At 42.6% G+C, this 71061-nt stretch overlaps 2 protein-coding genes and 1 pseudogene across 8 annotated transcripts; 1 reads left to right on the forward strand and 2 right to left on the reverse strand.

Moving 5' to 3' along the window:
• Positions 1-8628: 8628 nt before the first annotated feature.
• On the forward strand, positions 8629-36829 carry ACOT9 (acyl-CoA thioesterase 9). Of its 6 annotated transcripts, XM_016215391.2 has the most exons (17): positions 8629-8776; positions 14392-14489; positions 15468-15494; positions 16346-16391; positions 18953-19123; positions 19387-19424; positions 23229-23312; positions 24178-24281; positions 26455-26559; positions 29208-29281; positions 32530-32597; positions 33745-33856; positions 34019-34109; positions 34286-34371; positions 34961-35048; positions 35198-35348; positions 35769-36829. In XM_016215391.2, the coding sequence occupies exons 1-17, from the start codon at positions 8757-8759 to the stop codon at positions 35840-35842; spliced, it is 1437 nt and encodes a 478-aa protein (XP_016070877.2). In that variant the 5' UTR covers positions 8629-8756; the 3' UTR covers positions 35843-36829. The 6 variants fall into 6 exon arrangements, with proteins under 6 accessions (XP_016070877.2, XP_016070879.2, XP_016070874.2 ...); XM_016215393.2 differs by lacking the exon at positions 26455-26559 and having other exon boundaries at positions 35769-36827; XM_016215388.2 differs by lacking the exon at positions 35769-36829 and having other exon boundaries at positions 35198-35738.
• Positions 36830-40115: 3286 nt separating this feature from the next.
• PRDX4 (peroxiredoxin 4) lies at positions 40116-60187 on the reverse strand. 2 transcript variants are annotated; one of them, XM_016215396.2, is made up of 8 exons: positions 59907-60187; positions 56277-56394; positions 52943-53059; positions 50805-50927; positions 48230-48360; positions 46960-46994; positions 44270-44335; positions 40116-41353 (listed from the first exon to the last, which is right to left on the reverse strand). In XM_016215396.2, the coding sequence occupies exons 1-7, from the start codon at positions 60148-60150 to the stop codon at positions 44285-44287; spliced, it is 819 nt and encodes a 272-aa protein (XP_016070882.1). In that variant the 5' UTR covers positions 60151-60187; the 3' UTR covers positions 40116-41353; positions 44270-44284. The 2 variants fall into 2 exon arrangements, with proteins under 2 accessions (XP_016070882.1, XP_016070881.1); XM_016215395.2 differs by lacking the exon at positions 40116-41353 and having other exon boundaries at positions 44224-44335.
• Positions 60188-68862: 8675 nt separating this feature from the next.
• The window catches only part of LOC107539019 (histone-lysine N-methyltransferase NSD3 pseudogene), a 2417-nt pseudogene continuing 218 nt past the window's right edge, over positions 68863-71061 (reverse strand).

Consider the following 71061-nt stretch of genomic DNA (forward strand, 5'->3'; position numbering starts at 1 on the left):
TCCTTATGCTATCTTCATATTTCTGGATTCTTTTTTCTCTTCTGGTTGGGTGTTTTTTGTTTCTTCATGTTCCAATTGCTGATTTGATTCTCAGTGTCCTCTACTCTACTGTTGATTCCCTGTAAATTATTCTTCATTTCAGTTCATGTACCTTCATTTCAAATTGGTCCTTTATTATGTCACCGATTTTCTCAATTATTTTCATCATACTCTTACTAATATTCTTGAGCATCCTTATAACCATTATTCTGAACTGTGTATCTGTTAGTTTGCTTGGATCTATTTCATTTAGTTCCTTTTCTAGAGATTTCTTCTGTTCTTTCCTTTGTGACATGTTTCTTTGCCTCCCCATTTTGGCTGCTTCCTGGTGTTTGTTTCTATGTATTAGGTAGAACTGCTGTGTCTCCCGGAATTGGTAGAGTGGCTTTGTGTAGTAGGTGTCCTGTAGGGTGCAGTGGCTCAGCCTCCCCAGTCACCTGAGCTGGGCCTTCTAGGGGCTCCCCTGTGTGGGCTGTGTGCACTGTCCTGTTGTAGTTGAGCCTTGGTTGTTGTTGGCATCACTGGGAGGAATTGACCCTCAGACCAATTGGCTGTGAGGAGCAGCTGCAACTGCAGCCAAAGAGCTGCTGTGTTGGAGACACCCCTATGGAGCAGGATTTGCTTCAGTGGAGTTTTGGTGTTCACCAAGTGGGCCCCTTGAGTGTGTCTCTTGTGGATGTGGTAGGGTTGTAATCCAGCGTGGTCGAGTCTGACCCCCAGGTGCACTGTCTCTGGGGACTCCCAGGAGGTGCAAAGTCAGCCTGTGCCAGTGCCTTGCCCAGGGCCACCCAGCATGAGCTACACAGCAAACCGTAGTTGGCTGCTCCTTGTGCTGGGCTTGGAGGTGTCCAGGAGAGGCCAAGCCATGAGCCAATGCAGGCTGCTGCTAGTGCCAGGCCTGGGGCTGCTGATCAAGCCGTATGGGGCCCGCTGCTGCTTGTTGGAGAGATTTTAGGAAAGTCTAAGCCTGAGGCTCGAGAGGCCACTTGCATAGAAAAGCCCCTGGAAATGGCCTGGATGAGCTGCAGGTGGGGAGGGGCGGGGCCTCCGGGAATCACGGGGCGGGGCCAAAGGTGAGAGTCAGGTGCTGGTGATTCAAACATGGCGCCTGCCTGCGGGCTGTGCGGGGAGGACTCGCCACAGGAGCCATGGCCTCCGCCAGCCCTTCTGCCCGGGAGGAAGCCGCCCTCCACCTCTCGCCCGGATCTCAGGCAGGTTAGTTCCCCCCCGAGTGTCCCAGGTCCTTTCAGGCTGCTGCCCGGCGCTGGGCTCAGAGGGAGCGTCCAAGTGAGTCTGTGCGCGGCCCTTTGAGAGGAAAGCCTGGGGCTCCCACAGCCTCCGTGACCCTCAGCGACAGTCCCCGGTGGTTTCACAGCCCAGAGTTGTGGGGACGTCTCTTCCCAGCCCTGGAGCCCTGGGCTGGGGCCTGCTGTGGGGGGGACTCCTCACTCCTCCGGGAAACCCCTACCTCCGAGATTCCCTCCCGGGTTACCCCGCGGCACCGGGCGTGGGCCCGTGCCCTGGTCCGGGATCCAGCCCCACCCCGCCTGCGTCTCCCCCTCCTCCCGGTCTCGGTGCTTCCTCAGTTCCCTGGTTGTGGGGCTTCTGTTCAGCGGGATCTCAGGAGGCTCTGAGTGATGGTGGTTCTGTATTTTAGTTGTGATTTTGATGTGGTTGCGGGAGGCAGCGGGTGCAGCTGTTCTCTATGCCACCATCTTCTTCCTCTCTGGTTTTATTTTTAAAGAATGTTATTGAAGAGGGACTTCTGCCACAGACAATTCTGGAATGTGTAAGCCATTTGTTTCTAAGTGCTTTTGGTTAAGGAAGGTAAAACCTTGTCATTTATTAGCTGGCTGTAAATTGCTCAAATTGTTTGGCCTTGTTTAATTTGTCTCAGTTTCCCTTATTCAACTTGTCAAGGAATTTCCCTAGCTTCTTACTATCCTGCCTTATTATAACAAGCTTGATTACTGTATCATTTAGGAATGCTTTTAGCTACAGCTAACAGAATACCATACTTGCAGTAACTTAAGCCAAAGCCATAGAAACTTTAAAAAGCACTGTTAGAAGCTGGGAGGCAGCCAGTTCCAGGGCTAGTTCAGCAATTAACGTGCTATCAAGGATCTGGGCTTATATAACCTGTCCACTCTGCCAGTAGCAAAAATTATTCTCCTGATGAGGCTCTGTCTTTTTATCTGGGAAGCAGCATCTTTCGCAGAATACCCCAGAAGTCTTCCCTTTATGTCTTGAGTTGGGTAGGGGAGGCACCTAAAGGTGTCTACTTGCATTGGTCCTGGAAGCATAGAAAAAGAACCCCAGAGGCCAAAATTAACACTTGCTGTTTGGCCCTGTACTGGGGCAAGATACCCTGATCCAAGAACTCCAGTGGTTGACTCTTGAAATGGCCCTTTGCATATTGAGGAGCTGTATACATCAGTCTCTCCTTACTTAACATTTACTTAGACATCTCATTTATTGGACAGGTTTTTATGGTTTCAGGTGTTGTGGTAGTCTCCACAGTAATGATAGCAATTGAAAATCAGACAAAAATCTTTGCCCTCGTGGTGCTTAAATTCTAGTAAATGTATCTTAGCAGAATGCAAGTGGTTCCCTACTCATCAGTAAATTTTCTGATTATAATTGGGTTTCTCCTAGCCCCCAAGCAATTCCACATCTCATTATGAGTTAAGAAATTTATATTCTCATTTCATTTATCAGTCTTTTGGTTGATGTGAATCCTGCTAGGGATACAGATTCAACTTTAGTGACAAATCAGGTTTCTGACCTGCATATCTAGGTCTAGTACCTGAATCATGGAGAATTCAGCAAGGCATTCAACCCAGGGAGCCAGTGTCGGAGACAGAGAGCCACACAGCTTTCTCCAGTTACTACCCCAAGAGTGCATGTTCACACTATTTGGAATGTTTAAACTTATTAATATGTGTGAAAGAGATACTAGAAGGAAATATTAAATTATAAGCATTTATTTATTTTGTTTATTTATTTTATTTTTTGAAGTGTCCTGACCGGAATTGAACCCATGACGTCTAGGTGCACATCTAGGACGACACCCAGTCAACTGAGCCACACAAGCCAGGGTGGTACCAGGCTGTTTTCCAAGGGTATTTTATTGGCTTCCAAAGTCAATCTTAATTCCTTATAGCTTTCTGGTTATGTTTGAGCCTATGTATGTCTCTCTCAAATATGACATTCTTTTCAAAGCCTTGTAATATAGCTAGTTTCCAACTGTGTCCTGTTACAAAGAGAACAGTTTCTTATTGAATTTATGCAAACAAACAGATTGCCATGACAGTGAAAATACTCACTCTTTGAGAGTTTCCAAAGTCTTGTTACCAGACTGAAGGGGTCCGTTTGCCTGTGCACATCAAAGCCCAATAAGACATAAACAGGAGTTTGCAGCCAAGAAAGTGAGGGTTTATTAAGGAGATGGCGCCATGCTTGGAGTCACTGGTAGCTCATGTCTCCAAGACCTGGTTCCTTGATGGCTTCTAGGGGGTGGATTATGTATGGAAAAAAATCATTAATTATGGAGACTAATAGAGTTAGGGTCATGGTCTGTACTGATTGGTTGGGTAGTTTATCATTGCATATGGTGCTGATGTCAGCCATGGAGTTGCTCTATTCAGTTTCATAAGAATTTTTTCTGTGAGATTGTTCTGCTTTCCTAGGTTCAGAGCAAAAACACAACTGAGGCCAAGATATTTTTAACTCTATCTCAGGAATCAACAGACCCAGGACCTTGTTCCTAAGAGTACTGGATGCTGACCAGAACCTCATTGTCCTGAGAGCTTGATGATTAAGCAAGGGAGAAGGGAGGTGGGTGAGTCAGGGCACTGGGTGAGAGGCCAGTTTGAGTCAAAGGAAAAAAATAAAGACCAAATAAAGAGAATAAGGATTTTGTGTGGGATCAATTAGATCTTTCCAGTTTTTTCTTTAAGGTTTAGAGGGGAAATACCTTTCCATTGTTTCCTCTTCTCCCCTCCCAACTTTATTCTATATCCTTTTGTATAATCTCTATAACCTTGGAAATAAGACAACTTTTTAAAAATATCTTTTTATTGATTTTAGAGAAAGAGAGGAAGGGAGAGGGGGAGAGAGAGAGGAACATCAGTGATGAGAGAGAAACATCGATTGGCTACCTCCTGCACAACCCCCTGCTGGGGATGGAGCGGGAAACCCAAAGATCACTTGGTGCCTGAAATGATGATCAACCAACTTAGCCACGCCGGCCAGGGCAAGATAATTTTTTTTAACAGTGGTTTCTCATTCTTTTTTGTTTGTTTGTTTTTAATTTTATTATTGTTTAAAATATTACAGATGTCCCTTTTTCTCCCCAATGACCCGTTCCACCCCGTTCCTTCCCCCTCCCCAGTCCCTCTCCTCACCATTGTCTGTGTCCTTGGGTTGTGTATAAATGCACATAAATTCTTTGGTTGCTCTCTCCCCCTCCACCCACCTGCCCTCCTCCATCCCTGTGACATTCCTCAGTCTCATCTATGCTTCCATGTCATTGAATCTATTCTGTTCATCAGTTTATTAAGTTCTTTAGATTCCACGTATAAGCGAGATCATGTGATGTTTGTCTTTCTCTGCCTGGCTTATTTCACTTAGCATAATATTCTCCAGGTCCATCCATACTGTCCCAAAGGGTAAGAGATCCTTCTTCTTTACAGCTGCGTAGTATTCCAGGTTTCTCATTCTTAGTGCAATTATAGCATGAATAAGTTTGTTTGAAAGTTGATGACCTAGTTTTCCAAGAACGTTTCCTGCCTGAATTAGATATCCAAAAGTATATATGGTTCAGCAACCCAAGGTAAGATGGTTAGTAGATACTTTTCACTTATGATTCTAAATGGAATTGATGACACGTAGTGTTAGGTTTTATTTGATTTTATTCTTCTACTTGTAATAATGACATTGATCATAGCTTATGTATCTGTCCAAGTATGATTAGGTGCCTTTTAGTTTACTTTAATGATACATTCGATGCCAGCTCTATTTTCCTGGCACCATATCAGAATAGAACAAATGGAACATAACAGGGAACAATGAAGATGGAGTGGAGAATCTGTTCTTAAGGACAGTGATTCTCACCACTACACAAGTGCTGCATGTTTCCTGGTCTGATTTTGTGACTACTTTGTCTTCCAATCCCTGCTATTCAAAATCTGGTACAGCATATGTGCTTTATAATACCACCACCACCACCACACACACACACACACACACAGAGGAATCAGGGTTGCTGAGCTGTTTTAAGAACTTTCTGCATGCTACCAATTGAGATCATCGTAGACACATGGATGAGGGCTGGGCTGGCTAGGTTTTAGCTGGGGTTCCCTAGGTTAGAACTGAGGAGTTAAGTGATGAGATCACGTTTCCCTCTTTGAACAACATCTGCAGTAGACATGTATAAGATTGGTTGCTTGGAGCTCCCTAACCCCATCTGAGTGGCTACTTACGGAAATAGCCATATTAGTAGATTTGGACCTGGCCATGGGGTTCTGGGTGAGGGAGTTTCTGATAAGTCAAATGGGCCAATCATAAGGCCTTTCCCTGCTGCCGTAGCCAACCAGTCCAGGGCCATTTGGGCCAATGGATCTCTTCTCAGGACTTTTTGTACTTGGGATGCAGATTTTTGGGCCAATCTCTATGCATGTGGCTGTGGTTGTAAGATGTAAAGTTCAGGAGCTTCTTTTGCCATGTGGAGAAAGCCATTATACAGGGGAAAAGAAAAGAAAAAAAGAGATGAAGCCAGTGTGCAGAGGAAAGCAAAGGCAAGCGCTGGAGAAAAGGTATCTTCGTGGCACTGAGTCCCTGCTCCCAGCTGTCCCAGTCCAAACTGACACTGTTTATACACTGATGAGAATGTGTCTGGCTGGAAGGTGACTTGATTGCCTCCAAATTATAAGCTTTCCCTACCCATTATTATGCCATCTGTGTAACCTGGAAAATTCTCTTGAACTTAGTTTTTCTCTCTGAACCTCCCATTGCCTCAGCCTAAAAGTTCAAATAAAAACAAGAGAAACAAGCTCTGGCTGGTGTGGCTCAGTGGTTAGAGTGCCAGCCCTCACACCACAGGGTCCTGGGTTCGATTTCTTGTCAAGGGCACATAACTGGGGCGCATGCAGGAGGCAACCAGTCAATGTGGCTCTCTCACATCGATGTTTCTCTCTCTCTCCTTCCATCCCTCCACTCTCTGAAAAAGCAATGGAAAAAAAAAATCCTCAGGTGAGGATTAACCAAACAAACCAACCAACCAAAATATGAAGAGCATAATTCGATAAAATATTTATTGCACTGTATTGGGTGTGGTAGAGTACAAAGAGTATAGAGTATAAAGGTGTGGTAGAGTATAGCTGACACAAAGCAAAGCAAACCCATCCCTGAATAGGTGCAGACAGTATGACCAAAAATAAATGAGACATCCCTGCAGGCCACAAGGAGAGTATTCTGGATGCTGGACTGATAAAAAGGAAAAATAGGTGGAGCGGAAAGAGAAAGCCAAAGACCATGTTTCATTTGTAATTTATGAAATTACTTTTTAAAAAGCCAGCTCACCTGGGCCAGTGTGGCTCAGTTGGTTGAACATCAACCCATAAACCAGGAAGTCCCCAGATCTATTCCCCGGCACATGCCTGGGTTGCCGGCTGGATCCCCAGTAGGGGGCGCGCAGGAGGCAGCGAGTGATTTCTCTCTCTCATTGATGTTTCTATCTTTCCCTTTCCCCTCCTCTCTCTGAAATCAATAAAAACTGAAAGGTTAACAATCAGTGGTGGTGCACGGGTAGGCTAAATAGCCATCTCAGATGGGTGAATAAAAAAAATTAAATTTATTGGAAGGGCTGGGGATGTCCAAAGGGAAGGGCTACACAGCACTGAGCCAAATGGTATTGGATCTATGATGGCAGCAAAAATACACTTGGGATAGTAAAGCAAGAAAGAGCATAGAAGACACAACAGGAGAACCTAGGCTGGGCTACTTTGGCTCACTGAGAAGTTGGAGAGAGAAGGGGGCCTTGGAGACAGGTTCAGGGGGTAAGCCCTGGACCAGCTGCCACTGCCCATTGCTCCCCTGGCTGCAAGTCCCGTGGGGTCCCCTCAGAGGGATGGAGATGATGCAGGCATGCTCCCCTGGTGGGGAACTCCATCTGGGTCCTTTGTCCTGAGCATATTTATCTCTTTCTTGCAGGCATGAATCTTAGAATATTCATAGAATATTCATCAGCTTTCCAGGTGTGCTCTTTCAGGGTTGTGGTCTCCATTGATTGGTCCATGCCAGGGCAGGGGGTCATTAGTCAATGTAGCTGGTCCTGAGGCAGCCACAGCACCACTGGTCTGCTTATCTGGGCCTGGAGCTGAAATACAACTGAGGCCGAGATGTAATCTTTAGGGAGAAAACGATCAGGGGTCCCAGGTTCTTATTTTTGCCCCTTGCCCTTAGGCATCTGGGGCTTCCTGCCCTGGTGAGTTTCTGTTCTTGGGTTCCTGTACCTGGCCCACCTAACAAAAACATATTTTAAAAAATAATAAAAAGCCAGCTTAATTAAAATTGGCACATTTTTGCTAAGCGTGAGGTATCAGAAGAAACACACAATATGGACCCTGTCTCCTAGGAAATTACCATCTTGAAAGGTCCCCTCATTACCTCATTTTATTTCCTCTTTAGACCGCTCTACTACATTTGAAATGTTATTTGCTAACTTGCTTGTTGACTTATTTTCCTTTCCTGGAATGTAAGCGCCCCAAAGGCAGGAATTTTTATGCTTTGTTGCATCCCCAGCATCTGAAATGATATCTGGCTCACTGCAAACAGCTCAATAAGAATTCGTTGATGGCCTGGGGAGGGGAGTGCGTGCGAGGGGTGGGGCAATGGGAGAAAAAAGGGGACATAGATAATATTTTGAACAATAAAAAAAACACAAGAATTCATTGAATGAAATGGAGACTAAAATCCTAGGGTAAAATCATCTTAAAGCTGTGACCTTGTATTTCTCTGTGACCTTGAAGATCTCCAACTCTCCACCACTAGGGGGCAGACCTAGATTAGAAGAGAAACGATTTTTTCCCCTTTCGGTCAGTGGTTCTCAACCTTTGCTTCCTTTAGCATAACCTGCGGCGCCTTTACACTTCTGGAAGACCAGGCCCCACCCCTGACTGACTAAATCAGTCTCCAGGGGGTGGGGCCCAAGCTTCAGTAGTTTGGAAAACTGCCCAGAAGATGCCAACGTACAGGTAAGGGCAAGAACCCTGGACCTGGAGCCGAGGCGCTGCAGTCAAAGTCGCGCAGCCTTCAGCGAAGAGGGGTAACGGAGACCAGCTCTAAGGCCCTGGCAGCACTGCGCCCCCACGTCACACCCTGACCGCTCCCCGCTGTATTTCACCAACAATGGCACGGTTGAGCCGGCCCCCTAGTTAGAAAAGTGCTGCACTGCCTATTGAGTGGGAAGCGCCACCGAGACGGCTCCAGTTTCTGGCCAATGAGCTGAGCTGCAGGCGCAGGAGGCCCCGCCCCCCGGCAGCGTGGGTGCAGGGGGGTTCCCCCTCCGGAGGCCTGACTGTCAGGGTGCGGTCGTGGGCAGCGCGCTTTGGTCTCGCTGTGGCGTGCGCTGTCGCAGTCTCCATTGCTCCTACTTCCCTCTGCCCACGGGCGCGTGGGGCCCGGGTCTCTGGTCACCTGCGCAGCGGCAGAGCGCAATGAGGCGTGTGGCGCTTCGGTAGGTGGCTGGGGGGCCTGACGTGGCGCCTACTCCTGCCTTCGGCACTGCTAGCGGGCCCGGGCGGATGGACCGGGCTGGCGGCGGCGGGACTAATGCGGGGGCTTTGGGGCAGAAAGTGAGGCTGCGTGGGAACGGGCGCCCGCCTGCCGCGACCACGCCGGGACCCTGGCCAGCCGGCCTGGGGTGGGGCACCGCGCTCCTCGCCCCAGCAGCTTCTGGCTTTGAGTGTGACATTAAAATCGAAGCTGCACTGGAAGGAAGGAAGTTGGGTGTTCCCTGAAATTCCTTTGCGTCTGCTCATCAGGGGTGTGGTTTGGGGGTAGCCCCTTGTCAGAAAGCTGGTATTTGGAGTTCCACATTACTTTTCCAGTCCTTTGCCCTCGTTTGGAGGACATTTTTAGGGTTCAGTGCTTGGCCTACTTGGACTCAGACTTAAGTGTGTTGTAATGTGCGCAGGGATTGTAGGGTCCCTACTGGGCGCTCAAGATTGTATGACGAGGCCCCCTGGTGCTGATTGGAACTTTACCTTTAATGAGCAGCAAGGCAAGGGTGGGGGGCTTTGGTTGGGTCAGTTGGACGAAGATGGTGCTATTTTGTATAAGTCACCATCCCAGCTTGCCCAGTTAAGGCCTAAGGCTTTAGATTCGTGGGCATATCTGGCTCTCTCCCAACCCCCTTCACTGGATCACTCCAGCTGTTCAAGTTCTTCCTGCTTGGCTGTGTCCCAGGGGCCTCCCCACGGTTCTAGCTTCTGGAATCATCCAGCTACAGGTGACCTGGCCCCTCTGGTGTGCCCACAGTGGTTCTGACACTGATCCCCACCAATTATCTTGGGGGTCCTGGTTCTCTCTCATTGTTCCTGTGGACCTTTCTGTCAGTTGAGAAAGGTTCTCTTTCTGTGTGTATCTCTTGTTTATAGCACTTAAAAAATAAAAACACTTTGTTACACTATTTGAAGACAGGTTGAAAGTCAGGTTGAAAGGACCACAGTTGGCTTTAGCTTGCATTGGACACAATATGAAAGGCCCTCTACAAGCTCCACAGTCTTGCTCATGTGCCGTATCCCAGGAAATCTTTCTTGATCTCCTCTCCCCGTTTGGAAGTCCTCTTTCTTTGAACTGAATGCCTATAAACTTGCGTTTCTTTCTTGTGAGTCTTGTTGAACCTTAAGAAGGTACTCCCTTAGTGTCTAATGAAAGAGTGCATCAATAAATACGGGCTATCCTAGATGATTAGGTTATTTGACTGGTGGGCAACCTTTGTAGCTTCTTTTCTTTCCACTCACAAACGAGCCACCTGAATTTGTTTAGTCTCTGAATTGAGGCATTCCCAGAGTGAAGGACATGAGTGGCATTGCCTGTTACTGTACTAAAAATTCTTTCTAGACACCCACCCTAAGTTTGGGACCCAGAACAGAGCCAAGACACTTCTGTTCAGACGTTTAGGTGACTTCTGTGACTCCCTAAGCAAGCCATGGAAAGGTTGGGCTCCTTGGTCTCCTTTCATTGGAAAGGTTTAGTCAGGAAGAGCTAGGGCCTGAGTGTCCCCGAAGCCTCTTTAGAGTTTCTTCTAAAGGCTTAGAGGTTTTGCTCTGCAACTCCTGAAGGCTTATCAGGGAATAAGCCAGTTATCCTGGGGTACCCAGGTGTTGGTAGTGATTAATCAATCTCCCTCTCCCTCCACTTCCCTGCTGCATATATAAAGGAAGTAGCTGAGACTGTGAAAAGAGCAACTGCATGTGTGTGTGTGTGTGTGTGTGTGTGTGTACACGCATGTATGTATGGGAGCAGGGTCAGAAGAACTGGGCTCTATCTAGTTGACTGGCACTGGGAAAAGTCATCTAATTTCTTTGAACCTCGGGTTCTTCAGGAGGTTTGTCTGAATCAGAATTTTTAAATGTAAGGGCTTATGGGGGTATCAAAAGGGGGTTGTCTGTGAACCTCCTGAAATAGTATATGCCAGTTTTCATTAGATTATCAGTAGATAGAATACTAAATTGAAAGTTATCATAAACTGAATGTTCACAGGGCAATAGAAATTTGTTATACCAATATATGATTAGTATAGTCAACAAGTTTTTAAAAAGTGCTCAAATTTTGCCTTGGTTCTGTTACAGGGATATATTTCCAAATTTTTAAAGGCAGTGTGCAAAGAACAGGGCTGCAGGTCCACAGTTTTCCAAATAATTTGGCCCAAGTGTTTCTCTGTACTCATCAACTCCCTTCACTATCTCTATTCGATTCACCACTCAGAGATGGCCCATCTTGGTGCCTAGCTTATGCTTTCTAAATTTCTGCTCCTTTCTGACTTTTAGGGGAGGCTGTGGAGGAGCATGACTTTCTGCAATAGTAATAGCTGATGGTTTTTTGAGGACTTGTTAGTGTATCAGGCACACTCCTAAGGGTTTAGCATGTGTTAACTTCTTTATCCTTATGGTAGTCCTATGGGATAGGTACTATTAATATCCCCATCTTACAGATGAGGAAACTGAAGCTCAGAGAGATTAGATAACTTGCCCAAGGTCACTCTGCTAACAAACAGCTTATTCAGGCCCTTAACCTCCGTACTATACTACCTCTCAGGCAGGGTGGGATAGTTTTCATCACTCTTCAGAAAATACTGCTTCTTAGGGTAACAGACAACAGTGCTTGTATATATGTATATTTACCCAAATATGTGAGATGGTTATATACCTCCTGTTAGTTCGTGATGAGTATTCAAAATATTTAGCTACGCAGAGTCAGGTCTCATGTCTTATATTGGGAGCGTCTACAGCATTCGTTGTAATTGCTGATTAACCTATTGAGGGCATGGGTTTTTTTTGTTTTTGTTTTTGTTTTTGTTTTTTTTTCTCTTTCAGCTAATAGTACCTGCTGCCACAAAAGCCAGACTTGTGAGATGGGTGCCGGGGTGGGGTGGGGTGAAAGGAAAGAGGTTTATTCAAGTGTCCAAAGCCCATCTTCACATCTCAGTACAGGCGGTGGTTTCTATAAGGAGGGAGAGGGGTAGCAGAACAAAGAGGTCAAGGAAAGGGGTTGAAAAGTTCTCTATGTGTAGACCAGCACGGTTCGTTCTGGTCAAGTGATGGCCTGGTGTACGTCATCCTGGTTTTCGTCACCCTGGTTTTACGGTTGAAGGTCAGCAATTCACCTAGAGTTGGGATGGCTGAAGGTCAGAGTCTATACCTTCTGAAGTTAGTTCCCAGGATTCTTACACAAACATGCTGTTTGCCTATAAGCTACATATTAGCCAGAGTCAGCATTTATAGAAACTGTCAAAAGAATGGCGGGGTGGGTTACAATTCACCACTGTTACAATATTCGCTTTCTCCAGTGTGCTATTTAAAACACAATACATTCAGTTACAGAATGCTAGTTTCTGAGAAGGCAGACTGAAGGACTGTTTCCTTCAATAAGGGATTTGAACCTACAGAAAATACATAAAGTGAAATAGTGAGAACAAAAGAAAATTCAGATCATGTTCTGAGAAAATGCAAATTAGAAGGTCAAGAGTTTAGAAGACTGAAATGTTAATATACATATACAAGTACAGAAATGGAAAGTTTATTGTGATAAAAATAAATCCAAAATATATAAGATAGAGAGGCTTATTAGCTATTTGATTAAAGAGTAAACACAAAACCAAAACCCCAAACACTGCAGCGAGTGTTCTGATCTTAGTGTACCAGCAGGGATTGTATCACAGCTAGTGTGATGACTGGATAGCTAGGAGTTACATGTAGATCTTACCAAATATTTTTACTCAGAGACTTTTCCTGAATGCTGTATATAATTCTGAAGAGGAATCTATAGTGAAGTTGGGCTCTAAAGAAAATTCAAAATATACTTTCTGTTGGGGGGGTTAGTCATCACTTGTTCTGGCATTAGGTAGTAAGAATTCACTAGTAACTTGAGCTAGAATGAGTAACAGTACAGTGCTACCTCGGTTTTCGAACGTGATCCGTTCCGGGAGACCATTCTAGTTCTGAAACATTCGGAAACCGAGGGATCAACAGCCGACAGCTGGGCCTCAGGATCTTGCTCTGCGTGGAAGCCGTGAGGCATGTTCGACTCCCGAGGTGGGTGCGAAAACTGAAGCATTTCCTTCTGGGTTTACAGCATTTGTAACCTGAAATGCTCATCCATGGAGACGTTCGAAAACCGAGGAACCACTGTGTTTAGGGTTCTTGACCTCTTCAATCTCTTACCTTCTTCACCTGTGCTCTTAACAGATCAATTTGTCAATCTCTGATATTATATGTGTGTTACTAGTGAGATGATAGTATATGGTTAGGAGTCAGCCAACTTAAATAACTTATTTTGGAAGAATAGGGTAGGCACATTTGGATAAATAGCTTTTATTTTAATTCATTGGGGATCAGGAAATTTCTGCCTAAGTGCAATAAATACTGTCTTTGAGTCTGGAAAGGGTTAATTCTGTTTTCAAAGTCTATTAACTTATAATTGGGTTTAGCTTATCTATTGAGGAAACACGGTGTGATAATGAACAAAATAAATGTTTGTAATTTATTTACTCACTACCAAATCGATTCTGGGCTTCTGAAGCTAATAAAATAGAAAGCAAGAACAAATCCATTAAACATGGTTGATATCTTTTATGTATTTTGTAGTTACCTAATTGCTCTCTGCTCTCAAGAAATGTTTACTCTGAGCCCTGGCCAGTGTGGCTCAGTTGGTTGGGTGTTGTCCTGTGTATCAAAAGGTTGCTGGTTCGATTCCTGGTCAGGGCACATGCCCCAGCTGCAGGCTCGGCCCCCAGTAGGGAACATGCAGGAAGCAGCTGGGATTTGCTCTCACATTGATGTCCCCCTCCTCTCTCCCCCCCACCCCCACTCCTTTCCTCACTCTCTAAAATTAATAAAAATATTTTTAAAAAGAAAAAAAGAAATGTTTACTCTGAGACTGGTGGTTGCCAGAGGGGAGGGGGTTTGGGGGACTGGGTGGTAAGGGTGAAGGGACCGAGAAGTACAAATTGGTAGTAACGAAGTAGTCACAGGATGTAAAGTACAGCAAAGCTATATAGTCAATATTGTTGTAATAACTATGTATCAGCCAGGTGGGTACTAGAAATAGCAGGGGGAACACTTTAGAAAGTATATGATTGTCTAACTACTATGCTATACACCGGAAACTAATACTAAATAGTATTGAATGTAAATTGTAATTGAAAAATTAAAAAAATGTTTACTCTAGTTGGAGATGATTTATGGAGTAGCCTCATATGCAAATATGCATACACTTGAGAAACAAGTACAGACCCCTGCAAGACAATATACACTATAGTCATGCACTGCTTAACGACGGGCAATTCTGAGAAATGCCTCGTTAGGTGATCATGTCGTTGTGCAAACATTATAGAGTGAACTTACACAACACAAACCTAGATGGGATAGCCTACTACACTCTTAGGCTATATGCTATATCACTGTCGTATATTCGGTCTGTCGTTGACCGAAATGTTGTTATTCAGCGCATGACTATGTGCTAAGGATGTGGGACGGCCAACTGCTCTGGGAGGAGGCACAGGTCTTTGGGGTTGCCAGGGAAGAAGCCGTGGAATCTCCTCTAAATGTGTTTATTCTTGTTTTGTAGGCTTTCTACCTTGAACAGGGGGCTGCTTACTCCTGGCAGAGGACTGACTCAAGGATTACAGAATCCTGAAAAACAGAGTGTCTTCCACATTCATGAAGGCAAGCATGGAGGTTTACTTTTTAGGCTTATGTGGTTAAAACCCTGTTTTATGTGGGAGGCATATAGATAGATACTTTAGGGCAAATGAGGTATGCTAACAGATCTTTCATAAACTCCTCATTAAAAAATGACCAGGATAGCTGTGGGTAGAGATCACATTCAGAATTTGAGCTTTGGTTCCTGGGAACCTCGAGGACTGAGTTCTTCTAGTTAAATGATTTCTACTTCCAGTGTGTAGGTACTGAAGAGGAAGACACGGAAAAAAGAAATCTAGTGCATAAGTAAGGAATGGGCACTTCAATTGTACCAACTAAACACTCCTAGTACACAACTTTGTTAGAGGGGCCCTGTTTAATCCATGTTTAATTGAAGTTAATTTCAATTATTAACCTGATATGCAAATTATGGATGTCTTTATCAATTTAGTAGTACTCATTGTAATTAAAATTGTGGCTTCTTTAAAGGGGCCACATAAATATATATGTATAAATGTAATTTAAAATTCTACTTTACTTCTTGGCCCTCAGCCCTGGCCTTTCCTCTTACACTGACTAAACTAGTAATAATCATTTTATGTTAGCGAGCATCAATAGTCTATATAGTGTTCCAAGTACTTTCTGTTCATTCTTTTATTTAAGGAACTCAGGAGGAAAAAATATCAGAAAGAAGACTAAATTTACTAATTATTTTTTTAGTTCTCTATGATTTATTTGTAATTAGAGCTTGCACCAAATTTATGGCATATAACAATTGTTTGACAGAAAAATCAACCATGTTTTTCATGTTAATCTAACCATATTTAGTTCTGATCAGTTAGTTATTGAAGGACCATTAATTTCTTGTAACTAGAATATAAGTTTTTAGTTTCTAGAAAAAAACCTCATAAACTCAACAAACACATTTGAAATCCTGTAGACTTATTTTTTAGTTTTGAATTACTACCGCTAATCTCATTTATTTTCCCTTTATTCATATAGCGTCTTCACCTATACACGTGAACCATGGTGTGTGGTAATTAGTATCAACTAAGTGCTTAATTATTTTTTTACGCTAATTCTTTCTTCCACCTTTGGGCAGTGGGTGTTAACTAAAATTAAATTGCATTCTTTCCTTTCCTTGATTTACATCTTTGATTCATTTTTCTGGCTTAAGCTTTTCTAACAATTAGGATAATGTAAATATATGAGAAATCAATTAGAATGGTGTTCAGATTTGGATATTATTTTTAGTCCCTGAACTAAGTAATTTGATCTACTGCCTAAAGAAGATGGGTGGGGATTCTGTTCATAATATCTCCATCATAAAGGGACTCCTACTGGCACTGATATAGCCCCATCCCATGAAGAGCCGGAGTCACCTTTTTTCTTTTGCTTATGTAAACCCTAGTGATTGGCACAAGGGTATTCTTTTCTGCATTAAGGAGACAATAGTGGTTTCACATTTTCAGGAAGCAGAGGCCTGAACCCTTCTTTGAACTATTTTTGTGGCATTAACTGGAAATTCAGGGGTTTTAAAGCTTTCTTTTTAAAAAATATATATCTTTATTTATTTCAGAGAAAAGGGAGAGGGGGCAGAGGGAAAGAGATAGAAACATCAATGATGAGAGTCATTGATCGGCTGCCTCCTGTACGCCCCCTGCTGGGGATCGAGCCCGCAACCCGGGCATGTGCCCTGACTGGGAAGCGAACCACGATCTCCTGGATCCTAGGTTGATGCTCAACCGCTGAGCCATGTCAGCTGGGCTCTTTAAAGCTTTTGAGGGCATGAATCACTTTTCATAGTTCTTATGCTTGTTGCCTTATTTCAGTTCTGATATTTCTTTGTTTCTAGGGGTAACCTCTCTATTTTTTTTCAGTTCGAGATAAGTTGCGGGAGATAGTAGGAGCATCCACAAACTGGAGGTATGCACTCATGTATTCACTCTTTCATCCCTGAAGTGGTGTGCTGGGCTGTACTTAGGCTCAGTTGAAGGCCTCATTGTAGGGATGGGGGGCCCTGTGTACGAAAATGGGTTGAGAGGCTTTTTCACTTGAGGGAGAAGATCAACATTCCAACGTATTCATCAGTTGATGCATTGTCGTCATAAAATAATGTCGTTTACATGTATTCCACATTTTTCAAAGTGCATTCAGGTATATTACCTTCCTGGTTCTCAATAAGACTTGTGAAAGGCTTACGGTACATGTTCCTATCCCTTTTTTTGCATATGATTAAATGGAAACCCAGAGAGATTGAACAATTATCAGGGTTTGGGACTCGAACCCAAGTTTCCCGGTTTTTCTATTTCATGCAGCCTGACTCCTTTATTGCTTCTTGTTACCTCACAATTAACCAGGTTCCCATAAGTCTTTCTCTTTCAGTATTTTCCTGCTGTAAAATAGGATAACATTCCACTTGGTACACAGAATTTTGAGGCTAAAATGAGATAAAAAGTACAAGTGATCACTAGACATACAATAATCTATTGTTGGCGCCCTGGCTGGGTAGCTCAGTTGGTTAGAGTGTCATCCCAATACACCAAGGTTGCAGGTTTGATCCCCGGTCAGGGCACATACAAGAATCAACCAGTTAATTTATACATAAGTGGAACAACAAATTGATGTTTTTTTCTCTCTCTCTCTCAAATAAATAAAAATAATCTATTGGTATAAAAATCATCTAATGACTTCTTTATAGGAAAATTTCAATTTACTGAAACCTAGGAAAAAGAATACCTATGTCCCCACCATCTGGATTGGATGCTTACTAACCTTCTTCCAGATTTGCCAGTATACACATATTTGCTGAACTGTTTCTAAGTTAATTGTAGTTATCATGACACTTCAGCACACATCTCCAATAAATAAACATATTCTCCTATGTAAGAAAATCAGTAGTCATGTATCTCCAACAAGCAAGACGTTACATACAGAAATTGATAGTAATTTCCTAATAGTATATTATGCATTTATATTCATAATTCCTCAACTGTTCCTCAAATGTCTTTTCCCCCCAGATGTCTTTTATAGCTTTTCTTTGTTTTTCTAAAATCACTTCCCCAGAATGCCTGGTTTTACACGTGAGTCTAGCTTTTTAAAAAACATCAAGATCCAATAAAGGATTGTATATTGTATTTGGTGGTTACGACTCTTTAGTCTCCCCTAATCTAGAATAATAGAGTTATCCCTCTCTCCCTTTTATCACCATGAGCTTGACTTTAAAGAGGCCAAGCCCTAGCCAGTTTGGCTCAGTGGTTAGAGTGTCGGCCTGTGGACTGAAGGGTCCCGGGTTCGATTCCGACCAAGGGCACGTACCTCGGTTGCAGTCTCGATCCCTGGTCCTGGTCAGGGTGAGTGCAGGAGGCAACCAATTGATGTGTCTCTCTCACATTGATGTTCCCCCCCCCCTCTCTGTGTCTGTCTTTCCCTTCCACTCTTTCTGAAAAGCAATGGAAAAAATATCCTCGGGAGAGGATTAAAGGAAAAAAAGAGGCTAAGCCATTTGTCTTGTAGAATGGGCCACATTCTGGATTCACCTGGTGCCATTTAACTCGTTCCTCTATCCCCTGTGTTTTTTGCAGGCTAAACCTTTCCGGCAATAATAAATACTTCACAAGTGAAGCTTAAAGAGACACCTTATTTAATGCTATTGTCAACATTTTAGTTTCCTATTCCCTTGTCTCTCCTCTTCCACCTTAACTGTTTCATCGTTTTCTTTCTGTCTGCTCGTGTTCTCTTGCTCTTTCCTTTTGCTCTGCCTTCTATACTTCTCTTGGATGTACTCCATTTTCCCCCCTCTCTTTTTCCTGAAATTGAAGTGGGGGGAGGGGGAGAGGGAGGGAGAATATGAGCACTGTCAAGGTGAGAAATGGGAATATGGAATTCAGTGCCCTGTTCCTTAACCCATATGTGTATGTACCTTATTGTGTCCATCTCTGTATTTTTAATTTGATTTCAAATATTCTATGATTTGAATACACTTTTTTTAATACTTTTTTTAAAAAAAATATCTTTATTGGTTTCAGAGAGAGAGGAAGGGAGAGGGAGAGAAACATCAATGATGAGAGAGTCATTGATCAGCTGCCTCCTGCACGTCCCCCGCTGGGGATCGAGCCCACAATGTGGGCATGTGCCCTGACCAGGAATTGAACCCCGATCGCCTGGATCCTAGGTCGATGCGCAACTGCTGAGCCACGCCCGGCCGGGCTTAAATACACTTTTTGGTGAGGGTGAATATATGGTTCATTTGGGTATGTCCATAACACTTACAAGTATGCTTTTCTTATCTACTAGCCTAAGAAATTTTAACCAAAAATTTTCATTTCACCAAGTAGCAGGTGCGAAGGGAGGGAAGGGAGAGGAGATGAAGTAGGGCCAGACCTTTGCTCTCCTCCTTGGATGGTGCTTATTTGGCCTGTATGTCCCTGGAATTGTGGGACAGCACTGCTCCTGTGTTTCATGAAGCTTTCACCCTTTCTTCTCAGAGACCATGTGAAAGCAATGGAGGAAAGAAAATTACTTCATAGTATTTTGGCGAAGTCACAGGAAGCACTGCCACCTAGGAAAATGAAGGACAGTTATGTCGAAGTTCTCTTGCCTTTGGGCAGTCAGCCTGAACTAAGAGAGAAATATTTGACTGTTCAAAACACCGTAAGGTAACAGCACTATTTTTATTTGTGTTATTTATTTGTCTTTATTTCATTTCCTTTCTTTATTGCAACTTTGCGATATAATTCACACACCATACCACTTACTTATTGAAAACGTGGAATTCTGTGGTTTTGAGTATATTCCCAGAGCTGTCCAACCATCACCACAATTAATTATAAAACATTTTCATCACCCCAAAGTATGTTATTTATTTTTACTGGGCTATCATCATGATTTTCATTTAATCCCTGTTTTCTTTGTTTCACAGATTTGGCAGGATTCTTGAGGACCTTGACAGCTTAGGAGGTACTGGTATTATTTAGTATTTCTAAATAGAAACTTTGAGCTATATATTGAAGCCTATGGCTAGAAAGGGATTTTTTATTCTTTAACTTGCACAGGTGAGGATATTGTAAAAGAGCAGAAAAAGAAGGGCTGCTACCTCTGAATTGTCATAATCTTTCCTGAAAATGTAGATTCCTACTGAACAATTAGAATCTGATTAATCCCCCTTTCTACTAACTTTTTTAAAAGTCAAATTTATAGAAAAGTTGCAAACAAGTACAAAGAATTGTTCTTCCCTGAATCTTGTGAGAGTATGTTGCTGGCATGCACCCTCCCCCCAATATTTTCATGTCTGTTTCCTACAAACAAGGACCTTCTCCTGCAGAACCCCAGTGCAACCCTCGATGGCAGGACATTAACACTGGTACATTAGACCGTCCAGTCCTCAGACCCCATTCAACTTTTGCCAGTGGGACTTTATAGGGGAAGGATCCAGCTCTGTATCACATGTTGCATGTAGTTGTCATGTCAGGAATAGTTCCTCAGTCTTCTCTGACTTTCATGACCTTGACACGTTTGAAGGTTATAGGTTACGTCTTTTGTCGGATTTCTCTCCGTCTGGGTTTGTTTGATGCTTCCCCAACATGCATCTCTGGCAGGAATGTCACAAAGGGATGCCGTGTTCTTATTGCATCTTGTCGAGTGGTGCATAATTTTTATTTGCCCCACGACTGTGATGTTAACTTTGATTCCTTATTGAAGGTGGTGTCTGCCAGGCTTCTTTGCTATAAAGTTATTCTTTTCCCCTTTGTAACTAATAGATACCTTGTAGGGAGGTACTTTGGGACCTTGTAAATATCCTATTCCTCATCAGACTTTCAACTTACCACTTTAAAATCAACATCAGGGCTTCCTATTTTATTGAATAGGTTATAATGTGTTACTATCATCTATTTTGATATTCAAATTGTCCCAGGACTGCCCTAGTCCCTTCAAGCTGGCTTTTTTGGTTTTTGGTTTTTCTTTTGATGTGTCCTATCTTTTTTTGAGCACTTCCTGTCTTTCTGGCATGGCAAGATGTTCTAGGTTCATTTGTACTTTCCCTGCTCTAGTCCTGGAATCAGTCAAATCTCCAAGGAGCCCTGGTTCTTTTTAATGGAGAATAATATTGATTGATTGGTTGATTGATTGATTGATTTTTAAAGAGAGAGAAAGGGAGAGGGGTAGAGAGAGAGAAACATCCATGAGAGAGAAACATCATCGATCGGCTGCCTCTTGCACACCCCCTACTGGGGATTGAGCCCAAAACCCAGGCATGTGGCCTGACCAGGAATTTAACCATGATCTCCTGGACCATAGGCCGATGCTCAACCGCTGAGCCACACCGGCTGGGCTGGAGAATGATATTTAGGAACCATGATCTGGGTGCTGGGAGCTGAGTGGTCCTTGCTGGTGGGGTATGACTGCTCCCATGCCCTTTCAATGAATGAGCTGGGGAATATATGCACATGCACACATTTACCTCTGTGTTTATCTGTCTGTCTCTCTGTCTGGAAACCACGAGTTCACATTGATAGTTCCAATTCAGCACCACAATTTCATTCTTTTTTCTTCCCCTTTCATATTTATAAGTTCCTTTTCCAACTGGCTCCATTATTCTTAATACATCTACTTACTTGATCAGTTCCACTGGATGTAGCCAATTTCATACCTTTGCCACCCCTAGCCCCTCATGGACGCTCCCCTCACCTCACTGGGGTTCTATTCCATGCCAGGTCCCCTCTGCAGGTCACTCTCCTCCTTGTGCTCAGGGTACACTGCTGGGCCATTACTCTTGTTGCCTTTCTGCGTGTTCTCCTGACCCCCCTTGGCTTTCAGCACCCTACTCTGGGCCACGCTGCTTGCTCCTGCCTAATGCCTTGTAGACTGAACTATGGGAAAGGGCTTTAAGAAGGCTCTGATAACTTTAAAAATATAGACGTAGGTCCACTGTTAGCCTTACACCTAGCTACTTTTGTCTTCAGATTAGATAAACCGGGTTAAAATTTCTTATTGGCCTTTAAAAAAATTATACACACACATACTTGACTTTGATTTACTTAAGTGTCCCTAAATATGCAAACTCCCCTGCCACTCCCTGGCTTTCTCCTCAGTAGCCCCTGTTGATGCCAATCACCTTCCCCTGTTTACTTGATTCTATTCTTTCCATGTCTTCAAGGAACTTGCTTTATCATATATTTAAGTCTCTTTTATCTTAAAATGAAAAACAGGCACAATCCCCTTCCCTGTAACACTCTCTCCCTCACTTCGGAGCTAACTTTCTGGAAAGAACTAGACAAAATGCATTTGCTCTCATTGCCTCTACCCTTTTTTGTTAAACAAAATTTTTATTTATTTATTTTTAAATTTCTCTTTATTGTTGAAAGTATTACAGACGTTCCCCCCCATTGATCCCCTCCACCCCACATCTGCCCCGCCCCCAGGCCTTCCCCATACTATTGTCATTGCCTCTACCCTTGACCTCCTGGTATTTCCCAACCTGCCGTGTTCTGGCTTCTGCTCCTCTGCCATTGAACTGCTCCTGCCAAGCTCTCCACTGGCTCCCTGATTGCATGATCTACTGGGTGCTCTTCAGGGCTCTTCAGCCCCTTTGCAGCTGCTTCTGTTGTCAGCCTTGTCCTTGGGCATTGGTGCCAGTTCCTCCTGCCCTTCCAGTTGCTCCTTCCTAGTCTTCCATGTAGGCTCCTCTGTCGCTGTTGATCCCTTAAATGTCAGTTATCCTCAGGGTTTTGCCTTCCGCCCTTTTTTTGGTTATCTCTGTATTCTCTAGAAATTATCTCATTTACTCCCCATGCTTTAGTTGGTCTCAGTTTGGGGAATACTTAGGAAGGCACATCTCCTGGCTTGCTTTTCTGAGTCCCAGACCAGTTTGTCCTATCTCCCAGATGTCTTCATTCAGACAGGCTTCTCGAATATAGCACGCAGCAGACAGCCCCATCTCCCCTTCTCGCACCCTCCTTTTCAGCAGGCGGTGCACCATCTTCATTCACGCCAGCTGGAAACCTGGCTTTAGTCAAGTCTTGTCAAGTGTCCCTCCTCCTTAAGCTCTCGGATCTTTTCTGTTCTCTTCATTTCCACTACTATTGCCATAGGTCAGACGTATATGGTTTCTTTTCTGGGTACCACAAAGGCTTTGAAAGGGAGTTTCTTTGCCTTTAGCCTCTCATTCCCCCAATACATCCTTTTAGCAGGAGCATGGATGGAAGAATTTATTGTCATGGAGTAAATACTTATTGAGCACTAATCCAGTCCTCAGGGCTGATGATACACATTTGAATGAATCATGGGGGAAGTGGGGAGGCCATTAGACACAGAAGTATAATACAACTTTCAACGAGTTGATAGAGCGAATTAATTGCTTCATGATTAAGAAAGAGTCAGGAGGAAAACAGGTGGCTGAGTCCCTGTGATTGTTTTTCTTTTCTGAAGACTTTTGATGCCGCCAGACTCATGTGCTGGGGTCTTTTTCTGACTTAGGCACTGTGTCTCTGTGGAGTGGTGACAAGCCACCTGGTGGGCCTGGCCTTTGGGCTTCCATTACCTCACCAAATCTAAAACTGATCGGGCAGTTAGATTAGAGGATCCCCAGATCTCTTCAATGTGTGAAAGTCTTGGGTCCTAGGATAAGACCACCAGTGGAATGGGGGGGTGGGTGTGGGTCTTCAAAACAAGATAAGACTTTTTATAGATTTCAGGGAGTGAATTGTAGATGTTGAGAAATAATTTTACTTTGCCTTTATTTGGCTCTCTTCTGTTTTCCTACAGTTCTTATTTGCTACATGCACACCAAAATTCATTCAGCTAAGATGTCTCCTTTATCAATAGTTACAGCCCTGGTGGACAAAATTGGTAAGCAATATTATATTCTATGCATACTTAGAATTCTTAATAATTACGAGGTATAATTTTTTAAAAATTTAAATCGTGTTTTATTTTTCAATTACAGTTGACCTATAATATATTAGTTTCAGGTGTACACTGCAGTGATTAGACATTATAAAACTTCCTAAGTGATCATCCCGATAAATATTGTACCCACCTGGCACCACACACAGTTATTACAGTATTATTGGCTATATTCCCTATGCTGTACTTTACATCCCCATGACTATCCTGTAACTACCAATTTAATTACAAGATGTTATTGAGATTAGAATTTTCTGGGGGCATTTTTATGTATAAATGCATGTGGAAATGTCTAGAATGCTATATACCAAAATATTTATTGAAATTATCTTCTGGTGGAAGGATTTTGTGTGGTTCCAGTTTTATTTTTTATATTCTTTGCATTGTCTACATTTTTTTTTTTTTGAAAAAAAGATATTATAAATTTCTTTTGTATGTCAAAAAAGTCATTATTTTTGGAAGACAAAAAAGAAATGTAGTGGAATTTACCAACATTTCAAATGAAATTGGCCATTTGTAGCATGGAAACTTTGGGGCATGGGGTGAAGTCAGGTTGGTTTTTTTGTGTGTGTGTTTTTTTTTAAATATATCTTTATTGATTTCAGAGAGAGGAAGACAGAGAGAGAAAATCAGTGATGAGAGAGTCATTGATCGGCTGCCTCCTGCTCGCCCCCTGCTGGGGATCGAGCCCACAACCCGGGCCTGTGCCCTGACCAGGAATCGAACCGTGATTTCCTGGATCCTAGGCCAACGCTCAAGCCGCTGAGCCCTCCTGGCCGGGTGGTCAGGTTGGTTTTGTGTTTCGCAGACATGTGTAAGAAGAGCTTAAGCCCGGAACAGGACATCAAGCTGAGCGGCCACGTGAGCTGGGTTGGGAAGACCTCCATGGAGGTGAAGATGCAGATGTTCCAGGTGCGTAGCGCCCAGCGCTGGTTCCCTTGTCCGGTGCAGCCCGCTAGTCTTAGCGAAGGAAAAGCTCACTTTCCCAGGTGCCCACGCGCAGGTTTGCAGCTCACCTCTTCGAGAAAAGCCAGTGTGAGCGCACACCACGCGGATGGTGGGTTACCAACAGCCCCCTCCTGGACAAAGACTGACAGATTACTGGGTGCTTATGTTTAGCATTTATTACTTTCAGATCATCTCAGCTCTGTGTTAAGGTACTTGTTTCTGCTTTTGCCCAGAGAGTTTAGCAGAAGTCTGAGTTACGTTAGGCATGAATGGGGTCGGTCACTGTGTTAGTTTCCCAGGGCTGCCGTAATGAAGTACCATAAAGCAGGGGGCATAAAGCAACAGAACTTAATTGTCTCACATTTTGGCGGCTAGAAGTCCAAGATCGAGGTCTCTGCAGGACCATGCTGTCTCTGAAACCTGGAGGGGAAAGTCTTTCCTTGCTTCTGCCCAGCTCCTGGTAGTTTGCTGCCAGTCCTTGGCATTCCTTGGCTTGTAGCTGTAGCACTTCAATTTCTGCCTCCATTGTTACATGGCGTTTCCTTTTGTGTATCTGTGTCTCCGTGCCTCTTCTCTTTTTATTAGGACATCAGTAATAGTGGATTAGGGCCCACCCTACTCCAGTATGACCTCATCTTAACTGATTATATCTGCAACGACCCTATTTCCAAATAAAGTCACCTTTATAGATACCAAGGGTTAGGACTTAGACATATCTTTTTGGGGGATACAGTTCAACTCAGAACAGTCACACAGACTATTAGAGCAGTTAGGAATGGCCCCTCTAATGAGCGAAACACAGAATAGCTATTACAAAGAAATGAAAATATTTGACAAGAAAAACTACCTCAAAGAGGATAATGGCACAGAAATCAAATAATTCAGCGTATGTCCAAGATTTCGTTATGAAAACTTACTTAAGAATGATTTATTCGGTTATGCCAGGGTATTCAGCAGGCCTGTTTTTCAGGCACTGTTTTTTCCGTTAGGGAATTATAAAACACTTCACCTTTGGGAAAAAGTCTGAAGGTTGCTCTGCAGTAATTCAAGTTATTTGTCAAAAGAGTTAAGTGGTTTTGTATTTGACGCTCTATGTAAGCAGTTGGCTTCTGTACCTGCTTTGTAGCTCTAGCTGATAGTAATACCGTTTTTAAAACAAAACACAATAAAGCCGTTGGGGATGCTGTGTGATTTGCCCACATACTTTTTAAACCCTCATGGTTGATTTCTAGCCTGCTCAGTGCCACGCGCAACAGATTGCTGGCATAGGACCAGCTTCCTAGCGGATCTTGACAGTTTGAATCTTGGACAAGTAGGTTGCAAAAGAGATACAGGAATTATTGAGGGGACAGAGCCAATGAAAATCAGTATCAGGCAAGTACAACTTTTATTTGTTTTTCTTTTTTGTTGAATTTATTGGGGTGGCACTGGTTACCAAAATTAGAGAGGTTTCAGGTGCACAATTCTACAACCCATCTGCACACTGTATTGTGTGTTCCCCCCCCAAGTCAGGTCTCCTTCCATCACCATTTATTCCCCCCATCCCTTCCTTTGTCACAAACTTTTGTTTTAAATTTGCATTTCTCATTGGCTGTTTTGCATAACTTGTTACTTGAGTGATCCTTTCCATTCCGGAAAGGAGCTTGGCGATCGGTGCCTCTGGTTTGGGTGCACTAAGGTTCAAATCCCAACTCTGCTGCTTATTAGCCACACGACCGTGGGTAAATCACTTACTTCTCCGAGCCTCTGTTTTCTCAAGTGCAACGTGGAAACAGTACCACATTACATGGTGTGGTACAGGTGAAATGGGAAACAGCCCACCCATATGAAGAACTTGGTACGTTGCCTGTCACACAGTGACCACTAATCTAGTGGTGACAATAATTTTAATTTCTTTCTGTTGCTATGGAGATGGTCCCAAATCTCTGTTCTGGGCTTGACCTTCAGACCTACCTTTCTGAGTACCTGTTATATTTCCCCCTACATGGGCTCTTGCTGCCTCCGCTCCAGTGTGTTTCGAATTGAGTGTGTCAGCTTCCTTTCTAATCCTGACCTTCCTTTGGCTTTTCCCTGTTGCCACCTGGTTTCTCAGCTCCAGACCTTTGCGACAGCTTAAGTTTTTCCCTTTCATTTGCAGCCTTCTGCCAAGTCTTGCAAATTCACCACCTTCAGCAACTCACCAGGGTCCTTTCTCCCCCTTGCCCTTGGCCCGTGTTCCATTCAAGCCCTCACTGCCTCTGGTGTGAGTACCTGAACTGTCTTTTGATTAGTCTGCCTACCTCTAGCTTTGTCTCACCCTCTGTTCATTTTGTACATTTTTATCAGCTAGATCTTCCAGAGCTGATCTTAAATCACATCACTGTCCTTTTCCAAAACCTTGACCGTTATCTGTGCATTCAAATCTAAACTTTGGCTGGTTAGGATTCCAAGGTCCTCCTTAAACTAGCTCCAGTGGACCTTTCGGCCGAGATTCCCTCCAGCATCATTTATATACCTTCTTAGAGCTCACTCCTGGACACTGAGCGTCCTAAGAGCAGGGAGTTGTTCCTTTTTGCATTCCCAATACTTGGCGCCAGTAGCTGTTCGTTTTAATAAGTCATAATGTAAACAGCGAGCAAGTGGCTGAGTATCGTTGCTTACGCTTTTTTCTTTGCCTGAAAGCCTTGTGTTCTGGCTCTGCACATCCGCATTCCACTTGTGCTCCCTGGTCACGCCATGCTCGAATCCTTTCCCGGTCCTCCCAGCTCACAGTACCTGTTCCCCCCAGGAGGCCTTCCTCAGTACCCGTTCTCTGACCTGCTAATCTCTGCTCCTCAGAGCTGCGTAGGAACATGTTTTCTCTTCCACTAGACCATATGCTTCTCAACAACAGGATCTGGGTGTGAGTCACCAAGCCCACTTCCTCACATTCACTTATTTAACATTCCTTATTGCACGCCCTTTCTGTGCTAGGTATACAGCCGAGAGCAAAACAGTTCCATTTTCTTGGCGTTTACATTCTGGTAGTCCTCAATAATTACTGCCTCGATTTGTACATTGGCAGTCATTGATCAGGTATCTGTTATCTGTCAGTCTTTGTACTAAGTGCTTGGGGTACAAATGTGAATGAAAATGGTCTTTGTCCTCAAGGAACTCAAGGAACTCATAGTGTAGCAGAGAGGCAGCCACGTAAATAAATGATTGTGGCATAGGATAGTAAGTATTATGCAGCATTTCTCAACAGGGACACTATTCGCATTGTATGTGGGGAAATTCTTTGTTCTGCAGGACTGTCCCCGGCATTGTGAAGTGTTCAGCTCTTTGCTTGCCCCCATCCTGCTAGTAATGTCTCTCGAGTTATTTGACAACCCAGATCAGCCCTACACATTTCCAAATGCCCCCTATGGGAGTGAGAACCACTGTCAGGAGAGGACATTGTTTCCATTTAGCTGGCAAACAAAGGAGAGAATGATTAGCTGTGCCTGGGGAGTAGGGCTGAGTATTTGCTCTGTGGGCCGGGGAGGAGTGGTTTGTGACGAATGCAGCAGTGCGGAAGGCATCAGGCAAAGACATGGAGCGGAGGTATTGGGCAGCATGGTCCTTCTAGGACCTCTGAGTTGTTAGCCGTGGCTAGGGAGAAAGGAGTGGGTATGAGGGAGCACTTGGGAACAACGGGAGAGGAGCCTGGGTTCTGTGGCGGAAGGCTCTTTCTACACAGGGCCAACAGGCTTAGAGCAGATGCTAGAAGAAAGTTGTGGGGGGAGGTAATAGGGCCTGAACAGGCATTAGTGATGACTAGTGTTGAGGAAGGAGCTGAATGTACCCTCAGGTTATGATAGGACTTTATGATGTGATTGTCCTGGACGTACAGACTTCTATGAGATCAAGAAACACCTTCAAACGTCAGAGACTTGTGCATTGTGAGTATTTAGCTTAATCCACAGAATTACCACGGATCTTACCCCTTGGGAGCCCCTGTGCTCGGCTAAGGAATCACAAACATGTGCTGGTAGCTGGCACACCGAAGGTCCTTGGCATTGCTAATATCTATGAGAGCAGCGGGACGCCCGCCTGGCTCTGTGTGCCATTGTGAGGACAGGTAGGCCTGAAGGGAGCCCGAGTTCTGCATGAAGCGGGACAGTGAAATGATGCAGAAGGTCCCTCTGTGACCCCTGCCGTTGGGTTCCTGTCATGCACAGCTCCAGAGCCTGTAATTCATGTCCATCCCAGCATTTCATTCAGTGCACCATTTGGGATTTTGGGTGTCTTTCTCTTGCTAGACCACAGGCTCCTGGTCACACTGCCATCCCCACCCAGAGCGTAATTCTGTGCCTGACAACTCAGCAGCTGGTGGTTCACGAATGCACTTCTTCTCTTTTACTTTCTTTTTTAAAAAATTTATCTTTATTGTTGAGAGTATTACAGACGTCCCTCATTTCCCCCCTACTGGTCCCCTCCACCCGACTCCTGCCTCGCCCCAGGCCTCACTGCACTATTGTCTGTGCTCATGGGTTATGCACATATGCATGTAAATTCTTTGGTTAATCTCTTTCCGCACCCCCTTCCCTCTGAGATCCCTCAATCTGTTGCATGCTTCCATGTCTCTGGAACTATTCGTTCATTAGTTTATTTTGTTTCATTAGATTCCGCATATAAGTGAGATCCTGTGATACTTGTCTTTCTCCAACTGGCTTATTTCGCTTAGCATAATACTCTGCATGTCCCTCCATGCCGTCTCAGTGGATGAGACCCCTTTCACCGCCGCATAGTGTCCCATGGTGTAAAGGTACCACAGCTTCTCTTTTTTGAATGGCAGCCCTTCTCAAAGCACGCACACTGTCTGTTAGAATTGTCGTAGATCTTCCCAGGAAATGCATTTCTTACATCTGCATTTTCTTTCCTTTGTTTTAGTTACATGGCAGTGAATTTTCTCCTGTTTTGGAAGCAACTTTTGTAATGGTGGCTCGTGATTCTGAAAATAAGGGGTAACTGTTATTTTTTTTTCCTAATTCTTTATTTTGGAAAATTTCAAACATACAGAACACCGGAGAGAAAAACATAATGAATGTCTATGTGCCCATCACGTAGACATGAGTCTGAACAGTTTTGTCATATTTGTTTCACCTGTTGTTTCTAAGTCTGTTATTTTCTTTATAATGTTTTAAAGCAAATCCCAGACATAATGACATTTCACCTCTAAATACTTTGGTGTAGGCGTCTCTTTAAAAATGAGGACATTTTCTTAAATAACTACACTACCATTAGCATACCTAACAAAAATGCTAGTAAATCCTTAGTATATTCTAATAGTTCAGATTCAATTTTCCCCAAATATCTTTTTAATGATTTTTTCAAATTAGGATGCAAACAAGGTCCACATATTACATTTGACTTTTATGTCTTGTAAGGCTGTTTTGTTGGTTAATTTTATGGCTTTTAGTCACAGATCACAGAGTTGTACAGTCTCTAAAGGCTGTTTAAATCCAGAATAGTTGAGTGTCCCTCCTGCCCACTTACTGTTTTACCGACTCATTGAAGGGCTGGATCGGCTCTTCTATACAGTGTCCGACCTTCTGAATTTGTCTCATTGCTTCCTCATGGTATTTTTTTCTTGACCTTGTTTCTTGACTGCCAGTATTTTCTGTAAACTGAAGTTAGATCTGAAGCCTTGATGAGATGCAGGGTCAGCATATTTGGGAGAGCACTTCATAGGTGATGCTGTGTATGTTGCATCGTGTCAGGAGGTATAGACTGTCTCACTCATAGCGATGATAAGATTGATGTGTGGGTTCCAGTAGTGACAGACTGACCTTTCCTCTGAAAAGTTCAGTTTATCTGCTTATGACCAGCAACGATCTTGCAGGGCGGAGTGCAGCGCAGGGTGTATCCAAAGTATATTGTCATCCTGTGCATAGCTAGCTCCCCATCAGTCTTTCTCCAGGGCTCTTAATGTCCTTTGTTGATCACTGCTTTAATCATGTGGGAGTGTAAAATGGTTCCAAAATCCTGTCATTCCTTCGACATTTATTAGCTGGAGTTCTGTAAAGAAGAGCTTTCCCTTATCGACTGGGCAATTTGGTTTGTAAAGGGAAGTCAAGATTAATGTTTCATCTTGCCCTTTATTTACACATCTGCAAAGTAACGAGGTGATTAATTAGCTAGTGAGGACAAAAAACTAGTGATTTTTCTATTTTTTTGGCTTTTATAAAAAGTATCATTGTAGCCCGGCTGGCGTGGCTCAGTGGTTGAGCATCGACCTATGATCCAGGAGATCAAGGTTCGATTCCCGGTCAGGGCACATGCCCGGGTTGCGGGCTCCATCCCTGGTAGGGGACATGCAGGAGGCAGCTGATCGATGACTCTCTCTTATCGTTGATGTTTCTCTCTCTCGCCCTCTCCCTTCCTCTCTCTGAAATCAATAAAAGCATAAACAAAAATAAAACATGCACAGTTCTATACTTACTGGTATGGAATGATCTCCAAGATATACTAAATTAAAAAATAATAAAAATAAAAAGTATCATTGTGAGTTAATGGATTTTAATATCAAAATGTATTTCCATGAGTTGCAGCCATTGCTCTTGCTGCTCAGAGTGTACTGTCTGGTCAGTGGGAGCTCCTTTCAGCTGGCTCCTGTGATAAGCTCTTTTGACTTTTCCGCTTTAGTCTTTGATACCTGCCTGCTCTCTGGTGCAATGAGGTATTTTGGGCTCATCTTACATGTTTCCTGCCCCAGGCATGGAATCAGCCATTTCTCCAAGGAGCCCTGGGGTTCATTTTAGTGGGAACTGGTATTTAGAGAACAAAACTTGGGCACTAGAAATGTGCGTTGTTACTAGTTTATCATTGTATCTAGGCCTTTTCAGTGGACAGAGCTTGGATGTATGTTTTAAAGCAAATAAACAAACAACCTCATGAGTTTATAGTGTCATTTTCAAGTCAAGTTTAACCGTACAGGCTTTAACTTATTTGGCTTTATGCTTTATCTTTTTCTCTTAAATGGAATTCTTGGTTCCTAACAACAGTTACACCCACGGCCTTCAAAGTGAGAAAAGCTATCTAATTGTGCTTGTGGGAGTGGGGTGGGAGGGAATGTTACAGGATTGCTGTTTGTACAGAGTCTAGAGGCCTCTGGGAAGTCTAATTTGTATTAGAAACGTGAGTGAGGAGTCTGCAATGAGAAGTCACTTCTGCTGTGTGGAAGGCTGACATGGAAAATTGTGTTAAGACTGAAAAATCCCTTGGTGACTGGTCTGAGCAAAGAATGCACCCATCTAGTCCAAGTCGTCCCACCAGCCCCAGCTAACCTGCTCACTCTCCCGGTGCCTGGCCTGAGGCTCCTTTCCCAGCACTGGGGGTGGGTGGGGAGAGGTATTAAACTTCCTCTCCCAGCTGGTGTAGTTCAGTTTTCCAAGCTGCCATTTCGGTTCTTTTGTTTCCGTCGTTGTTTCATCAAACTTTTAGATTCTACCACAGTGAAATACTATCTTCCTTTTAGCTCAGTTTTTTATTTTAAAAAGTTTGACACCTACAGGGAAATAGAATAGTGCAATGAACACTTATATACACCCTTCACTTAAATACACCAATTAACATTTTACCACCAGCCTATTTTCCTGCCCTCTCTATAAATACACACATATACACATTTCCTCCCCTGAATCATTTGCAGGTTTGAGCCTATTTCACCCATAAAGAGCTCAGCATGTATCTCCTAAGAGTAAGGTAATTCTACATAACCTCAGTGCTTTTATTATACCCAAGAAATTTAAGTGCTATGACTGTATTATCTAATATATGATCCATGTTCAAACTTTGCCAGTTGTCCCTCAAATATCCTTCATAACTTCTTCCTCTAAGGCAGGATCTCATCAAGGATCATGTATTGCAATTGGTCACCATGTTTCTTTAAAGTAGTCCCCTGCCGTTTTCTGTCTTTTAAGACATTGGTGTTTTCGAAGAGTCCAGGCCAGTTGTATTGTAGAATGTTCTACAACCTATTTTGACTATTTCCTCATGATTAGGATCGAGTGAAACACTTTGGCAAGCCATGTCCTTTTGATAACGTGAACTTCCTTCTGGGCAGATAAGTCTGTAACCAGAAGCCTCCCCTCAGTGTTCCGGAGTTCTTGTGTGAACAGTTAGCAAGGACCTGAAAACTGGCGGGTAGTTGCTCATCTTCTGTTTTTGTTAGACAGCAACATTTGAAACTGTACTCTCTTCTTTTCTGTAGGTCGGCATTTGTGAATCCACTCATCCTCGAAGGCCCTGAGGAAGAAGCGCTCTTTAGACAAGGAGAATGTATATTAATTTGTTTATAATAAGATAAACTTTAAAATATATATATCTTTATTGATTTCATAGAGAGGAAGGGAGAGGGAGAGAGAGAGAAACAGCAATGATGGGAGAGAGTCATTGATCGGCTGCCTCCTGCAAGCCCTCAGCTGGGGATGAAGCCCGAAACCCGGGCCTGTGCCCTGACTGGGAATCAAACCTCGATCTCCTGGATCCTAGGTTGATGCTCAGCCACTGAGCCAAGCCTGGCCGGGCTATAATAAGATAAACTTTTAAAAGCACATTAACTGTTTAAAATTATGTTTACAAAGAGGGTTTATATTGATGTGAGAAAACAGAATTTTAATATAATGTTATGTTGAAAAATTTGGATATAGTACTTTATATATAGTAATATCTGAGCTATATTTAAAAATACATAGAAAAAGACTGATGAAATATGCCAAAATTTTAATAGTTTTCCCTGGGATGGAATTATAGGCAATTTAAAAATTAACTTCTTGTCCTGGCCGGTGTGACTCAGTTGGTTGGGTGTCATTCCATGCACCGAAAGGTTGCTGGTTTGGTTCCAGGTAGGGGCTGTGCAGGAGGCATCCGATTGATGTTATGTTCTCATATTGATGTTTTTCTTTCTCTCCTCCCTTTCTTTCTCTCTAAAAATAAAAAATAAAATTTAACTAAAAAAATAAAAGCACATTAACTGTATTGCACAGGAGATTGTTTAAGAGTACGTATGGACTCCTCATACCAGTCAGGTGTTTTGCTCATTCCAAGAATTTATTGAAATTAAAAATACCTTATTTTTTGTTCTGTGAAGTCCATACTTTGAACAGTTTTATTGATCAGCCACTATTTATTAATTGAAGTAATTTTTTCTCATTTTTAATGAAATGGAAAATATAGCTTAATGAAATAACTGCTGGTTGGGGCCCTAGGTCAGGATGATTATAAGTGGTCTTACAGTGAGCTGATGCAGTTTCCATGTGAGTGCAAAGGGTCACGGAAAGTTTTTGTGAGATGTATGGACAGTTTCCAGTGGGATTGTTTCAGTCTGGAAATACTGTCTGTGTAGGGTCTCAGGCAGCCCAGGTCAGGAACCCCAGTGTGCACTGCGACCTTCCTGACCGCTGCTCTTTATTGTCCCATGTTTCAGTGAACAAGGGGAGAAGGGTTGCCTTTAGCTCCATGTCGTTACTGAAAATGGCTCCTAGTGCCGAGGAGAGGATGACCATACATGAGATGTTTCTTAACACGCTGGATCAAAAGTAAGTTAGGCTGGTGAGATTCCATGTTGGGAGAGCATTTAAACCTTGGCCTTCTCCAGAACCAGGCTGGCCTGAACATACTGGAAATTGTTTGCAAATATTTCACTTTTCAACAGTGAAACCATGGCTGTAACAGGGTTTACCAAATCTCTGTTTGCACAGGACTATAAGTTTTCAAAGTCGAGTTTTGCCCCCTAATGCAGTGTGGATGGAGCACTCGAAACTGAAGAGCTTGGAAATTTGCCACCCACAGGTATTGTGATTTGGTGAAAAAAATCTTCTAACTAAGATAACTTGCATCCATGATAGTCATCTGAGATTTGATATCTTTAAACTAGCCTCTGTTCTTTGGCATTGTTAATTCCTTTGTTCTGTATATGAGGGTGGCCATGGGCTTGTATTTCTTACTATTTATTTTATGTCCCATAGGAGAGAAACATTTTCAATCGGATCTTTGGTGGTTTCCTTATGAGGAAAGCATATGAACTTGGATGGGCTACAGCTTGTAACTTTGGGTAAGTCAGATTTAAGGTAGTCTTAAATTCCGAGAAGCAGTTTTTACTACCCCACTGAAATGAAACATTTTTGACCAGTCTGAGCGTATCGGGGAATTTGTTGTGTTTTAAATAAATATCTCACTGATACCAGCTGAGTTTGATCCTCGCTTTTGAAGGCTGTCCCTCTGACTAGATAAGTTAGTACATTACAGGCGCGCCTCGTTTTATTGCGCCCGCTTTATTGCGCGCCCCAGATGTGTTCTTTACGGATTGAAGGCAAGACCCTCCACCAGCAAGAAGGTTACGACTCGCTTTCTTTCAGTGCTTACTTTATTGCGGTGGCCTGGAACCAAATCTGCAATATCTCTGAGGTCTGCCTGTAAAGACCTATCGAGAGGAGGTGGTGCTGTGCTGAAGGGACAAGTTGCAGTGACTTTGGCACTGATCTGGTCGCAGTGGCACGCCTTACCATTCCTTGCTGGCATGATTATTCCCACTTCTCTAGGTTTATTCTTTGACCATTTAAATTTTGCTTCAGCCAGTTGTTAGGGGGAAAACAGATCATCTGAATTTCACACTTGACCCCCAACTCCGCCTTTCCCAATAGTGGTTCCCGACCGTTTGTAGTAGCAGTGGATGACATCATGTTTCAGAAACCTGTCGAGGTGGGATCGTTGCTGTTTCTGTCCGCTCAGGTAGGTGTGTGATGAGATGACATACAGTTTGTGATCATTTGGGCCTAGAAGAGAAGTTTTGCTGTCCTAAAGCTACTGCTTCTCTTGTGACTGGCTGCCTGTTCCCCCTTCCCAATGCCATCGGCTGATTCGTATCTGTGATCTCTTAGGTTTGCTTTACTCAAGGCAAGTACATGCAAGTCAGAGTCCACAGCGAAGTGGCCTCTCTGCACAATAGAGAGCACACGACCACCAATGTCTTTCATTTCACCTTCATGTCCGAGAACGAGGTGCCCTTGGTTTTCCCCCGAACGTATGGAGGTAAGCAGCCTGATTGCTCGTCCCTGAAAAGGGAGGAACTTGTAAAACACATTTTCCTCCTTTCAGACTGTTGCAGGAAGCGCACTGATGCCTCAGCTCAGAGCACATCTCTGGGAGATGGCGCTTTTCAGGCTCTGTAGCCCCGAAGAGGCTCTGGCTGCTCTGCCCACCTGGCTGTTGGCTGAAGGGCACGTGCCAGCTGCAAGCAGCCCCTGGAGGTCAAGGACTGGTCCAGCCGAAGGAAAGGGGCGGGAGTCGAGGCCCGCGCCTCAGCCTTGCACTGTGCTGGCCCCGCAGCGCTGGCCGCGCAGCAGCTTTGCGTTTTCATTGCTGCCCCAGAGTTCCCGAGTCGGCTTGTGTTTGTCCCGTGCTGTCCCGGGGGCTGCAGGTTTCTTCACGGTTACCTCTCTTGTGTTTCAGAGTCCATGTTGTACTTAGATGGGCAGCGGCATTTTAACTCCACGAGTGCACCGGTGACCTTGAGGAAGGAGTAACTTGCGGAGTGCCAGGGAAACCGCGCTTGCTGGAGACCGGCGTTCCCCAGGGACGTGGTGCCTGCTGGAGGCCTCAGCACCTGTATTGGTTTTAGCGTCTATGCTCATCCTCCGTAAAGAAAAAGAATGTATTCAGCTCTTAGGATGATTAGAAAAGCAAAATAGGAGAGTGGCTGGGCGGGGCAGAGGGAGAGAGAGTTATGAAATTAATAAACCCTTTCAAAGCGATTTAAATCGTGAACCCACTGTGTTGCTTCCTGTCTGCTGAAGAAAGGACAGATGCCTATTTGCACCACTGAAAACAGTTTTCATTGCACATGTCACAGCCTGTCGGCGTGTCCATGGCTTCTCGCCAGGGCATTCGGAGGGCATTCTTTCCGCCCGGCCCTCGCTGCGGTGCCCCGTCGCCTAGGCCCCAGCAGCCCTCCATGATGCCTCAGTGTCCTGTCTCCCTCTGCTTTCCAGCTTTCGTTGATAGTAGAGGGTTAATGAAAAGTTGGGGTGAGGGGATTTGTCGAAAGCTGTGGCATCGCGAAAGACCTGTGGGAAACCTCAGATCTAAAGCTGTGAGCGGAGGTGTCCAAAGATGAGCCAGATGAGGAAACTGGACGTGGGCTCATTCTTTCCCTAGACAGCTCCTGGCACCCTCTGCTGGGGCGAGGCGGGATACATCTGATTAAAAGCGATGACCATAGTGTAACAGCTGCTTGTGCTTGTGGAGCACTTGCCATGTGTTAGCTCATTTCTTTCTTCCATCTACAGTAGGAGGTAGGTTCTGTAACCCCCTGCAGAGGGTTAGGTCACTCAGGAAACTGAAGCTCAGAGAGGTTAAGTAACTCGGCCGCTAGTAAGTGGTGGTGCTGGGATTTAGAATGAGGTTGCGTGGGGCCAGGGTACCCTTGGCCAGCACCCTGTACTTCTTTCTAGGGATATAGCAAGAGAGGCCACATCCGATGTCACAGTGTCACCTAGGGAGGCTGTACCCAATCAGTGTCACCAGAGGGAGGTATTTGCATGAGTCTGCAGCCAGGACACAGCTTCTTCCTTGATGGGGCAGGAAGCTGATCAAGGTCAGAAGAGACAAAGTCCAGGAAGTTGATCAAGGTCAAAAGAGACAAAGACCAGGCTGCACGGAAGGAAAAAGTCATCTCAGAAAAGGTCCCCAGGAAGGAAGCAGGTTTAGTGTGGGTTCCCGATCAGTGGTCACAAACTTGACTCTGCCTCAGAATTAACTGGCGTGCTTTTAAAGAAAATCGTGTTAGTTTAGTATTTATAGAAATCGCAGTTCCTGTGAAGGAGCATTTCTGGCATAGTCAGTGATGGGAACACAGAGCTGCGCTGAGTCGAGTGGGGCGACTCCCAGGGTCCAGCCTGACTCGGGGCCTGACCTTCATGGGGCCCCTCAGCACAGCGTTTGCACATCTGCCCGCAACCCAGTGGGGCCCCTGCCAGGAAGGGGTGAAGGGAGGGGCTCTGGGGAGGTGTGTGAATGTGTTGAGTGCAGTTCAGTTAGGAGACCTACTGCATCCTGGGGTGGGGCTGGCATGGGTGGGGGCTGCCCAGACCTCTCTGTTCGGTTGGTGGGATTTCGTCAGTGGTGGTTCAGGAGCTCCCAGAGCAACCAGACACATCCTCAAGTCATAAATGCGTCGTCCTCCTGCCTCTCAAAGCCACTTTTGTGGAGGGAATGATCAGTGGTGCTGTGGAAGCTGACAAACACGAGCACTGGGAAAAGGCTACAGTTTGGATGACTGAGAGGTGCTGGTAAGAAAAAAGTTTCAAAAAGCAGTGGTGTCTAGAGCTGATGGCAAGGGGTTGTCATTGCAAGCGTCCAGCTCTCTTTCCTGCATGAACTCCTTTGACACCGGTGCCGGTCAAATGCTCTTTTACAAACGTTTTATCGACAAGTCACATTGGGAAACACTGCCTAGGATAACCCTCCTCTGACATGTTATAATGGATATTAGCTTACAAAAGACTGAGAAGTAGGGCCCTTAGAACACCTGTTTAAGTTGACCATGGACCTTTTTCTTTTCGTTAATACCTACAAATAAATCGAAAACACTAGGAGTTTTTATAAATTTTACAAAGCTGGGATCACACCCTTTATTCTTTTTTGTGACATGAAAGGGCAGTATAGTATATTGTCTAAGGAGTGAATCATTCGAATTCTTTTGCTATGGAGAATGAGATATTAAGATTATGTCTCTTAAAGACGAATTTTGGATACTTGCTGTCACTGTTGATGTAGAAAATTAACTTTGAACAATGCATTTAACTGTGCAAGAAATTCCGAGTAATAATCTTTTAGCACTTTACTTCTTTGCAGATGAGAAAAGGGAGGTGAAAGGAAGTGCATCAGGAGGATGGTGAAGGTTAGTTTTTATAAGACATTTGCCTCCATTTCTGTCTGTGGACAAGAGCCTGAAGTTCAGAATCAGTGCTTTGTGCTTTAACATGAAAGCATTTGGAAGCACTTAGGGATTCTTTATTTGGTTATAGAACCCCATTGTCAACTTGTTAGTTTAGTGTGTGGCAGAAAATCAGTTATAAGATGTAGTTATCATAAAATAAGAATTTTTATATATGGCTAAAACATTCTAGATTGTTACTATGTGTCAGGCACTGTGCTAATGACATTAAAATATACTCTGTCTCCCTGGCCCTGGTTAGAGCATTGTCCCGATATGCCAAGGTTGCGGGTTCCTCCCCAGTTAGGGCACATACAAGAATCAACCAATGAGTGCATGGACAAGTGGGGCAGCAAATCGATGTTTCTCTCTCTCCCTCCCTCCTTTCCTCTCTCTAAAATCAACAAATAAAATTTAAAACTGTACTTTTTCATTTAATTCTTACAATCATCCTTTGAGGCCAATACCATTATTACCCACACTTTGCAGATGAGGCAGGTGAGGCTTAGAGAGGGAAAGTAACTTCCCAAAGCCCACCCTGTAACTAACTATAGGTGGGGTAAGTCCAGACTAGATCTGGAATCTTGGCCCTTTGCTACATTTTATACATATATTCTCAGCTGTTATGATAAAGGGTTAATTAATGATTTTATATATATGGTATGAATATATATATATGGTGTTCCCAAAAATGTATACACACTGAATAATTATAAAGGCAGTGTTTAGTAAAATAAATTTCATTTTCATTTAACAGCTATAAGCTGTTAAAGTGTATATACATTTTTTTGGGACACCCCGTGTATCTCAGAACACAGTTGAGTCTCAACCGTAATAGATAAGACTGGTGGAAATATTTTTGGCATTTTAAAAACTCTCTTAGAATAAAAATTTTGCTACATTTGTGATTGACTCTTTAAATTGACTTGTGAATGTTTTCTGCCCGTCCTTTGGCAACAAATAATGAATTACTATAAAATAGGTAACAGGAGAGAGGAATTAAAAATAAGGATTTGGTAAATTCAAAATGGATTTAAGGGTCTTTGATAAATCACATTGCTTCATGAAACTGTTGTATCATGAGGTTATTTTGATCTAAGGGGCTCACTCTGAGGTGGATTTGGGGTACTTTGGTCCAGCGGCTGGGTTTCTCCCAGGTAGAGTGATGTGGGAGAAGCCGTGCAGTTGGCCTACAGCTGCAAGCAGCTAGTTCAAGGGGTAGAGTGGGGGGATTCATCGCTTCAGGGCCTCTGTTTCTTTCCCCGTAAAAGTAGGGGCATTTTTCTCACCCCACAGTCTCCTGATTTAGGCCTACGTTCCTTCATGTGATTCAACTGTTTGGTTGAATTAAAATATTTCACTAAATATCATCTTTAGAAAAATCATAGCCTATTTCAGATTTGTATGCTAGCGCAGCTGGCATGGGTCAGTGATTGGGCATCGACCTATGATCCAGAAGATCGGGGTTCGATTCCCGGTCAGGGCACATGCCCGGGATGAGGGCTCCATCCCCAGTGGGGGGCGTGCAGGAGGCAGCCGATCAATGACTCTCATCATTGATGTTTCTATCTCTCCCTCTCTCTTCCTCTCTCTGAAATTAATAAAAATATATTTTTAAAAAAGATTTGCATGCTAAATATAAAAGGAACCTCAAGAAAACAGGCCGTTCTGAAAACTACTTAGTAATCCAGAGGCGCTGAGAAATTAATACCCAGAGAAAGGATTGTAGCAACCAAAGAAAGGGTAGGGATACCTTGATTTTTGTGTCGCAGAAATTGTACTTTAGTAGAGGGAATAATATGGCTAAGACAAAGGAACAAAACCATAATGGAAGTAAAATGAAAATTACAGATGACAGGGTATTGATGTAGTAGGCGTTTATTGTATCCTGATTTTATATATATTTACATACAAGTTTATATCTTATGTATTTGTAAGGAAAGTGTATATTTCAAACTAGGGGTCATGATCCATTAGTGGGTTACGAAATTTAGTGGGTTGTGACCAGCACTACAAAACTAATAGTTCCGAATGGGTCATGCATGGTGATGGTTTTGTGTGAAGCTTGTTAGGCACGTGCATGTGCACACACACATTTACCTGTGTACTAACTAGGTCACAATGTACAATGTACTTCTAACTGGGTCAGGGTCATTGGTGGGGGTACACCCAGTACAAATTAAGATGCCTGCTTGAGTTGTACTTAGTTTTGAATTGGTCTGAAATTTTCAGTAATGTTTTTCTAAATTAAGATTGGTTAAAAAACACACAAAAATGTTCTCGAGGTAGTTGCTCTTTTGGTTTAGCCTGAGGGGGCTCAGTGCTTGGCAGGTGGCTGAGGGATTCTAGTGCGCCGGGCGCCATCTCGTGGCCTTTGGGGTACAATGCAGCGCACTCCCTTTAATAGAAAACTTGCAGATCCTGTTGGTGACCCACACAAATGACCAGAATTTGAAGTTAAGGAAACCACACCTGCCGGCTCAGTTCTTACCTTCCCTCGCACCTTGGCCACACCCTAGACCCCTGACCCTAGCAGTCAGCTCTAGAGCATGTGCCATCTCCCAGCAGATTATCATGAGAAGACAACCAGTCAGTGCTCCGTCTCTTGAAGTTGGGCCTCAGGTACAGTCTTTTTGCGTGAGGACGGCGCACTCACAGGCCATGCGGCCTCCAGTGGAGGAACAGGAAATGGGTTTATACTCCCCTTCTCTGTGACCCCTTCCCTCAGCCCAGTTTTTCCTTGTTGCTCATGCTCGCTTTGGAGCCACCACAGTGACAGTGTTTCTAGCATTTATTACACCGTATTGCTTTCTTCATGCTTTCATTTGGGAGACTGTGGGCTTCTTGATGGAAGAGATTGTGTCATGTCTTTTTATCCACATTGCCTAGCAAAGTACCTTGCACACATGTAGGTAATAAATATTTTCTTTATGAACAGATGCATGATGTAGGTGAATTTGGGTGTTTCACTTGGCTTTTGAATTTTTTAATTGAAAAAAATTGTAAGGTTGAGCCTCAGGAAGGTGGATCTTTAAAACTATATTTTTAGGGGTCAGTTCTCCGTCCGCCTCCAAAGGAGCAACAGGACAGGCCCAAAGCCCTAAAAAAACAAAAACAAGAACAAAAAAGCACTATATTTTTAGGATTTTACATAAGTGTACCACATTATGCCAAAATTGTGATATTATGTTAATAATGGAATTGGTAAAAGTTGCTTTGGTATCTAATACTGAACACTACACTAAACATTTTCCTTCCCTTTAAAAGCTAGGTAAAAATTTTATTGAGTTTGTAGAAGTGTGTGTGTCTATGTGTATGTCTATGAATGTACATGCACACAAGCATATATATCTCCCCTGACATGGAGACCTTCATGGGGCAGTTTACCTGAGGTACACATTTTATCCCGTCATATATTAATAAGTCTATTCAAAGATATTTCATTGACATAGCATCAGAAGGTTCATGGGTAATGAGATGCAACGATGCACTCTGCGATATCAGACGGGGGCCTAGAGTAGAGTATCATTAAATAGTAAAATAGTGGTTAATATGAGAACAAAATATACAACCTGGAAGTCTACTGACAGGTGGAAAGTTTAGGATGTAGGATTAGATATGCCCATGGACAGAAGAAATGACGGGAGTTGGGACTGATTTCTCTCTATTTTTTAATCCTCACCCGAGCTATTTCTTTCCACTGCTTTTCAGAGAGTGTGGAAGGGGGAGAGAGAGAGAGGGAGAGAGAAACACTGATGTGAGAGAGACACATCGATTGGTTGCCTCCCGCTTGTGCGCTGACCGGGGCTGGGGACTGAGCCTGCAACTGAGTTACGTGCCCTTGGCCAGAATCGAACCAGGGACCCTTCGCTCCACGGACTGACACTCTAACCACTGAGCCAAACTGGCTAGGGTGGGACTGACTTCTTGCATGAAACTCTTGGGACTAAGAAATCCCTGGAAGAGCAGTCCACTGCAGTCACTGTAAAGCTCAGCACACTGGCGAGGCTTAACTGGGAAATATTCAACAGAGATCAGAGCTTGGAGGGCGAAGCATGGCATTATAGATGACATATATGTATATAAATATATATTTGTACACTGAAAAGACATTCTCTAGTGATTTCATAGAAACTGCAAGTCACCTGTTGACCTGTTACTTTGGATAAGGTCCAGAGGTCATGGCATGGTCTGTTCTCCTGCAGGGGCAGCTAAGCTGCACTGGTCTCCTTTCTTTAATCTGTTGGCAGCTGTCTCTAGAGGGGTTTCCCAGCCTAACCACTGCTGACATCTTGGCCAGATAAGTCTTTGTTGTGGGGCTGTCCTGTGCACTGTACGATGTTCAGCAGCACTCCTGGTCTGCACCCACTAGATTCCAGTAGCCCCTCACAGATGTGACAACCAGAAGCATCTCGAGACATTTAACATGTCCTCTGGGGGCAAACTGTCCCTGGTGAGAAGCACTGCTCTAGATTACAGTAGGTAGGTCAGTATGTTCTGGGAACAGGTCTCCTGTAGCTGTGACCCTGTCAGGCCCAGAGCCCATCCTCTTCAGTAGGGGGACTATCCTTTCTGGACACTCTTTTTCCAGTGTTCTGTAAATGGCCACATGAGATCACCTTCAGGATATAATTTTGGACCTGTGGGCATTCAGAAATCAGCTGTGTGAAGGGAGAGTTGATAAAAGGCACTGAGAAGGAGTGCATTTAGTGCTGTTTTATTCATGGCTATTTACATTACCCAATTAATATGAAAGCGGAGAGTCAGGATGTACTTTCACTTATTTGCAGGTCCCCAGAAATTACTACACTATCAACAGCTGCTTCAGTAATCAAATACTAAGCTCCTTAAGGGCAGAAAGTTGTCTTTGGTTACTGATATATACGAAGTGTTTAGAGTAGCTGACCAATAGCTGCTGCATGGTCAATGAAACAGTAATGACTGGCTTTTTGCAATAGATATAAAAGTAGCTGTCCTTGTAAACATGCCTAAAATGCGCATGTGAAAAAAGCTCCAAAGAATGGAAACCATTAATCAAGAAGATACAGGCTTATTCCATGAGTAAAAAATATGTACTCTTCAGACTGGAACGAGGAAATCTGAGAGTAGGATTCCAGCTGTATTGGAAGTATTGACAAGATCATTACAACCCTATTGGAACACCAAAGCACTAACAGTTTTCAACTTTACTAATAGGTTGGCTTCTAAAATCTCGACCGTAAGCTAGCATTTAGAACATACTTACACGGCACACCTACAGATAATTGCAAAAGTCACTGCCATATTGGGGTAGCAAAAGGGTGATGAAATAGGATTGGAGTTCAGCTTTATATGTGGTCATTTGTGAAGAGCTAGCTACATATGTTTAGTGATTCAACTTTTGTTAAATTATATTTAAATATGTAAGTCATTACTTATACATTTGGTATGAGTTGAAAACATGAATTTAGAAAAAGGGGGTGTGTGTCCAAATGGCTTTGTGTTGTACAGAGCAGGGAGCTCTGGGCTCAGCTGTCCCTTCCAGGTACCGTGGAAGACGATGTGCTCACAACCTGTTCTTTCCTGCCCCCCTCAGTGGTACAGAGAGGCGAGCTACAGAGTGTTAGGAGCCCAGAAACTAGGAGCCTGCCTGGGGTTCAAAGGCTGATGCTACCTTTCTAGCCAGCTGTGTGACTCTGGGCAAGTAGTTTACCTGAGCTTCCCTTTCCCCATCTGGAAAGGCAAGAGCCCGGAGAGCTGCCGTGAGGATTAAGTGAAACAATGCACTGAACCTGCCTAACAGAACGCCCGGCACACAGCAGCGCTGGGGAAATGTTAGTCATTGTTCCCCGCTTCAGTCAATTGGACATGGCCGAGTCCGGAGAGAAACTGCCTACTTTGGGCATCAGTGTCTAACTTCAACACTGAGTATCTTTGGACCCTGACATGGATGTTTTATATTCTCCAAGAAACAACTGCGGTGACATGATGTGGTAACAATACGATGCCCTTTATTGAGAGCATTCAAGCATCATACCCTGAGGAAGTATTTTCAGTTCAGTTTGTCGAAATACTTCAGTTTTCCAGCTGGATCTGGGATTATCTATTAAAAGAAAAAAGCGGATTATTCCTTTTAAAAGCCAAAGTACATCATTAGTAGTCTGATAGTAGTTGCCCATCTCTTGACTAAAGAAGACAGGACTATGTTTGTGCACCAAATTATATCACATGTATGTGGGAAACAGTGGATTTGTCCTACCTACTAATCTCAGCTGTCCCAAAAGGAAAATCACTTGTTAATGAATTAACATCTGTACTCAAGCACCCCGGAATTTACTTACAGCTCTTCTCTCGGCCACCAGGCTTTCATGGCATCTTCAGGTTTGATCTAATTAAACCAAACACATTAAGAGAGCATGGCTACAGATGTTAATGTTTTTCTAAAACGCTGGGATGCCCCAACAACCTGAAGAGGGGGCAATGTGTTCGAATGGATTTTTTGGTGGTCCTGAATGCACCCTTTTAATCTCAAACTGCAAAGGTAAAAAATACTCGAATACAACATGGAGTATTACCTTCAATAACTATTTAGTGAATGAACAAACACTCCAAACAAACAAACAAAAATGCTCCCAACTAGATCACAGCCTTAGAAACCTACTAGATTTTTTTTGAAATTTCCATAATAATCAAACTCACATTAACTATGTTACTTGATAGTTATAGGTAAAGTACATCTATCCCTACATATAAAAAAACTCTTATAATCAGCTTATGATAGTTCTATATGTGTTTTCTTCATAATTTTTTTTAGTATAAAGTAAACATTACCTAATTTTCCAGGCATCACACTTCAACGAGTATGCTCTGCCAGTTTACAATCTGTCTGCATTTAAATTCAATTTTTAGGTACTTTGTGCCAATAGTGTGCTGGGCTGTGCAGGATGTAGGATAATTACCACGGGCCTCGCCTTTGAGGCTCATACGAGCACATGGGAAAGATGTCCATGTACATGGCTGTTTTGATGCAATGCACAATACGATTGTGTATGACACAATGGAGGCTGAGATGGCATTAGGGACAGTCTCAGAGTGGAGGTGGCATTTAAGTTGGTCTTGAAAGAGGAGAATTTAGAGAAGGGGGCAGGTATTCCAGGCTCTAGAAAGACAGACCTGAGAAGGCACGAAGGTGTGAAAAGCAGGGCTTGCTTGGGGGAAAGATGAGTCGTGGCTTGGTGGGAGCACAGGGAAGGTGACCTGGGAGAGACCAGTGGAAACAAAGAATGCAAAGACTTGAAGGTTGTGCCCCGAGTATCTGGACTTTGTCCTGTGAGTGCGGGGAGCCACTAAAAGGTTCTGGCCTGGAGAATGACATGCACTGGAGAGGAGAGCTGACAAATCAGGCCTGTACAACATACAGGGGAAACTGAGGGATCTGGAGATGAGAGTCATCTATCTTAAAGAAGCACTACCGCCGACCCTTTCTGATCCTACAGCCCCCCTCCTGCTACTTTCTTTCCTTCTCCCCTCCAGTTGTAGCTCTTGGACTAGTTCAGGCTTCCTCACCTTTTGCATCCGTTCCCTCCGCTCATGCCTGTGACTGAAGGGGATGTTATGCATCAGTCACCTTTGGTTCTGCTGCAGCTCCAGGGGGAAGAGCTGGAAGACCTTATCCAGAAATGCTTTTTAAGGCTTCTCGGGCGATGCCTGCAGCTTCTGACTCATATTTCTATCTGCGAGCCTCACAGCCAATCACTGTAAATTAACCTAATGACTGATTTATAACTCAGAGTGCTTAGTGCTCAAAGTCCCTTTAACGCTTAACTTCAGATCCACTTGCTATCCATTAGATCTATGTAGAGATGAATATTGTATCGTAACATTAACCTTGACCCACAAGGGCTAAGCTCTTTTGCATACTCATCAAAACTGGTTTAAAATCACTGAAATGTTACTTTACCTAATCTGAGTGAGGTTACAGAGTGAATTTCTACCTCTCATCGTCTATGGCTAATGATAACTGGGTTTTTTTGTTTGTTTTGGTCTTTTTTTGGTTTGCTAAGGAAGAAAGTCTTAAGAGTCTATATTTTTCTTCTATCCTAAGATAATGATTTCTTCCTCTAATGCTCTAGTAATTTTCCTAACTACAGTCTGTGTAAAACTTGATTTTTAGAACATGTTTATTAGAAAAGTTTCAAGCAAGTTTCCAAATTGTATTTTGGCCAGAGACTACTTCAGGACTGTCTACAAATTATACAGTCTCCCTATGAAAGAATACACTTGTTCCAATCTTCTCTCAAAGGATAAGGAATCATTAGCTTCGATGTCAGCGAAGCCAGGTTTTTCTCAAAAGTTTTTTACTGTATGTAGAAAAGTTATGCCTGTGACTGTTTTCTTTGCCACAATATAGGGAGAAATTCCATATATGATCTTAGCCCTCTGACTTTATTCTACCAAGTCTCCACTACTCCCTTTTGTTGTTGTTTTTAATGGTCTATTCTGCTGGATATTTGGCTTTAAAATTCACAGCATGAAGTCCCATCTTCTGCTTTCCCCAGTTTTACCTACTCTCCCTACAGTTCAAAGAATGCCTGTACCTTCTGATTTCTGCCCAGCAATGTTTGCTTCATTTACAAAATCGAGAAAGTGCTATTACAGATGATCTTAAACTTGGCATTTTTGTTTGGCTCCAGATATCCCCTTAACAGAAAAATCAGTTTGACTTACTGTTTCACTACCAGGTTTCCAGCCAGCAGGGCAGACTGAAAGGAACAAAAATTGGCAAAAGACAGTTTAAAAACAGAGTTCAGTTCTCTTCAGCAACTCTTGGCTTTTCTTTGCCCAAATGAAATTGAAAATGGAGCCTATATTAATGAGAACATTTCTAGGCCACTGGACACTTGACTTCTGTTAGCTTGCACCAAGGAAATTTAGTCATGGAACTTAGCAGTAGGCAGTTAATCTATTTTCATTTTTGTCAATTATGTTTAATTACACTTACAGTACAAGAAACAAATTGAGTGTTCCTCTAAGAAAGCTGGAAACTTTGGGAATCTGGTGAACCGAAAGGGCTGGGCATGGCAACAATTTCTCCGAATTTACATAAGCTTACAATAAGCTTATTTGCTGCTTCCGGTAGTATTTAGTACTGATGCCATGGTTTGCTGTTTGTCAAATGAGACTTTAAAATTATTCAGCCCGGCCGGCGCGGCTCGGTGGTTGAGCGTCAACCTAGGATCCAGGAGATCGCAATTCGATTCCCAGTCAGGGCACAGGCCCGGGCTTCGGGCTCGATCCCCAGTCGGGGGCACGCAGAAGGCAGCCGATCAATGACTCTCATCATTGATGTTTCTATCTCTCTCCCTCTCCCTTCCTCTCTGTGAAATAAAAAATATACATATTTAAAATACTTATATAAAAAACTATTCAGAAAGTAGGATTTGATTTCCCTTTGACTTAGAATGCACCTTGACCCAGGTACCAAGTTACACATTTGAAAGGAATATAAAACACGTTTTATTTTATGAAAATCTGACCTTTCCCATTTAGCTACTAGGAAAATTTGGAGTGAAAGGATGAACTAATAGATTATTAGTATGATACTGAATAACCTTGATGATTACTGAATTACCTTGAGGAAAAAAATCTAAATCAATGTAAACATGCAACTAAAACCCACATTATTAAATATTGCCAGACTGGCACATTTTAAGTTTATAAAAACATAATTTGAAAAACTATAGCAACAGAAACTTTTCTCTTTGAGCTTACCTAAAAGGACTGTGCAAATAATGAATATTTTTTGCATCTTTTAATTCAGTAAGTAGAATATATTAGTAATAGTTTGTTAAAAGATCAGCTAATAATTTGAAAACAATCAGATGACTTTGGAACTATCCAAATTACTTACAGGATCAGAAACCAAACTAATTATGCTGCTGCCTCTTCTCAAACTAAAAAACCTCAAAGGGCTATGACGTTTGGAAAGAGAGAGTACCTTCTCCATGTTTATCGGTGTACTGGAATGCTTGAACCAAACGCAGCGTCTCATCCACCGATCTACCCACAGGAAGGTCATTCAGGGTAATCTGTCTTAGGATCCCTTTGTCATCAATAATGAAGAGGCCTCTATAAAACACAAGAGTGGTAGGGGTGAGGCTATTTCCTCTTAGTTAAGACAAGTATTTGTTAATGTGAATCCCTGTACCATCCACAAAGGACTGTTATACAGAACCAACAACACACTACCTACCTGACTGGTACACGCACACCCCCCCCCCCATACCCACACTTATCTACTATATAATTTGGGATTACAACTGTTAAGTGGGAGCTTTAAATTTAAAAAATTACTGAATTTATTGGGATGACATAGGTTAATAAAATTATATAGGTTTCAGGTGTACAATTCTATAACCCATCATCCGTACATTGTATTGTGTGTTCACCACCCCAAGTCAAGTCTCCTTCCATCATTATTTTCCTCCTTTACCCTCTTCTACCTCCCCCACCCCCGGTAGCTTTAAAATTTTGTTTTTGTCTGTGAAATGTCTTGTAGTATTTACAGTTGAACCTTCACGCGTACTACGTTTGGGATTTCACTGCACTGAAGATGAAATGATGGAACTACACAGCAGAGTTCTCCTTTGACTGAAGGAGTGGCCCATCTTTCTCTTCACTGGCTGTTTAGGATTTTTTTATTTCCTTTTTCAATGTTACAAAAAGACAAGGTCACCAATATAAGCAAAGTCACCTTTCCCTCTAAATCTCTGTATGTGTCATTCACTTCTATGGCCTCAGGATAATGAAGCAGTTTGGCCAAAAAGACCTGGTACTGAGATGGGGGTGGCACTGCAAGAGTTCAAGTAGGCTAGAGACAAAAGTTTTCAAAGGACTTCATTGTCTATTTAAGTCAATATGGATTTCAACCCAGTACTTTTTTGGATTAGAAAAAGATCACAGGTACCGGGGCTAACTGCTTATGTACAGTGTTACAAATAATGATAGAAATATATGGACTATATCTATTTTATGAAATCTTGTTAAACATTACTAAAGTATTCCTGCTTCTCCTATAATACATTTTTTGAACAAGCAACTTGATGTCTGAAGTAACTAGGGCTCACTCTCCTTGGATCAGGTCAACTTGCTTAATTTTTATTCATATGGGTGTTCATTTGATATAGCTACTTTTACAGTTGAAAACTGTTGTCAATGGTGATCAAGTCTGTTCTGAAATAAGTGAGCCTGATCGAAAATTTTGTTTTGCTTTGTAATATACATTATACCAACACACACCACACAAAAACAAATCTGCCTTTTCTTTGGTAGCAAATTCTAGCTTGTTTTTTGTTTTAATTGCTTCTTTGGTAGACTTTGAGACTAATACATTTGGCATACTTGGTGTAACATACATGTATGTCTCTTCCACAGAGAAGAGACAGGTCATTCTTATAAATAATCAGAAATTAAAATCGCAACAGACATCTCGCTAACCACCCCAAAAACTAAAAATAGCAGGGCAATGCTTTTGAATGTTTGCAGGAAAATGCCTTTCTATCTACAACTCTGTACCCAGCCAAATTATTAATCAACATGAGAGTAGAATAAAAATATTTTCTGACATGTAAGGTTTCAAACCATTTTACCTTTCAATGACATTTTATTAGGAAGCTATGAAGATGTGCGTCACTGCAACAAGGGATTAAATAAAGACGGCAGGCAGGCATGGGAACCAGAAAATTGGGGAAATGGGGGAGTAACTGCTAATGGGTATGAGGTTTGTTTTTGGAGTAAGAAAAATGTTCTAAAATTGATTGTGGTGATTGTTGCAAAACTCTCTCAATATACTAAAAAACTACTGAATTGTATGCTTTATATTGGGGTACATGATATATCTCAATAAGGCTGTTATTAAAAACATGATTATAAAATACACTTTCACATGACACATTTAAAAAGAAACTATTAGCATTGAAAAGGAAATAATACAACTATAACAAAATTACAGTTGTTTTAAGCTAAAATTGCCCCCTTTTTCCAAAAAATTCTGTTAGCATTTATTAGCTCAAGTAACCCAGTGAGAGCTGTTGGGTAAAATATTTCCTTAATTTTTCCTACTCCAAAGGTACAGGTTTGCTAATACTATGATACTTGTATTTAGGAAAACCATTATTGGAGTCAGTTTGGAGAAGGGCAGAAAGAAATGGACAAGGAGTTTGGGGACGTGAGTTCAAGTCTGTACCCTGCCATTAATTAATTATGTATCTTTGGCTAAGTTCATGTGTGTGCGCATGCAGAGAAAGAGAGTTCATGGAACTCTATGAATCTGTTTATCTGTAAAATGACAGGGTTGGTAAAAGACCTCTACATAATCTTCCAGCTCTAACAGTCAGTGACACTCACATAGTTTAAGTAGGGCACTCACTAATTATTTAAAAAAGTATCTACAACATTTTTGCAAATAGAGCAAATAATATTTCTTGATCAAACCTTGTATCTTCTAACTCCATTTCCAGGAGGGTTACAAATGTATTTGCATTGGTCATAATGTAAAACCACTGAAAAGGTACCTAAGAGTGTGGCCTGAGTCTTCCAGATATACGCCATAGTCCTTGGAGATCTGATGGGTCAGATCTGAAAGAAGTGGAATCTTTATTGGCCCAAGTCCTCCTTGTCTTCGTGGGGTGTTAATCCTGTAACAAACAGAACATTTACCTCTCAGAGTTAAGTAAATGGCATATATCAAAACAGCCCTCTTTCTCTGCATGTGCACACACATGAACGAATGCAACACACTCATTCTTTCTCTAAAAAAAAAAACCAGGCTAATATACATTCTATTTTCTTGCCTTTTGTCCCACTTAACAATATATTCATATCCTTTAAATGCTAAATATGGAGATACACATCACATTTCCAATGTATAGACATACAATATTTTACTAATCTCTACTGACATACATTTAAATTGTTTCCTTTTTTTTTGCTTTTATAAACACTGCTGGGAACATCCTTGTATTCTTAACATTGTACACTTGTTTGATTAATTCCTAGAAGTGGAACTGATGCGTAAAGGATATGCACTGTCATAAGCATAACCTTAGAATTGTGATCACAGGACAATTCCTTGAGAGGTAGGCAGAATACAACTGGGTATTTTAATATTCTGAGAGACCAAGAAATGCAAAGTCCACTTGCAGCAGCGAAGGAAGTCAGCTATAATCTCAGACACATTAGTCTTCAGACTTAAGTATGTTTTAAGTTGAAACCAGGGGATGTGGGCTGGTGCCCCAATTGGAGGGCACCGACACAGCAGCTATAAGACAGGAAAATTCTGCTCCAGATGTCTGCGAACCCAGTTCTGACATCCAAGTAGAAATCTCTGATTGATATGAAATCTATCCAGCTGAGAATATATCCCCAAAATGGAATTTTTGGATAACATAAATGTTTTCTCTTATATGATTTGTTTTAATCCTATGGAGATTTAGAATTACTATAGAAGTGATAAAGCAAATTCAACCCATAGTTTTAAAATTTTTACATTGCGAAATAATCTGTACATATTTATATATTGATATATTTATAGTGTTTAAGATAATTTGACACATTAGAATAACATTTACTTTGTGATTCCAATTTAAAATGTGTAAGCTGAAATTTTATTCAGTTTATAAATAGTAGGGAAACATTTTAAAAGGACTTAAGACATACCAAATCTATTTATTAGATTTGCAAGAATTACTTAAGTTCTTGGGAGGGTATGTCTGAAAATTGAGATACTTACAGGAAATCAAATAAAACATATAACTGCTTTTTAAAATGCTTAAGAGAATTACTTATGGGAATGCAAGTTAAATTTAAATTGTAGCTCCTGAACCAATTAAAATTTTAGTTTTATATACATATACATGCACATATATTTATATGTATACATATAATTGTAAATGGAGAAAAACTTGTTTTGAATTTGTTACTTTAATGAATTTAATACTAAGTTTTAAAACCAATATAATTCTGAAGTCTTTATTGTGCATAAAATTTTGTGCACAAAATTGTGGACATAATTAAAAACTCACAGCAACACACACATTTCAGATTCTGAAACATGTTGCCTAACTCCTCTCCAGGAATGCTGAGCCGTCTGTGTGTATGAGAGTGCCATTTCTTCCCACCTTTGTCATCACTGCGTTACATTTTTCAATATTTGAATATGTTGGCCAATCAGACAGGGAAAAAATGGGATCTCTTGTCATTTTAACTTGCAATTCTTTGCTATTAATTAGGTGAAACAATTAATTAAAATTATTTCTAAAATTAATTTAAACATCATTGCTTCTTGAAAAGTAATTATAAAAGTTATTTTGAGTTTGGCCTAATACTAGGCAACAGAGAAATGGTATTTTAAAGATTTTTTTTCTCTAGATTAAGGTTACCCAAAATTTGTCTTAATAAAATAATCATATAATTCAGTAGTTTTTGCTATGGGTATTACATCTTTTTCACTGAACTTTCCCCCATAATTTTGAAATGTCCTATAAAATCCTTAAGCATTTTTATGTAACTTCATTGAACTAGCAGTTCTCAGACAAATCTACTTCTGAATTGTCTGATAAATAACTATATTCCTATCATGTTAAGAGTTGTCTGCCCATAATTTCAAAGTAAATCCATTTTTTCCCTACAAATGTAAGTGTAAGATACCAACCAGGCCAAATGGGTAAACTGCGAATCGACGGAGCATGCCACAACTTCAGTGTTTATAGATCGAAATTCTTCAATTCTATCACCAAAGGCGATAATTTCAGTTGGACACACAAAAGTGCTGAAAGTAAAAAAAATATACTCAGTATTCTCAAAATACTCATATATGTGGAGTTTCAAATGACATAGTCTTTACAAACACATTTAGTATATAAAAATACACATTAAGAACAATTTCCTATATGAACCTTCTCAAGATTGGGTAGTCTAAAATGCTTTACAGCTTTCAAAAGATCTGTACAAATCTGACACATCACTGTTTTTTACATTCTTATACCAGCCTTAGAGCCCGATGCATCGATCTCTATTTGGAGGGAGGACATGCCCTCCCGCCCCCTCCGCTTCTTGATTAGAGAATATTACCTTAGGGTAGTATTTTTCATACTGGGGTAGGAATTACAGTCAAACCTCGGTTCTTGAATGTCTCCCATCTTGAACAATTTGGTTCTCGACCAAGTTGTTTAGGGAAAAAATGTCCCCGTTGTCGAACCAGACTTTGGTTTTCGACTTGCCGGCCCTTTCACGCTGATACCTCGGCGTGACAAAAAGCATCTCTCGGGCAACAAAGGAGAGGATGCTATTGTTGCTGGCGAAATGGATGATTAGCACAATTTTAAAACATAAAGAGGCCACCAAGAGTGCTAATGTTGCTAATGCTGTGAAGGAAACAGTGATCACAGGCAATTGAAGAGGTGGAAAAACTGTTGCTTTGCGTAAATGAAAAGCAGTTAGCCGGTGACAGCATTCTGGAGGCAATAATATGTGGAAAAGTGAAGATGCCACATGCTGACCTCCTGAAACACACCCCTGGAAGTGACTCGTTTAAGGTTAGTAGGGGGTGGTTCGGTAAATTTCAGAAAATAAGTGTTTGTTTATATATTAAACAGTACATTAGATAGGTACTGTATATAAGAAAGGGTAAAACGGAATCATTTGGGGGTCTGGAAGGGATTAATTCAATTTACATTATTTCTAATGGGAAAAAATGATTCAGTTTTCAAACAAATCGCTTCTTGAACAGGCTTCTGGAACGAATTAAGTTCGAGAACTGAGGTTCCACTGTACTTAAGCCAATTTATTGAGTTCCAAACAGCATTTTAAAATAGTGAAATAGAAAATATGAAGATACATCATTCACAGTAAGGGTAAGTTATGAGACATGTACATAGCAGTGCATATATATGTGTGTGTTCAGGAGAGATAGTAAAAATATTTAACAACCTTAACTCAAAGTTGGCTTTAGTGCTGGAGGTTTCGGAACAGGACCAGGTGGGAGGGCAACTTGGGGAGGGGTTGAGAAAGTGGCTACTGACCGCCTGGTATGGAAGCTTTTCAGTGTTTCAGGACAGCGTGGCTGCACTGGTGCGTGAAGACTGAATGTTGCCCTGTACGTATGTGTACATGTATGGGGCAGCAATGAAAAATTTATTTCCCATTGTGTGTCATGGCCAAGAAAGTTTGAAAAATGTAGATTTAGGGGACAAGTTCCTACCACACCCCAACATAGGCTTTTCAAATGTTTCAGTTGTTCAAGTGGAGGGCTGTCATATGCAATCACAAAGTTCTAAACTAGATTACATCCCTGGAACCTGGCCTATAATATATATTTTTAATATTTTCCAAAAGGTAGGAATGGTCACCCCCTGCCTTTCTTCCTATTATCCCAAATGGTATCTAGAGACACATTTTGCCCGACTTCTTAGTGAAGACAGAGAAAAAGGTCGGGGGAAAACTGGTGGGTTGTGTGTGTGACTTTCATCCTTGTAGACTGTGGCAATGCCTGAGGATTCTTCCTTCTCTAACCAGGCCCAGTCTGGCATTCCAGGGAAACAACAGGAAGGAGCGATCTTAGCGCCTTGCTGCAGAACACCACTGCTAGCATCATGCAGTTAGCTATGTCTTATTCATCATGGAGTTTTAAATAACACTGGAAAGAACGCGTTTTTACCTGCTATGTCAGACTAATTTCAAAATTCAGGTTTAGTGTCATATATTTTACATGTTTTAACTTTTTGGTTTTATAACAACATGAATTTAGAAGGCCCATAATTTTTATATGTTAAAATTTCAACTTCTGGTTTCTATTGGAAATTAGAGTATATTATACATTTTAGCTAGTCGAGATAATTTAAAAGATTATGTATTGTGTAGATTCATGACTTTAGTCTCGATGTATTAATTTTTATGAGAATTCTTCCTATTTAGATAGACTAGGGGTTAGCAAACTTTCAGCCACAGGCCAAATCTAGCCTATCTTATTTTTTGTAAATACACTTTCAATTGAACACACACTCATTCGTTTATTATGGTAGTTTTTGTGCTATGATGGTAAATTTGAGTAGTTAGAATAAAGATCACCACAAGACTATGACTAAAATGTGTACTATCTGGCCCTGTACAGAAAATGTTTGCAAATCTCTGGCCTAGAGACAACCTATGGAGATGAGTTTAAGTGTAACCTCCCTGCAAGTTTAAATTTTATTTACCTAGATTAGTCTTAACAGAAAAGGGACTTATAATATACAGTGACAAAGATAGAAGAATCTTCTACTTACTTTGTGACCCTCCAAAAAATTCAAATAGAAGAAAGATAAAAGTTGGGATAACTCTCATTTTGGTATCTTTTTGCTTTTATGGAATTTGAAAAACACTCAAAATAAAATTAAATCCTCGGTGTGACTGAAGCTGCAAGAGCCTTTACTTTGAGTCAACTTTGTATCTACAAAAGTGCTCACTGTCAGAGTTAAAGAGAAAAAGCTCCCACAATAACCATAATTTATATTAGTAGGTACTATTCGTTAAGCATATGCAATATTTTCAGGCAAATGTTCAAATCACAGGAAAGCAACAGATGCAGCAAAGAGTAAAAACAGTAAAACCATAAAAGGCATCACCAGAGAAAAGGGGCTTGTTAATTTTCTATTTAACAGGGAGGGATACATTAGATTTGTGATGTAAGTCTTGCTCTTAAGTGCTTTCTAAAATATTGCCAGTCCATTTTCTTGCTTGAGTAGGTGTAGCTTAATGAATATAACTGTATTTTTGTCTAATGATTATGTTATAACACAATCATGGAGATATAAGTGTAAAGTACTGCAGTCAAAGGGTTATGATTCTGAAATACATGGTAGATGTCACCTTCTTGGAAATATTCTTCACCTTAGTCTGCCTTTTGAGGACCAAGAGCTAAATAAAATATTTCTAACTGTTTGATGTTTTCAATTAATGACTGATTATAACTGAGGTTTTACTAGCTGCTGTGTACATGTATTACTTACAAATCAAGTGGGTAGAAGAAAAAGACCAGGTATTTTCCACGATAATCAGTTAACTTGAGCTCCTTAAATTCTCCATTTATCACAGCAGTTCCTTCCCAATAAGGTGCTGGCTTGGAAACTAAGAAAGAAAGATATAGGATGTTTTATACCACTGAGAAAGTCGGTGGGATGACAGAACAGCTTTAGGAAATCACTAAAAATCAAGGCTTCTGAAACTTTGGATCTCCACAGCAGTCTGGTGGAGCTTACAGACTTCCCAGAGTAGTGTTATTGAATGTATAAAATAAAACATATGTAATTACAAAGGGAAACAATTATATTGAAATGCAATTATCAAAATATAAAAAAACCTTTATTGGTGATGTAGTAATACATGTTCCTTTTTATTAATACTTTAAAAATGCAGGATCTAGCAGTGATCTAATAACTACCCAAAATACTAAAGAGTGTAAATGATGTTTCAGGGTCCCTGCAACAACCAACAACCACAATGTGGCTTGAAAATATCTGTGGTTCTATTGGCAACAGGTACAAGCAAGTACTGCTGAAGCTAATGTGGTTTGTTGCTAATATTTATAAAGATAAGAAATGCTCAATTTCAGGGCATGCTGTAATTCAGTTGGAGGTTAGTGACAATACTTTTTATTCTATTCATGCTCACAGCCACCACCCCCGCCCCTTACATTCCATCCCTGCACTAAACCCTACCGGGTACTTCACTATAGCCCCTCCAAGCGGAACTTCCGACATTTCAAATAATTAGAAGTTCCTTTTCCTAATGGCAGCCTTTCAGGTGTACTAATTTAAACATCTGTCCAGTTTCTCACATACTCATGGAGGACCTGCTGACACACTCAAGGAGTAGGAAATTTGCAAATACATCAGGCCAGAAGTGTACAATCCCAGACCATGGGATTATTTTCCTAGAGGGCTTTGAAAGGAGACCCCCTTGAAAAGGTTTCAAGTGACCTGATGGAAATTCAATAGTTGGTGCTCTCTTGTAAGGGCATGCTGTAATTCTAGCCAACATGCTTTGATAATAATATACCTTGATCTTCTGTTACATTCAGATAGCACTTAAACTTTCAGAACCATTACATATATTGAAGTCAATACTTGCTTCCAAGTTTGACTATGGTTCCTAGAAAATAAGGGTTATAACACCCAGCATTTATGGTCATTCTGAAAAGAGACATAAACTTAAGATGAATTTCTCTGTGAAGTTAATATATAACGTGTGATTACTTATCTTGAATCAGCAGCCTACCTCATATAAATATCCCGATCTGATTAGGTAAAGGCCAAGAGGGGGAATTAGATAGTAGAAGGGTACTGAACTATATATGCTTTATATACATTACTGAAAATGCTACTCAAAGGGAGAGATTAACAGGATACATTAAATAGACTGTGGTTGGAATTATAATGATCTGTTACAATGACACTCCTTAATGGTTTTAGCACATTGGGAAAACCAAATCTGAGAAATAAATTTTGTTCTCAAAATTCTGAGTTTGAGAAATTTGGGTTCTTGATTTAAAAATTATAGTGTTAGTTCAAAGAAAAAACTGTCATCAGTTTATAGAGCAAAAAAAGAATGCAGTCACTTTGTTAAGATCTATAAATGGAATCCCCAAAGCAACCCTGCATCTATTAAAATCTTGAATATAAATCATAACAGATTCTGGCAAATGCAAAGCAGTATAAAGAAGGATATTTAAACCTCCTCTTCTCAAAACCCCATTAATTTACTGTTAACATTCTGATGTCTTTCCTTCTCATCTTCTCTTTAAACACAAATTTGGATCATGTTGCATTCCTTTAAAAAAAAGCAACAGTAAATCATGAACATTTTTCATGTTACTAAAAATTATTTGAAAGTATGGCCTTAATGGCTCTATAATAATCCACTTTATGAATAGAAGTTCTCGTATCTTTAATTCTAGATAAGCCTATATGTGACAGAAATGTAGCAAATACCTAAAATTTGAAAAAGTTTTCTGGTAAAGGGAAATCTGTTACTGCTATATTTTGCTTTTATGAGCACACCTGGATGGAATTTGTTTCTTATGGGAAATACAATGTAATGCAAGTGAACACTTAACTGGTTGACACATTTCAAAATATCTTCCCAGGCAAGTAAAACTAATGACACTTTGAAATACTGTGATTTTAAAAGTGCTGGGACTCGAAGCTAAGAAAGATTCTCTTGCTGGCCTTAACAAAATCAGCTGCCATGCTGTTGAAGAAAGAAACTGTGAGTGGCTGGTTCTTAGGAATTAAGCATGGCACCAGGTGACAGACAGGGAAAAAAGAGGGACCCTGTCCTTAATCACAAGGAACTGAATTCTGCCCGCCACCATGTGAATTTGGAAGAGAATGCCGAGCTCCAGAAAGGGATGCAGCTCAGCCAGCACCTTGACTGCAGCCTTGTGAGATCCCGAGTGGAGAGCTCAGCTAAGGCCTCCTGTGAAATAAGCATATGCTGTTTAAAAACAATAAAATAAAACAAAGTGCAAGGCTGGCTTTTTAGAAACAAAAATCCAAAAGTAGTGAACGTTCAGTAGGAATGAACTGCAAATGTTTAAGAAGGCAAAACAGTTTTTCTTATTTATTACTCCCACTCCATCCTAAATCATAACATTCCACTCAACACCCGGGATTCATAATTGTGAAGCACACTTTTTTCACTGAATATAGGCACAGAACATGGTGTAACTGAACCATCATCTTTGGGATGCCAGTGATCTGTAGGAAAAGCAGGTTACTTAAAAGCAAGCACGGGACAGTATTTATCCTTTAATCCCCGGCTACTTCTTTTCAGCTAATCTTAACATCTAGATGCAGCAGGCCGCAACTTTCTCAGTCTCTCAGTCTGACGTGTCCTTTGTGAAAGTGGCCATTAGCTGTGTACACTGGACAGAAGTGCAAATAATCAAAAGCCAAACTGGCAGGACACAAATTTGCCATGAGGTTTATCATCAACCAAAATACATTACTTTGAACCTCTTTTTTCCTCCTCTCTCTCCAAAGAGCCTCCAAAGTACTCTTTGTAATAAGTTATTTTCTATGAGAAACAAAGAATATCCATTAATTATATAGGTTTGTGGGAAGGGCTTTTAAAAGTCTTTATAAGATGGAAATAAAAAGAAAAATAGAAAGGTGAAACGTTTGCTCTCCTGAACACTTTGTTTAGCCACTTTTCTGTTTAATCGAACTTTCTATGATTATTCAACTTAACCGATCCATCCCTGGAAGAGCACTTGGAAACAGACGTGATATGCTGCAGCCACTTTGATGTTTGAGGAAGTGTTTCAGTTTGCACAACATCCTCTGATGCCTGCAAGTCCGGGACCTGGGCCACCCTCTTTCTCTCTTCTGCGGCTTTTGGGGTAACCACTAGTTCCCAAATCTGATCAGTGGAAACCATCCCTTTCTCACAGCTGGAACCCTCCTCCCTCGCCACCCCCAGGAAAGAGGCAGATCTGCTTCGGGACGGAGGCAGCGCAGGGGGCGCCGCCCAAGTCACGCTCCCCGGTACCCTAAGCGGGGCACACGTGTCTCCTAGCCCTCCCCGCTTCCCGCCTCCCTCGGCCGCGGGTCAAGCCCCCTTGGCGGGGCACCACCTACTCTTGGCTTTGCTGAGGTGCAGGGAGTGGTCGGCGACCGAAACTCGGGACGCCTCCCCCGGGTACACTTGTCCCCCCGCGTAGAAGTGGCATTCCTCTTCACGGGTGCGGGGCCTCTCCTCTGCCTCCCAGCCCCGCAGAGCCTGGGCTAGCAGCAGGAGCAGCAGAAGCGGCAGCAGCAGCGGCCTGGGGCTCCGGCTGGGGGCCGGAGTCGTCGCGGCAGGCAGCGGCCCCGGCGCCTCCATGACCGCGCGAGTGCAGACACACGTCCCTAGGCGCTAGCGCTGCTTCTCCCGCCGCCAGGCAGCTGCGATCGCGCGCCGGACAGCCAGGGCGCGGCCTCGCGAGACCTGCTCCGCCCTTTGCCCCCCCCCGCCCCCGCCCCCCTGCTCTCCGAGTTCCTGGCTCCCCCCCCCCCCCCCCCCCGCCCCGCGCCGGCCCGCCAAGCCCCGCCACGTGGCCTGCGCGCCCCTGCCCGCTTTTGCGCCTGCGCCTTGGGCGCGGGCCGGGCCGGGCGCTCAGCCCAACTCTGCGAAAGCGGCTTTTCTGGCGTGGCCAGTAACCGGCCTCACTCGCTCGCGTCCTCGGCGCCGTTTCCACGCCCATCTCGCCCACAGAGCCTCAACACCGCCCACCACCCCCTCTAACAAAGTGAAACTAACCTATCTGCCTTTGAACCGCGCGCATCTTCTGTTCTGCTTCCTACAGCTTTTTCCTTGAAGTGACCTGTGTGAACAGTGCCATGACTACCCCCTCTAGTTGCAGCCTCTTTAAGTCCTGAGAAACTTGGAGAAGAAAGGTCTAACTTAGGTGACTTCAGCCTGTCTCCAGGCATCTTTGTTTTTTCAGTCAAGCCTTGAAAAGTTCCCAGAAGACCCGACTTCTCCCAGCACAGTACTGTTACATCTTCTGACAGTGACCCTATCACATTACAAGAGCCGGAATCCCTTCTATCCTCCGGGCAGCTCCTGTCATCTTTCTGAATCCCCCGCAAGTCTATTAGGCTGTCAGCTCGCTGGGATCTATTTATTTATTTAAATATATCTTCATTGATTTCAGACAGAGCAAAGGAGAGGGAGAGAGAGAAACATCAGTGATGAGAGAGTCATTGACCGGCTGCCTCCTGCGCGCCCCCTGCTGGGGATGGAGGCCGCAACCCGGGCATGTGCCCTGACCGGGGAATGGAAACCTGATCGCCTGGATCCTAGGTCGATGCTCAACCGCTGAGCCATGCGTGGACGGGCTCGCTGGGATCTAAATGGACGTCGAATTCATGTTTCCCAAGGCACCCAGCACGTGGCATCTGCTACCCTAAGCGCTTGATCTGTGACACCTAACACTCCCCACAGCCTGCCTCAGCTTCAGGCTGTTCTCACGGACTTACATCCTTATTCCAGTGACAGCCCTTTCAGGCAGATAGGAAACCTTCCCTTTCCAAACTCACCCCTCACCCAAGCCCTGCCCATTGTACGTCCGCTGCCCCACGCCGCCCCACGCCACCCCACGCCGCCCACGCCGCCCCACGCCCACTGCTTGCGCATGCGCGCTGGGGACAGGCCCAGGCCACCTAAGGAAGCCTAGCTTGCGGAGGACCCGGTAGTGGCGTCGACTATGGCTGGTCTCTTGCTCTCCCGCCCTCCTTCCCGCCCGCTCTCAGCATTGTTTTAGGCCCTGCTCGCCCTTCTAGGCCCATCTCTTCCATGAGGCTTCCTTGGAGCCTGGCCTCCCCAGGTCGCTGCGACTGGCCGGCCGCCATTACGGGAGTCACGCCGGCCGCCATTACGGGTGAGAGGCTTCGCGCTCAGCGCTGATTTATACTCCCCCGAAAGGCCTCACACCAGCCTGCCTCCTTCCCGAAGCTGCAACGAACCCTTCCGCCTTTGAAATGGATGCCTTTTATACCTTTAACACCTATTTACCTTTTCGTTGCAGCGAGCTGGGTGAACAGTGCTCTGACTCCCCTCTCCGGCCGGAGCCCTTTTAAGTCCCAGGAGAACTTGGGGAAGGAAGGTCTAACCTGAAAAGCAATATCTCAGTACCTTTCCAGCGGGAAAGGAACTTTTCAAGCCGGGAAGTCACAGTTTGATGACTCAAGACTGTCTGCCTCAAGGTATGTCTTGTTTTTGAAAATCAAGAGTTGGTTAAGTTCCCAGGAAACCCTTTTCTGCCATCAGTGTTGTTCCATCTTCTGACAGTTACCCCATCACTCACCTGTTTGCTAGGATGGTAGGGGAAGACTGGAGGTGGGAGAGAAAAAGACCCAAGCACACACCAGAAAGACAGGAACCATCGGCGGGCAGCCTTTATGTCCTCAGAATCCCTTTTATCTTCCTGGGCCCTTGCCATCTTTCTGAATCCCACAGAAGCTATCCTAACAGTTTGACTTTTCTCTATTAGATTGTCAGCTCCCTGAGGTCGAAATCAATGTCAAATTCGCATGTTTCCCAAGGCTCCTGGCACAGGGGATTTGCTACTGTAAGTACTTGGTTTTGTAAATAACACCTAATGTTCCCAACAGCCTGTCTCAGTTTCAAGTTGCTCCTGTGACAGATAGGACACCTGCCCTTTCCAAACTCATCCCTCAGCCCAGTCCTGCCCAATATAAGTGTTGCTTTCTGTTTTCTGACCCCTGTTTCCTGTGGGCATAGGAAGAAAAATATGAAGCCACCTCCCTTTTGCTGAGAAGGGGAGAGCATGTTCTTACCCATAACAGTGTCTGCCAACTCCTCACTTTCCAGGCACGTGTAGATCTCAGTCATCTGAGGAGGGAGCTCTCGCTGCTCCCATTCTCCTCCTTCACTGGCCTCCTGTTCCACATGCAAGGGGAGTGGGGCACTGGGGGCTCGGGACTGAGTCCCAGGGATTCGGCTCACGCATCTGCTGCGAGATCGGCTTCTGCGATCCATATTAATGGACTGACTGTTGAACAAACAGCCACCAAGCCTCTGTGAATTCTAGGCCCTATGCTAGGCCTCTAAGTTTGGGAACTGGGAGAGGAAGCTTGGGAGAGAGTTATTTCTTAACACCTCTGCTCTGGGCTGAGCCGAGGTGCCCCAGTTGGCAGCAGGGGTTGCCCACCAAGTGGGCCCCAGTGAACCTCCTGCCCACTGGAGAGAGTGGCCAGATAGGCCAGCTCCCAGGCACCAACTGTTTGCCCCTCAGTTCCACCGGAACCCCTTGGCAACTGACATTCTGGGTGGCAGTTTGCTCTGAATTCTGTCCAATGATATTTTCTGAGTGCCTGCCTCCTGCAGGCAGGCATTATGCTGTCACAGTGGCAGTCACAGGAAACTTAGGCAGGGGCCCTGCCCCCAAGGCACTCACCGTCCAGCTGGAGTCAACTACCCATATTAATAATATAAAACCATCAGGCACAGAGGGGTGGTTCTATATATAGAATGCACCTGAGAAACACCTGGGGAGCTTAAAAACATTCTAGTGTATGGACCAAGCTCCAGAAATGATTTAAGACATCCTGGGGGGCAGGGGTCCCAAGTGTCTGTGGCTTCACAAATGATGTGTCAGGTGAAAAACCATTGCTGATGGAGGTTAAGAGCACAGGTTGTGGAATCAGCCATTTCTAGGTTCCAGTCTGAGTTCTGCCACCTCTTGGCCTTGTGGCCTTGGGAAGGGTATTTAACCTCTCTGAGCCTCATCTGCAGATGTGGGACCTTAATACCTTCTCCATGTGAAACTGAAATGATACGAGTTTCATGATATAAGTGTAAAACCTAACTTGGAATCTGGGTCAGACGTAGGGACTCGCTTCTAGTGCCTATGACAGGAGGAATGCTTTGTGACTTCTGAGGCCAAATCATAAAAAATGATCGTTTCTGTCTGTCTTGCACATGGATTACTCATTCTGGGGGAAGACCTTTTGTCCAAACATTTTTTTGAGCTGAAATTCACTAAACATATAATTTATCCTTTCAAAATGTATAATTCAGTGGTGGTTAGTATAGTCATACTGTTCTGCTGTGTGGTCACGGCTATCTAATCCCAGAATGTTTCTATCACCGCCAAAATGAAACCTCATGCCTGTTAGCACTTAATTCCTCCCTTTCCCCTAGCCCCTGGCAAAAATGAATGTTTTCTTTATATATAGATCTGCCTATGGTGGACATTTCATACCAATAGAGTCATACAATATGGGTCCTATTGTGTCTAGTTTCTTTCACTTTGATGTTTTCAAGGTTTGTTTATGTTGTAGTATGTATTGGTACTTCCTTTTTGTGGTAAAATATACATAACATAATACTTACCATTTTAGCCATTTTTAAGTGTATATTCAAATGGCATTAAGTTCACACATTGTTGTGCACTTATCACTATCATTGTTCCCCAGAAGTTTTCATCTTCCCAAACTGAAACTATACCCACTAAATAATTGCTCTGCATGCCCCCTCCTCCCAACCCCTGGAAACCACCATTGTACTTATTGTCTCTGAATTTGACTACTCTAGGTGCCTCACATAAGTAAAATCATACAATATTTGTCCTTGTGTGTCTGGCTTCTTTCACTTAAGTTTAATAGTTTTAAGGTTAATCCACGTTGTGGAATGTATTGGTACTCCACTCTTTTTTATGGCTGAATAATATTCCGTTGTATGGATATATCAGTTTTTGTTTACATATTCATAAATTGATGGGCAGTCGGGTTGTTTATACTTTTAGACTTATGATTAATAATGCAATGAACATTCATGTACAAGTTTTTATGTGAACATATGTTTTTTAGTTCTTCTGAATAGTCATTTAGACTCCCCCCCAGTCCCTAGGCCTTTTGTGACCCATCCCTGTATTGGGTTTATCTGCTTCCCTGGGTGGCCTGCTTGGCTCTTTTTCCTTTTATGACAATCTCAGCCTACTGTCTTTTGTAGGGTCCATGTCTGTTCACCGGAAACACAGATTTTTCTGCATTTGCTGGTACTTCAGTTTACATCTAAGGCTGTCATTTTATTGATTCTTCTGTCACGGACAGTTCCAACCCCAGCCTCTAGACTTTACTTGTGTGAGTCAGACACTAGTTCTTATGGTCCTCAATCTACAAGGAGACACAGGCTTTCTGAAACTTTTTTGTCATTTGCTTGAGGTAGCAGCACTTATCTCCCATTCTAGGAGAGGTCATTCACCAAGTCATAGGGATACTCAAGCAGCCCCTGGAGAAGCCCATGTGGGAAAAAACTGAGGCCTCCCATGAACTGCCAGCACCAACTTGCCAGCCTTGTGACTGTACCTCTTTGGAACCAGATCTTGCAGCTCCAGTCAATTCTGATGACTGCAGCCCTGGTGACATCTCAGCTGTCCATCTTCTCTGGACACCCTGGGCTAGAACCACCCAGCTTAGCAGTTCCTGAATTCATGACCCACACAAACAGTGAGTTTGATAAATGTTCATTATTGTCTAATTTTGAAGTTTTTTTGAAATACAGTTCATATATATAAACATGACCATTTTAGAGTGTACAGTTCCAGTGTTTTTTAGCAAATTCATTGTTATGGAACCAGTGCTACTTTCCCATTTCAGAATATTTCCACCACCTCAAAATGATACCCATACTTAGCAGTCACTCTTAGTTCTGCCTATTGCCCATCACCTGACAACCGTTAATCTACTCTTGACTCTAAGGATTTGCCTATTGTGGACATTTGCTACAAATGGAAACATACAATATGTGGTTTTTTAAATGACTTCTTTTATATATCATAATCTTTGAGTCAATTATTTATTCCTTTTTTTTTTTATTCCTCACCTGAGGATATTTTTTTCCATTGCTTTTCAGAGAGAGTGGAAGGACGAGAGACAGTGAGATAGAAACATTTATGTGAGAGAGACTCCTCAATCGGCTGCCTCCTGCAAACACCCTACTATGGATTGAGGCCACAACCCGACCATTTGCCCTGATGGAATCAATCTGTGACCTCCTGGTTCATGGGTCAGTGCTTAACCACTGAGCAACACTGGCCAGTCCACAGTGGTACATTTTTCGCCAAGGATGAGCCTACATTGACACATCCTTATCACCCAAAGTCCATAGTTTGCCTTACGGTTCACTTTTGGTGGTGTACATTCCATGAGTTTGGATGAATGTATACTGACATACAGGGTGGGGCAAAAGTAGGTTTACAGTTGTTCATATGGAAAATAATACAGTAGTTAATAATAATACAAGAATAAACTGTTTTGCATACTCATTACTGTGAATTTTCCCCCCGCCTTGTATATTCATCATTATAATATCATACAGAATATTTTTACTGCTCTAAAAATTCTCTATTTTCTGCTTTCATTCTTTTTTATAGGCAAATAATATTCCATTGTAAAGATATAATGGATTTTGTTTATCCATTGCATTTTGTTTATCCATTTATCAACTGATGGACATTTGGGTTGATTCCACTTTTTGGTTATTACGAATAATGCTTCTATGAACACTTGAAGATAAATTTTTGTGGGAACATATGTTTTCAATTCTCTTGGGTATATACCTATACTGGAAATTTTGGACCGTAAGGTAACTCTATGCTTGACTTTTTGAGGACTTGTCAAAGTGTTTTCCACAGTGACTGCACCATTGCATGCTGGTAATATACAAGGGTTCTGATTTTTCCAAATCCTCTCCAACACTTGTTAATGTCTTTGTTTTTGATTATAGCCATCCTAGCAGATATGAAGTGGTATATCATTGTGGTTTTGATGTGCATTTGCCTAATAAGTAATGATGTTGAGCATCTTTTCATGTGCATTTTGGTCATTTGTATATCTTCTTGGGAGAAATGTCTGTTCATGTTTCCCATTGTTTAATTTGGTTGTCCTTTTTTTAAAATATTTTTGATTTTTAGAGAGAGAAAGGGAGATGGAGAGAGAGAGAAACATGGATGTAAGAGCAAAGCATTGATCAGCTGCCTCCTGCACACCCCCTACTGAGGGATCGAGCCCACAACCCAGGCATGGACCCTGACTGGGAATTGAACCAGCAGCCCTTCAGTGCATGGGACAATGCCCATCCAGCTGAGCCACACCAGCCAGGGCTAATTTGGTTGTCTTTTGATTCTGGAGTTTTAAGAGTTCTTTGTATATTATGGATACTACAACTTTATTAGATATATAATTTGCAAATATATTTTCCCATTTTGTGGATTGTCTTTTCACTTTGTTGATACTCTCCTTTGACACAAAAGTTCTTAAGTTTTGATGACTTTCCAGTTTAATTACTTCTACTTTGATTGCTTGTGCTGTTGGTGTCATACTGAAGAAACTGGTATATAATACATGGTTGCCAAGATTTACAACTATTTTTCTTTTTAAGAGTTTTTTTAAAAAAATATATGTATGTTTATTGATTTCAGAGAGAGGAAAGGAGAGGGGGAGAGAGAGAAACATCAATGGTGAGAGAGTCGTCACTGATCGGCTGCCTCCTGCACGCCCCCGACTGGGGGTCAAGCCCGCAACCAGGGCGTGTACCCTGACCGGGAATCAAACCGCGATCTCCTGGATCCCAGGTTGTTGCTCAACCGCTGAGCCATGCTGGCCGGGCTCTTTTTAAGAGTTTTATATTTTGTAAATAGAAGTTGATTATAAAAAGGGGGGGAGGAAAACCTAATTAAGGCTCAGGGTGTTTTGTAGGTGTATATACTTTAGGAAAATATACATATGTAATATGATATTGGGGAAATAGATTCCATTAGGACTCCATGCCCAGGTACCCTTAAGAAAGTCCTCTTGTAGGACTGGAGGGCTCTGACCTGAGCCAGAGAAGCTCTCGGTTCTTCCAGACATCTCTTTCCATAATGAGAATAGGAGAGGAGTGAGGGAAAGTAATGAAAAAGGGGAATGTGGCAGAGTGAGAGAAAAGAGGTTATGGGAGAATATTGGGAAGTTGTGCTGGTGTAAAGTGAGGGAAGCTAGTATTCCTTTCTCTTATCCTTGTAGGAGTTGTTGGGGTGCCGGGACCCCCCCCCCCCCACTTATGTGACTGTCTTCAGATATTCCTGGTGGTTCTCAGAGAAAATTTCCATATTGAATCACTTCCAGTGTGATTTTGTTTCTGCCTGGGTGTTTAGCCTACTGGGTTGTCCCAGGAAGCCTGTTTTATAAATTTAAAGGCCCCTTAAAAAGTCTTAGTATTTGTGAGTTATTGATTTCACTGCAGTTTCATGCACCTAGTCAGTCTGGCTGGCAGTGTAGGTAGCACTTTATTTTGATGAACACCAGTTTCTCACAGTTATGTTCCTTTTGCCATTCATAAAGCAACATATCAGTCCTCCAGGCTCTAAGGGCTTCTGGCCAGGCCAGGCAGCCCAAGCCCCAGTTTGTGCACATGGCAGTGGAGGCGCCTTAAAGTCGATTGTCTTCATGTTGGCTCCTGGCCCAAGATTTTGAGCTCTCAGAAACTTTTGACAGATTGATCCCATGGAATTTTAAACTGCTTCCTCATGGAGGCTGTTAAGGTCACAGTGTTCTATTGGAAATATACAGGTGATATCCTGTAGGCTGAAATGGAATGTTCTCATTTGAGCATCATAGCTGTGATGTGGGATGTTATCTTTCGCTTCACAGATGCAGTGACTTTTTTTTTTTTGCTAGAAAAATGACAGCCTGCCAAAGATAGTTGTGATGCTATTCTCCATGATAACAGCACTAATATTAAAAAAGAGCCTTTAATGATTGTAATATGTACAGTTTGGGCTGTTTGGCAAAACTCTGCAGATGTGCATTAATGATGCTTTATTTAAAAACAAAAAACAAAAACAGTACACGTTGAAATTGATCAGTATAAGTTAAACGGTAGATTTTAGGCTGGACCTGTGATTTAAGCTGTACCTATCCAGCTCAGACCAAAAAAAAAAAAAAGTAGCTTGAATGTTAAAGCAATTATTCAGAGTCTTGAAAAAGAAATCATTCAAGAAAATGCCAATAATGATGATTGGCAAAATCAAAACTGGAAGCAAACTGTTTATCGAGCTGCCAACAAAGGAATCTTGCATGAGACTCCAAGTCTAGAGTTTCTGGGATGAAATTGTACAGTTTCCTGAGTTGCTGAGGAAATGGAGCTGTCACTGAATCTGACAGAGAAAGAGTCCCCGGCCCACTGACCCTTTCTGTAACCCAGTCTTCACTATAGCCCGAGGAACTCTTAATCTGCTTCTTTTTGATCTTCTTTGACACAACCTCAGTGGATTTCTCTGATTCCAAACCAGTTCTAATTGATCTTTTCTGTTGCTGCTTTTCTGTGCCTGCAGAACCAGATGTTGCTTAGGAGATGATCCATTCTGAGTTGCCTTTTCATTTCTCTGGTTTGGTGTAGACATTATAAGTCTGTCTTGTCCTCTGACACTTATTTCCATTTTGTTATCAATTCCCTTCATTGAATAAGCTGATAAATTTCCCATCTCCTGTAACATTCTGAAGAGCAAACACTTGTTCCATTTTCACAACTGGAGACATGTTGCACTTCTGCAAATGCAAGCTCCCTTTGTGCATTGTAATAGAAGCTGGTAAAGATTTCCTGGCTGCTGCCGTTTTCCAGGCTGTTTTAACGGGAGGTGGTTCTTCCTCTTCCACACTCTGGCTGTGTCTCCAAATCTCAGTACTTGATAGTGAGAAGGCCACCTCACCTGCATTGGTCTGTTCTGGCTGAATATTCAGCACTGATCTTGGTCTCCGTTTTTTGGTTTTAACTTTGGCTTTGGAGGCAATATTCTTTTTCACCTGGGATAAAAAGTACAGTGGGACCTCGGTTTTCGAATGTGATCTATTCCGGGAGACCGTTCAGGTTCTGAAATGTTCGAAAACCAAGGGATCCATAGCCAACAGCTGGGCCTCAGGATCTTGCCCTCAGTGGAAGCCGTGTGGAATTTTCGACTTCCAAGGCGTGTTTGAAAACCGAAGCAATTCTTCCCGGGTTTACAGTGTTCGTAAACTGAAATGTTCGTCCATGGAGACGTTCGAAAGCCGAGGTACCACTGTATAGATGCCAATATAGATAAAAGTATATTGTTTTATTCTTTCCTCTTGGGTCATTTTCAACATTTTTTCTGGATGGGCAATGCTAACATCCCTTTGAGCACATTCTCTCTGTGGTCAGGATTTTGTAATCTTTTGTTTCTCAGAGTGATTGCTGGCTTGTTTGGTTGCTTCAGTCAGTAATGCTTCATACTGTTTATGACCTTTATACTCTCCTATCCAGTTTTAAAAAAATGTATCTTTATTGATTTCAGAGAGAGGAAGGGAGAGGGAGAGAGAGAGAGAAACATAATGGTGAGAGAGTCATTGACCGGCTGCCTCCTGCACGCCCCCTGCTGGGGATCGAGCCCGAAACCTGGGCATGTGCCCTGACTGGGACTCGAACCGTGATCTCCTGAATCCTAGGTTGATGCTCAACTGCTGAGCCATGCCCGGCTGGGCTCTTCTACCCATTTTTCATGAACCCATGCCCTCTCTGGTTTGTTGCTAAAAAATTAGACATGATATTAATTTTGGTATGAACCTGAAGCTGGGGATCTCTTGAAACCACAGAAGGCCACCAATGATAGGTTCCCAACTTAAACCAAACAAGATCGCCAATCTGGAACTTAATACCAGCGGACACTTCTGTTCTTGGAACAAAAGATAGTATTGGCTAAATCAAGGTTTTCTTTTTTAGCACTGAATCTTTTCTTGGTTTTTCAGAAATAGGGTTGACCCTCTCATTTAGCCTACTTTGTTCCTCTGGTTCCAATTTGGGGATTTTGTGTGACTTGCACTCTCCAGATCTAGATGAGTCATGTTTGTTACTTTTTTCCCTCTTTTCTTTTCTGCTTTCATGCTTTGACTTTGTGTGCTCACTTGCCTGTACTTCATTTAAAAGGTCTCCACAGAGGGAAGACTCAAACAGTTCCCTGCCATTCTGGAAAGTTTTGGTTATTTTTAGTTTACTTTCAGGTGAGCCTGTCTTTGGAATCACAGTTTGTGGTACCGAAGGAGGAGGTGGTGGCTGTTGGAGGAGAAGGTTTTTCCAGAATTTCGTGTGGTCTTGTGTTTGGAATTTCTGAGTGGTAATAGTCAATGGGGCTAAAGTTTCTAACTGCATCAAAGCCATTGGCCGATCCATTGGGATACTGATTGTAAGACTGGTGTTTGATTTGCATTTCATACATGCTGATTGATGGTGGAT

Source organism: Miniopterus natalensis, chromosome X, assembly GCF_054644295.1.
Source record: "Miniopterus natalensis isolate mMinNat1 chromosome X, mMinNat1.hap1, whole genome shotgun sequence".
NCBI classification, from domain to species: Eukaryota; Metazoa; Chordata; class Mammalia; order Chiroptera; family Miniopteridae; genus Miniopterus; species Miniopterus natalensis.

What these genes read in the sequence shown, in the direction of transcription:
- ACOT9 (XM_016215388.2), top strand. Translation starts at nt 8,757, where the DNA reads ATGAGGCGTGTGGCGCTTCG. An exon ending in AGCCCTGGTGGACAAAATTG is followed by an intron (nt 23,313 to 24,177) that starts GTAAGCAATATT and finishes TGTGTTTCGCAG; the next exon opens with ACATGTGTAAGAAGAGCTTA. An exon ending in GCTCTTTAGACAAGGAGAAT is followed by an intron (nt 32,598 to 33,744) that starts GTATATTAATTT and finishes CCCATGTTTCAG; the next exon opens with TGAACAAGGGGAGAAGGGTT.
- PRDX4 (XM_016215396.2), bottom strand. Translation starts at nt 60,150, where the DNA reads ATGGAGGCGCCGGGGCCGCTGCCTGCCGCGACGACTCCGGCCCCCAGC. An exon ending in CAGTTTACCCATTTGGCCTG is followed by an intron (nt 50,928 to 52,942) that starts GTTGGTATCTTA and finishes TGTTTGTTACAG; the next exon opens with GATTAACACCCCACGAAGAC. An exon ending in GGAAACCTGGTAGTGAAACA is followed by an intron (nt 44,336 to 46,959) that starts GTAAGTCAAACT and finishes TTCTTTTAATAG; the next exon opens with ATAATCCCAGATCCAGCTGG.